Genomic DNA, 72,089 nt, shown 5'->3' on the forward strand with positions numbered 1-72,089 from the left:
AATACAAGCACAATAGGGATGTTCGTTCAAGTCGCAGTGAAGAAAATTTGTGTTTCGCTGCTTTTTTATAGTTAAAAAGTTCAATAGCTACGGATGAGTCGTTTTACGAGTGCACATTTTATTGTAAGCAGCACTGAATTGCGGCGGTAAATATGGAATGATATTTTTATTTCATATACAGGTGTGTGTAAAAATCAATTATTTTATTGTCGGCACACACCTTAATATTCTAAATAGCCGACGGATATTATAAGCGAATCGTCGACGTTTTATTAATAAGCATTGTACACATATGTGCAAAAGCCTTTAAGTAAAACAATATATAAAGGTCAGTTAGTATAAAACACAATCCTACATTTTAAGCAAATGAGCAAGTGATTTATCGCTTCCTCTGACGTCGCTTATACTCATAATTACTCGTGCTCTCGCTCAAATACGCGTTGTTAAGCATGATAATGCCATGATAGTGCATTATTACACAATTAACTAACATTATCATGTGTCTGGATCACGCTTGTAAATGCAAATTCAATGTATTGTAACAAAAATAAACGACAAGTTGAGAATAAGTATCTTTTGACATTGCATGCAGTGTTTCGTACAAATGCAGTTAAAACACGTAATCTGTATATCGGAGATTTTCCTATCTTAGCTGTATTCATCGTTTTACTCCAGCTTAGACACGTGTGTTTGCGATAATAAACACTGATATGCCCACTGCAATTGAGGAATCAGATCGTAATCGTAATCATATAAGTTGTGAAACACTGCCTTTAAATTTGATTCCACAGAAAAACACTTTACACTTTTACGCAACCAATCTAGATTGTGGTAGTGCATCTATATCGACCAATGCTTAAGTGACATAACAAGCTGGTCAGATATTTATCAACTAAACTGGCCGCATATCTAAAGACGCATGGCAAAAATCATGCCGCCACATTCAATGTGATTATGCTTGCTTAAAGGCGCAGTTATATGCGTGGATATTCTGCTCATGGCTGCTTCAAATTTACGTACGGTGATTTACATTTGTAATTACTTACAGGGTAGAAACGTCAATAATCACGTGGCATGATCAAGCCCGTGACAAGTAATACATCTCTCTACAGTAGACGAGACGTTGTTGAATATACAGTACATACGTTTAGTTGTACTGATCATAATGGTGCTGTAAAATTGGATGTTCACTTTATTGTCAGCTCATACCTTAATATCTAGAATAGCCGATGGTCATTATATGCAAGTCGTCAGCTTTTTATCGAAGCGCAATACAGTAGTATCAACGCTGTTGTTTTTAAAATGTCCGAAAGCCATTGAGTATAACAATAAATACAGGGCAGTAAGTATAAAAAACGATGATACATTTTTATGCAAATGAAACAGTGACTAACCGCTTCCTCGGAGGTCTCTTATTCCCATAATTCCCCATGTTTTTACGTTAATACGCGTTGTTTAGCATGATTATATCATACGAGCGCGTTATTACTAGGGATGGTAACGTTTATCATTATATCCGTATATCCGAATACTGGTCAAGTATCCGGATAGTAAAAGATGAGCCGATTACTTATTTATATTAAACTTGTTGTTTTGTGCTTTATGTTCCTTATCGTATATTTCGACGTTAATCTGTACGCAAGTCATCGTTGACAGACTGTCATAAGTCCGTTACTTGGTTTTTACTCAGGGATGCTTAAGAAATTTGTACATCGTCTGAACATACTTTATTTTGACGTGTTTGCTATTCAAGACGACAAACAACGAAATAAATACAACATTTTTTGCTTGATAACATGTTTAGAATATTTCTTCCAAGGTTTTGCTCGTTGTTTAAGCTTTTTTAGATCTGTGGCGAGGAATTTCGAAAATAGTACATCGTCCGAACGTTTTTGTTTGCGTACATCGTCTGAACGGTTTTGAGTACATCAACTGAACTGCTTCTGTTTTTTACTTTTAATGCGATGTTTATCATAATAAAATTGTGATAACATTTGTGATCAGCCAAGCGATTTTTCTTCCAAATGACTTTCCGTTCTATGATCAGAAAACACAAAATCCTGTGTTATTTTACATGTTTACATAGTGTTTAATGTGAGTAAATTAAATTAATTAAATTAAATACAAGTCACGCTCGAAAAAGGTTGTTATTTATATATATAAAGGCATGACAATAATGTGATGGGAGGTATGAAATTTGGACAATAGAGTATCGTAGTTGCATAGGTGTGCGAGAGTGTTCAACTCTATTGCTGGCGGGAGTATGGGGTCCCCCCCCCCCCTAGACAATTTTGGAAATTTCTTTGCAAAAGGTGTAACTTGGTGTTGCATTTCAGGCACATGTTGAGCTAGTTTTGTTATACAGTTAAGATGATTATATTTTTCTACTGAGATAAAAAATAAAAAATAAACTATAAAATGGTTATATTAGAAGAAAAAAAGTAAAGTGAAAAGTTCTAGTGAAGATCGAACCACTGCCCTTCCTGAAGGTCAATAATGGGACGAAATGACGATGTGCTAACCGATTGCGCTACGAGGAAAGTTCTTCGTCATGTCATTGATTTTTAATGTATAAACTAAATATTGGAGAACAATTTCGAATGAAGTCACCTACCATAATTTGAATGAAAATTAATATGGGCATTCCCTATAATTCTATCATGATTTAAACGTCCAGAAATGTGAAATTTCAAATAAATGCTAGTTTTCAGATATACATTTCTAATTCTACAACGGGCCGATCGACTTAACTTAAGGGAAATGTAAAGCTGTGGACATTTTCCCACTTATCTGTCAAAAGAGCTAGCTTCAGAGTATCATCTAATGAACATGTTTCCATTACGCTATCTCAAAAAACATTTGGATAACACGGAGCGTTCGCTAACATTTTGAAAATTTGCTCCATGTAAACATAATCTGATACTCCTGTCCGAATATTGGTTCCCAAAACATTAAAGGGCAACAACACATTCATTAAACGAGTCAAGTCTACACAGTGATAACTACCACTAATCAGTGAAAAAAGACTTTACTTCGTATGTTAGGAGTTAAGATTGTGTTGTGTTTTGTATCCTCTGTTAATTTCTAACAGTGGACGTCTTGTTTGCTTGTTCACATAATTATACCCCTAACCCCCTTAGCCCTCACTTTTAATTGCATTTTTCGAATTTTAAGAGTTTTCATTCTTTAAGTTTAAAACTGAATTGTACGCTTGGGCGTACTGCCGTATGCCTAGGTACGCCCCTGGCATAGTTATCATTTATTTTGATATTATAAAATATGAGAATACCTTGATTTTCGTCATTAGGCGAGAGCTTTTTCCGCCATTTTTTGCGTACGATGTAATTTTGTGATCACGTGATTCTCCGCAGTGCTGATACCGCATGGCTATTTCGCTTTAATTAAGGGGTGCAACGGGGCGAAAACATTTTCTCTGTACATTCAAATTAAAAGATGTTTTTTATTTGTAAACACCAATAGTTATCAGTAATGAATCACAGTATACATAAAGCTGTGCCTTTCGTTACTGTTGCATGAACAATAAATTGAATCAAGTACTGGTAGATATTTGTGTGAATTTCTAAACCTGTGCTAAATATATATAGAACGGAAATATCGAAGCTTGCTAGACTGTGTTTCAATTTGTTATGATAATTTTTAAATGAAATTACGTATGTTGCGACGTGGATATTTAAGTATTGTGACAACAGTGCTAAATAACATATTAACAATGGCGTGATGTTGGTAGTTATGCTGGTAGTAGTCTTTTGTAGTTTACTTGAAAAGGATATGGATATCGGGATATATTCGGATACTGGATGCAGTTATCTAAATATCAATTTCGGATACCATTTCCATCCCTAGTTATTACAAAATAAACAAACATTATAATGTGTCTATATAACGCTTCAAAACGTTAATGATATGTAGTTTACCAAAAAAATAAATAAACACGTTGAGAATAAGCATCTTTTTAATGAAGATTCAATTTTTCGCACACATGCAGTCAAAACGCGTAATCTGTATATCAGAGATTTCCATTTTTAGCTGTATTTATCGTTTTACTCCAGCATAAGGACATGTGTTAGCGATAATAAACACTGATATGCACACTACACCTGAGGAATCACCGCTTTATTTGAGACATCATAATCGTAATCATATAGGTTATGAAAAATTGCCTTTAAATTTGATTCCACACAAAACACCTAACGCAACCAATCTAGATGGCGGTAGCGCATCTATGTCGACCAGTGCTCAAGTGACATAACAAGCTGGTCAGATATTTTTCAATCGAATTGGCCCCATGCCTAGAGACGCAAGCCTTGCAAATAAATCACGTGTCGTCACATTCAATGTGATTAAATATGCTCGCTTAAACTACAGGTTAAAGTTCGTGGATACCGTAATTACTCTATGTTTTCGGACACTTAAAAATAATTAATTTTTTTCGTGTCCGAAAACATAGATACAAAAAATATTAACAAAATACAGGTGTCCGAAAACTTAGAGTCGAAAATGGAATTGTCCGAAAATAGCGTCAATTGTATCAACGACTACCGGTAATAGCACGCGCTTGTAAAATACCATGCCGTATAGTATAAATTACAGTTATACATGTTTGCACTGCATTTTAAATAATTGTAAATGCTTAATTTATTTGACAGAAAGTTACTTCAAGGTTGCACTTTGACCAACGAGTTCAAAAATGAGCATATGATGTACCGATACACGCTTGTATGAACCTGTAATTAACGAAATAAAATAAGCAAACTATGAATTCTTTGTTTGTTCATTTCCGATAGTTGTTGTGTAACACCTGCCATTGTATGTAAAACTTGTAATAGGGTGCATCACAATTTGAAACATTTAGTATTTGTCACAGTTATTTTACTGAGAAGGAGTAGTACTATTGGGATAGATAATTGAACTGTTAATTGGCACTACCCCTGGTAATTGTCATAACGCTTATGCTATCGGGCGAAACCATTGTTTTATACCGGTTTACAAGGTTATTTACCCAATAACGCAAATGTAATGGTCCATTGCCCTCAGGCATGCACCCGCAATGATTTATGATGTTAATCTGGTTGTAAAACCCCATGATCGAAGTATCATTAGATATCGAAAAAGGCTAGAAATTTGGTAAAATAGCGCTGTAAAATATACTGTCCGAAAACTTAGAGACATAAATAACGGACGAAAACTCGTGTGTCCGAAAATAAAGAGTCACGAAAAATAATTATTTTTGCCAAAAAAGGGGGTGTCCGAAAACTTAGAGTGTCCGAAAACATAGAGTTATTACGGTAGTCTGCTCACGGCTTCTTCAAATTTACGTACGGTGATTTACATTTGTAATTACAAACTGGCTAGAAACGATAATTAGCATTTGGCATGATCAAGCCCGTGACAAGTAATGCATCTTTCAACAGTAGACTTTGTTAAATATACCGTTTATTAGTATATTAGTCATACTGAATATAATGGTGCTCTACCCGAATGGCGATTTCGATATTCACTTCATTATCCGCTCATACATTAATATCTAGAATAGCCAACGGTCATTATAAGCAAGTCGTCAGCTGTTATCGTTGCGTAATAAAATTGTATCAACGCAGTTGTTTTGCAAAATTCTCAAAGCCTTCTTGTATAACAATAAATAAAAGTCAGTTAGTATAAAACACAATCATTTTTTTTTTCAAATGAAAAGTGACTAACCGCTTCCTCGGAGGCCTCTTTACGCAAATGCGCGCTGTTTAGCATGATTATGTCATGAAAGTGCGTTATTGCACAATTAACAAGACTATTTCCAAGCAATATATGTACCCTACCGGCTCCACCATTGTCAGAAATTCAACCATTGTCAGATTTTTATATATATTTGTTTCCATACCAACTAGAAATTTTGACATAGGAACAAAATGAAATGACGTGCATAATGTCCATATTGCCATCTATTCATGTTTAAGTTTCATGAAAAAATATGATGAACTTTTAAAGTTATCGCAGGATCCAGAAAACCACCATTTTCAGCAGTATTTATAGTCTATTTGTTGCCATAGCAACCAGAATTTTTGACGTAGGAACAAAATGAAATGACGTGCATAATGTCCATATTGCCATCTATCCATGTTTCAAGTTTAATGAAAAAATATGAAGAACTTTTAAAGTTATCGCAGAATCCAGAAAAGTGTGACAGACAGACAGACGCACAGAGCGAAAACCATAAGTCCCCTCCGGTGAAACCGGTAGGGTACAACAACCATTATCATGCGTCTGGGTCACGCTTTATAATTTTAATTCAATTTATTTTAACGAAAATAAATGACCAGATGAGTATGAGTATCTTTTTAATTGACATTCAAATGAAGAGGTGAGATTACACAAGAACAACAACAAGGGCGACAAATGTTACAATTTTCCCAATGGCGCCTTTTTGGTTGTACTTGTCGTTCTTTCGTTTTGACATAATGGCTGGTTTGAAATTTGCTAACAAGACAACATGTCAGATTGCAAATATTCGTGCTGAAATTACAAATAAGGCGACACAAAATTACATATTGTCGTTTTTGAGCCCTTCGTTTCGTTATGACATGTAAAGATTGCATTCGTTCGTATTGGAGACCTTCTCCAAACCCGCCAACCGGCCAGTACGATGTGGCAGAAATCAGCAACCGTATTAAATTATTGATTCAGAATTGAAAACTTTTTGAAAAAAATAGGTTAACGCTCGCGGCCCTAGATCATCACATACGCTTGTTAAAAGAGACGGTGGTTCAAATCGTCCCAATATGTAAACGTGTAGCTCTTCGGCTTTCGACGCAGAGCATTGTGTTCCGAATGTATGTATAACATGTAAAGAATAATTCGTAACTAGTATGAATGTATGTATATGGGTTGTTATATCAGTTTTATAACTGTTATTTAACAAAAAATCAGCGGTGTTCGAGAACGCGTTATTACTTAAGACAGATTAATGTAATTCAATATAGATACATGTAACATCAAAGGAAGTCGTATTTTATGTTTTAGTAACAAAAATTAAATGTATTTTAAGCACATATTCTTCAATTGGCCACGCTGACATAATGAAAATATAGCATTCATACACGTTTCAGATAGAGCCCAAGTTTATATCTCGGTCGTATCAGTTAAAGACACCTTAATTGTAATGTACATATTTTATACATATTGTACATGTGATATAATACTCATTAACAAACAACGCATATCCCTTTTTCATAAATGCATTTGTATAATGATCCAAATATTTTATTGCTATTTGTTTAATATGTTAAACATTTTTGGATGTGAAATATGTTTTTACAGACTTTTTTCCAATTGTAGTGATATCGATATTGTACATAAAACTTAAAAACAAGAGCACGTTAATATTTCTTATTAAATTATTACACATTATTGTATTTTACACTACAAGTAGGATGCGCAGGCTTGACTGGAGCTACGCTGGCAGCATATTGCTTTAGACCCATTTTCACATGACGCGGGTCTTAAAAATTTCATTTCCACTTGTTAATGGAACATCAAACCACGATACTTTCCGATTGTATAGCAAACAGGTTAATGTCGGTTGAATTTTCTTGCTTTCTGGAAAGATTTTTATACAGACTGACCGCGTACGTAACACATGTGTGGCTAGATAATTAAACGATTTCCCTTCTGTAATGGTCACTACAATTTCGGTGGTTTTGTCTCACAATACAAGACAAATGCCATTTACCGATAGTTTTTTATTCATTTCTTTCCCTAAAAGTCGTAATATTTGATATCTTGAAAGCAATACTGTGTTATCAACATAATGCGTTTATTGATAGTACACTTTGTCTTCCTTTGTTTATTTACTGATCGAGCACTGCCCCCGAAAGTCTTGGGGAATTAAGGATGGAACTAACCGGTAATGCGTAATTGCATTTGTGCAAAATTTGTATCTGTTTCGAATGAACAAAAGAGAGTAGTCCGCATCTCCCTACACTGATCAGTGTTAGATCCTATACTACAAATACGCGGTGGTGTCGCTAATGCTCCGGCGGATCATGCTCAAATCTGCCAATGGAATGCATAGAGTATATTCCTTCGGGTCTGCTTGCGTTATGTAAAGGTCATCTTTTGTGAAAAGCTGGGTTAAACAACTACGCTGAAAAGAGTAGTGGCAGGCCATGACATAGCATTAAACTAAATACTTACTTATAACAAGAGGCCCATGATGGCCCTTAAGGTGTCACCCGTGTTCTTGGACTCCAATTTATTAAGGCTTGGCTTGTATGGATATTCTGAAGATTCTTTGTTCTGTTGAGGCATAATATATATAATAAAAGAATCTCAAAAAATATCTTTAGACTTCCACTTTGAAACCGTGATTGAAAAGAGCGTTTCAATATTTTATCACGTCTTATGTTTTTTTATTGATACACTATCAATATTTGTCTTCTTTTCCATCACATCTGATAGTGTTTTTACGTTATGCAAACATACGTTGTCATCAGCAAATGCCATTTTGTTCTGTATTAATTTAACAAAAAATATGCAGCATTAGACTTTGATAAAATTCACTTTCAAAATAACGGCTATATAACAATACTTTTTCATAATCTGATTATATTAAGACAGTGCAAATACATTCGCCCTAAGTACAATTTTCAATTGCAGAAAGTCAAGCAGCCTCTTGCTCAAATTTAAATAATCTTTGATTTTTGCCAGATACACTATTTTGGTCCAACATCAGGTGCAGTACATTTTTGTGAAAACTAGCTGCTTCTGTGCATATTTATATTAAGTAAATACATGTACATGTATTATGCTTAAACTGAACTAAACTAAGAGCTTTGGGAAGATTCTTGTTAGAGTTCAGGGCTTTTTGTTAATAAAACTAACTTTTTAGTAGGTAAGTTATTTCAACAATTAAAGCTAGCTCGATGCATTCTTATCCTTAAGCCGCACCAATTATTTCTGCATTTCGTAAAATTGACCTTGACTTTGACCCATCTCATGTGCAATCATTGGACATCATGTATCCGTGTATCAAGATAAATTACACATGATCTTTTTTAATTATTGAGTACTTAAACTTATTTAATATATAAAATCAGAGACCCTGACTCCACACAAGCAATATGCAGTATGACCTAATTTCGGGACATAAGACATGTATGTATGCAGTTTCTATACAAATGCTCACTTTTTAGTGAGTTGCTGAGCGAAAATCGTTCGTCTATAATTAGTAATAATTACATTGATCCCATCTAAAACATCGAATTAATTTTTGATGGAACACGTCTATGTCTGCAATTGCTTGACAAAAGTTCAATCATTTTTCAGTTCGGTTACTAAGTGGAATTCTTTTTTATATGTTTAATGACAGATCCGCGAACATTGACATCATGCCAACCAAATAAAGCCTTAGCGAGATCTTGATATGAGATATAAACTGATTAAATGTTATTACAATATATACTTTGTTCTTTTTTTTAACAATGGCCTTATAAGGATGGTGCCACGCTCACAGGCGGAAATTTTTTTCAACCTACTCGAACAAATTTTCCAACTCGGCCCAGATAGAAAAAAAGTTCTGACCAAGTTTCATACCAAGTTTCATGAAGGTTGGGCTAAAAACGTGACGTTTAGAGGGTTAACAAGTAAACTAAAGTCATAAAAGGAGCAAACGCGAGCTTGGCTTCGATAAACGTCGGAAGCAGGACGTAGTTCTAATGAGCTGCCGAAACCAATCTCGCTCGTTAATGTTCGGATATCGTCGCGAGAAAAACACATGGAATATACTGTGACAAAAAAACGAGCATTTTGTATCTCGTTAAATCTATTCTACCATACCATATCTAGCATTGATATTTTGGCTATTGCTATAATGAACACTGATTTGTATGGGTTAACTTGATTTAACGAAATATTTTAAGAATTATAAGGTCATTTTGAGTATGTGTGTGGCTTTAAAAGCTACTAATAGTAAAAATGGGTTTCATACGGCGAAAAATATGTCTCGGCATTGACCTCACAATTTTGATCGTTGTGTGATTACCTACTCAACGTGGTATGTGGTATTAAATCAAACGAATTTTACGCTAGTCATTTGTTTGAAGAGTATGTTTCAGTCTCTAACGATACGGCATAGCACATTCTTTTCGACTGAATCATTCGGCCAGCATAATGGCCCATATGAAGCTTGACATTTCCACATATTACGTTGTATGTGTTTTATTCTTTATTTTGAACAATTTAATTATAAAAAGTTAAAAAGTACATTCTATAGAAAATTCACAACACCTTTCACAACGGCTTCATGAGGAAAATATATATACCGGATAATGGCATTACAGTTAATTTAAAGCAATAGAGTTGACATGTTATACATTTACTTACTACACAACATTCAGTTGTTTTTTTTTCAGATATGCGTGAACTACACGTTTTTCTGATGGTTGATAAAAATCGTTTGGTTTTTTCGATAAAATCTCAATACTGTCTATATAAGGACCTCTTATTTTTTACTATTTAGTAAGTGGTCTACATTTAATTAAAGAGACTTTTGCAGGTATGTTAGACGAATTCGTATTGACAGACATCTGCAAGCTCACTTTATTGAAACACATTTAAACCTCGTCCCCAAAAGCTTAAAATGTTTTCTAACTCGTACACAGAAACGTTTGTACTTGAATCTGAAGATGTCATGGTATTCAGAAACAGGCAGAAACTATTGGCCGTCACTAAAACGCTTACGGATTATGCATACAATATAGATAACGTTGAAAACTGCATACGATATGAGCTGCCGAAACCAATCTCGCTCGTTAATGTTCGGATATCGTCGCGAGAAAAACACATGGAATATACTGTGACAAAAAAACGAGCATTTTGTATCTCGTTAAATCTATTCTACCATACCATATCTAGCATTGATATTTTGGCTATTGCTATAATGAACACTGATTTGTATGGGTTAACTTGATTTAACGAAATATTTTAAGAATTATAAGGTCATTTTGAGTATGTGTGTGGCTTTAAAAGCTACTAATAGTAAAAATGGGTTTCATACGGCGAAAAATATGTCTCGGCATTGACCTCACAATTTTGATCGTTGTGTGATTACCTACTCAACGTGGTATGTGGTATTAAATCAAACGAATTTTACGCTAGTCATTTGTTTGAAGAGTATGTTTCAGTCTCTAACGATACGGCATAGCACATTCTTTTCGACTGAATCATTCGGCCAGCATAATGGCCCATATGAAGCTTGACATTTCCACATATTACGTTGTATGTGTTTTATTCTTTATTTTGAACAATTTAATTATAAAAAGTTAAAAAGTACATTCTATAGAAAATTCACAACACCTTTCACAACGGCTTCATGAGGAAAATATATATACCGGATAATGGCATTACAGTTAATTTAAAGCAATAGAGTTGACATGTTATACATTTACTTACTACACAACATTCAGTTGTTTTTTTTTCAGATATGCGTGAACTACACGTTTTTCTGATGGTTGATAAAAATCGTTTGGTTTTTTCGATAAAATCTCAATACTGTCTATATAAGGACCTCTTATTTTTTACTATTTAGTAAGTGGTCTACATTTAATTAAAGAGACTTTTGCAGGTATGTTAGACGAATTCGTATTGACAGACATCTGCAAGCTCACTTTATTGAAACACATTTAAACCTCGTCCCCAAAAGCTTAAAATGTTTTCTAACTCGTACACAGAAACGTTTGTACTTGAATCTGAAGATGTCATGGTATTCAGAAACAGGCAGAAACTATTGGCCGTCACTAAAACGCTTACGGATTATGCATACAATATAGATAACGTTGAAAACTGCATACGATATGAACAAAGAAGGAAATTGCATACGATATGGACAAAGAAGGAAAATGCAGACGGGATACCGCTTTAATGAAATGGATTTAAATCATTATTAACACGTCACTAAGATGCGCAACACTTGTAAATATGATATTTTATTAAATATAATAGAATTATTAACCATTATTATCCATAGTACCGATAGTTTAATCAAAAAGAAAATATATTTAAAACCGGTTGAAGTCCGTGGGTAATATGTTACGGGTGTAATTTTTCGTTTTTTTTTCTTTGCAATTTCATATACAATTCAAAAAGACAGGAAATATATAGGTATTTCTGCGTTTTTATGTAAATGACACGATTGTCAAATCTTAAATGTAACGTATTTACAGAAATATTCATAAATTAGTAATTAGTCTGTTAATTGCAAATAAATGTGTGTCGTTGTAAAAATAATACTCGTTAAAGAAATAAAAATATTTGCTAACATTAATTATTACATTCTTGATATATTAACGGCGCCGTGAATAAAAAATAGAAGGCGGGATTTTTATTTGAAGTCCGCGTGTAATGTTATACGGGTGTAATGCTAAGTTTTAGGTGTTGAAATGACGTGTAAAATAAGCAAATTAATACTTATATTTGTGTTGTGTTACAAACAAAAAAACTTTAAACAACTATAAATATTTGCTGTAATTATTATTTCCTTGGTAATGCCACGGCGCTGTTTGATTGTTGTTTGCGTGTTTCTTCTATGTACATATCGTATGCAAGAAAACGCAGACGATATAGATAACGCTGAAAACAAATATATATTTCCACTGTTTTTTAAGAATTAATGCACACGATCCATGTTCTAAGAAAAACAACACAAAACATCTAGCTTAATTATTAATATCCGGTCACACGTGTCATATGGCTTCAACAGGTGTTAACATTTTCTATACTGGTCTCGAAAAATATCCACAATCCCCCTGCGCGACACCATAGCAGAATTGTAGAATATACTTTCTCTGCAGTACTTGTGTTTTTATAGCAAAAAAAAATTGTTCCACTTTTTGTCCTTTATACACAAGTTAAGTGTCAGCAGAGCTGGCAGGTGGACTCCATCAGTTCAAAACTTGTACAATTACAACCATTCTGTACATTGCGTTCAGAACATCCCATAAAGCTCTACTGTTTAAAAATTGCGTTGCGATTGTCAGCAATATTGCCTTTTTGTAAATTTATTCGAGTATTTATTAGTTAATATATTGTTGATACTTTGTGTGCTTTAAGAATGCCTCTGGTAATAGGTCATAGTCAGGCAAAGTATTTGTCCGACTATCTCAATCAGAGTGAATTCAGTGTATTCGCCTATCCGGGATACAAGACTCATGAGTTCGCGAAAGAAGATGCCATCCAAGAGGTGCTACCCTTCTTTTCCGTAAGTATTGTTTTAACTATATTAGTGTCACTGTTTATACAGAATTTTCCTAAAAACTCTGTTTATATATATATATATTTGTAATTTACATGTATTTGGAAATACACAATAATTATATATCGCATATGTATACTATATACGATTCCGTTTAAAATAAAATAAAAGGTAGAAACGTTATCGCACACCTATGATAACTAAATGTGCTTTTATTTGTGAATTGAAACCTCGAATTACATAAATGAGATTAAGGGCGACCCGAGTTTAAGCAACGTAAAATACTGCGCTATAATATTTATAAAAAAAGGCGCGGGAATGTGTACAATACAAAGAGTTCACCGGCCCAATTTTATTAAATATACATTAACGAATATGTTATGAGATTGTAAATGGTATTAAGACAGACAGACAGACAGACAGACAGACATTTTATTTGACTTGCACAATGTACATCGTCAACATCACAGGTTGTTAGAATTGATATATGTCAACATGTATATGCGCATAAAACAAGTGTCAACAAAAATGAATATTTACAAAACAAATATATACAGAAGTACAGAGGATGAACAATAAGAAAATTATGTTATACGATTTAACAAATTCAATCTAATACTCAATGATTCCTTAACAAACAAACATAGTTTTATTAAATCAGACCTATTAGTTGATTGTAGCAATTGTACATACTTAATAACAGATGGATTATTATAGAAATATTTTTTTATGTATTTCTTTCTTAAATCAACAAATGTTGAACCAATACATACAAAATGAAATTCGTCCTCAATATCCGTGGTATTACAACAAAGACAATATCTTTCTTGCCTAGCAATAGTGTTTCCATTATATCTACCAGTCTGTATACGAAGGGGGTGTACAGATAATCTTAATCGGCATAAATAAAACCTTACATGTTTCGGAACTAAGTCTAGGTAAATCTCATATTCGAGATTTGACTTAAATGTTCTATAGATGTCTAACATTGAACTATCTTCTAGTGTACGGTGCCAATTTTGTTTATATGAATCTATAATTCTGGACTTTATAATGGGTTTAAAAAAATTAAAATCAATATCATGGACACTATTGAAGACATAACTAAATCCGTAATCATCCAATAATTTCTTGATGTTATAAATCCAATTTCGACAGCCTTTGGCGTAATCTGAAACTCCAATATTGTATACAGTTTTAATAATTATGTTATCAGAGGCTGCTATTTTAAACCAATATTGTACGATTCGCATGTATCTATGTATAAAAAGAGGATATCTTCCTAACTCACCATAAACACATGCATTACATGTATTAGTTTTAACTCTTAAAAGCCTTTTACAGAACTTCAGATGTATCCTTTCCAATTCCTTAGATTTCGTAAAACCCCAAACTTCTGATGAATAACCTAAAATAGACCCTACGAATGCATCAAATAACTGACAAAGAATTTTTGGCTTTAAATCAAATTCTTGACATTTGTATTCAATGCTTTAAGAGTTTTACCAATTAAATGTTCTTGATTTAAATTAAAACTACCTGTATAATTAAATACAACACCTTAATAATTAAAATCATTTACAGTTTCTATAGCATGGCCATTGTATGTCCACTTTTCATTTGGCAATAATCCGCCTCTTTTTCGAAAAACCATTATCTTTGTCTTATCAATATTAACTTTCAGTCCCCATGTATTACAATAAGTATATAAATTATCTAAATGGTTCTGAATTTCTTCTGGTGATTTACCCACAATGACCATGTCGTCTGCAAAAAGTAATAAAATTAAAACAATGTCATCTAGTTGCAAACCTGAATCAATATTATTTTGCAAAAACAACTCAAGATCTTCTACAAAGATAGAAAATAACAAAGGCGACATAACTTCTCCTTGACGTAAGCCAACAGCATAGCTAAAGTAATCCGAAAATGAAGATAATGATTTTACACATGACTTAACTTTTTGGTACATATCTCTCACAATTCTTAATATTTTGCCTTGAATACCACATTTAAACATTTTTAACCATAAAGCATTTCTATAAATAGTATCAAAGCATTTCATCATATCGACAGAAATAACATACAAACGTTTGTTTTCAAATAAATAATGATTTATCAAAGAAAATAAAATAAATATTGCGTCAGTAGTAGATCGTCCTTTTCGAAATCCGAATTGGGCGTCCGAAATGATGTTATGTTTTGTACAGATATTTTCAACGCGTTTATTTATAACAGTAGTGAATAATTTTGACAAACAGCTCACTAACGTAATTCCTCTATAATTATTAACATCGGATTTGGAACCTTTTTTATGAAGGGGGATAATAATACCTTCCGTCCACTGGTCCGGGAAATAACCGGAATTTAGTATATTGTTAAATAAATCACATAAATAAGATGACAGAATGTCAATAGATTCTATAAAATATTCATGTAAAAGGTTGTCACTCCCATAAGCTTTAAATCGCTTAAGTGATTTTACAGCAGTTGTTATTTCATGCACCGTTATCGATTCATCTAGTTCCGGATATACATTATTAGGAAGATTAAAATCATTACACAAATTAAAACTTTCCGCTTTTAAATTCGATGCACCAACATTATCCGAGCTAATCCTCGAAAAATAATCTGTGAATTCAGTTAACGGTTTATCATTAGCTCTATTGGTTTTTGACTTAAAATGTTTCCAAAATTCCCTTGGTTTACTTTTCCTTAATTCTGTAATTTTATCCATTCTTCGTTTAAAATCGCAACATTTTTTCTTTCTGACAATATTTTTATACTCTTTTTTTTCTCTCACATAAAACTATTCTGTTGTTAAATGTTTTATCAGTGTTGAAGCATCGAAGTGCATCTAGATATAAATTACGGGCATCTATACAATCACTGTCAAACCACTCCTTATTACTACTAGTATAATTTTCAAAAGCAACCTGATCTTTAAAAATACACTCTTTCGAAAACAAAGGGTCAGCTATATCACGAATAGTGTTTGTAAATAAAAGTAACATATTGTTCACGGAATCCCTGCTTAAATAATCTGCGGTATTAGCAATGGTATTAAACAAAGGCAATTGAGAAATAAGTCGTGAGCGAAACTCCTCTCTAAACGTAGAATCCCATTTATACCTAGTCTCTGAATAGTATAAACCATCTCGGGGAATGTTATTACAGTTCAGTGAAAAATGCAATGGGGCGTGATCACTCCATTCATTGAATGGACATACTGTAAATGACTTTATCTGGGAAAAATTACATTCTTTTGTTAACAAGTAATCAATAACTGAGCAACCATTATTGGACAAAAATGTATATTGATCAGTATTACCTATACGACCGTTAATAATTCGGTAACATGTACCTTTACAAAGATCTAACAATTTTATCCCGTGGTTATTATGTGACCTGTCATTGGAGGCCCGTGCAGGTGTGCTATCGAAAACATAATCAGGACAATCACAACAATCATTTACTTAATCAAATATAATAAAATCACTTTTCTGACCGACTCTGCTGTTAAAATCGCCGCAAATAAAAACACTTCCTAAGCTATCATACAGAAACAAATCATTTTCTAGAATATCAAATAAATCGATATTAATACTGTTGTACATAGGTGAATCTTCTCCCCAGATATAGGCTCCACATACATTAATATCGTTCTGGGTATTAAAAAATAAATGGTCAAGTTTAAGCCAAATGATTGTATCAAAATGATTTTTAATTATTTGTATTCCATCTTTTAATTGCTCTTTATAATATAAAACAATTCCTCCACTGTTCTGTTTCTACGGGCTCTTCTATGCTGAAATTTACGGTAAAAATTATGTGAAATGTATCCGTTTAGATTTATATTACTGTTAGAATCACACCATGATTCGTAAAGAAAACAAATATCAGACTGTTTTAAAATATTTACAATGTCAGGACTTTCCTTTTTGTCTCTGGTAAGGCCATGAATGTTCCACGAAAGGATAGAAAGTTCATCCCCGTCGTGCTCCTACTGTTTCACTGGTTTACCGTCCACGTACAGGGTATCGTACACGATCCAAGATCGTTTTCCCTCTTTTTTGGCGTCCTTTATTTTAGGCACTAACTTTCGGCGCTTTTCAACCACTTCCGGTGGGAACTGTTCAAAAATTTGGCTCCTGACAGGTGTTTCCATTCTCTCTGTACCATCTCCCGGTCCTTGAAAAATGTAAATTTGGCAACGATGTTGCGAATCTTACCGGAAACTGGCTGTCCCGGTGAACGATGAACGCGCTCAAAGCGGATCGTGTCTGCAATGTCCTTTGCAATTTTTAGTTTCTCTTGTAAATGATTACGTAACTTTGTTTCCGTAGTTTCCGCCGTCTCGTTGACGGTGGAGTTGTCCTCTTGGATAATTGTGAACACTAGGTTGTTCCGCATGGATTGCGATTTCAGGTGCGCAACGTCGTCCCGCAGCTCCTCCCGCTGTTTCTCCAGCATAGCCACCTTCTCGGCCATCTGCGCCGCCCCGACGTCTGCGTAATCCACTCGCTCTTCTAGCGACATAACTCGCGCATCGGTGCGTTTTACGCGGTCGTCCAACGCCAACCAAATTTTCTTGAGCTCTTTGTCAAAGTCCATAACTTTTACCTCCAGGTTATCGAGGACACCGAGCTTACGCTCCATGGCTCCTATTCTAACGCCTAATGCGTTCATGCAATCCATAAGATCCTTGTTAGTCGGCTCGCGGCCTCCGTCTGCCATATTTGAGCAACTGCTTTGTTTAGAGTTAGAGTTAGAATTATTCCCTGGTGTCAAAACAAAAGTGTTATCATCTGCAGAGTTCGAATCCGGGAATAACACAGCACTAGCTTTACTTAAAATCTCACTCACCGAAATATTAGAGTCAATTTCTTCAGACGGGCCTCTTGGCTTGGTAGCTTTGTTTACATTCCCGCTCGCACTCCCACTACTATTTCTGTCTTTTCTCTTCCTCGTCATGTTTAATTATCATTTTCAGTTGAAATAAACCAAATAATTAGTCACATATAACGTTTCTCACTTATTCCGATATAAATCCAAGCACTTCACACTCTTTAAATTTTAGTTTTATCAAAAATACTCTCTCTGATGTAAAACACGTCTTCTCCGCGCCATATCACGTGACAATAAGAACCGAGCACGTTTTGCTATTGAGTGTTTTCCCCGATATATTGTTGAACTATATTAACTTAAATATAAGCCAATCGGCCTACTACAAACATTCAAGATATAATAATTAGTAGTAGTAGTATTCGAGTTAAGAGACCCCGTGCTAATTAATGTCCATCAATTTCCGCAACAATTATCAGTTTGATGTGACGATAATCTAGAATGTGTTACAAATGCTGTCGTTATTTAACAACTCGATTTGTATCAGAACAGAGTTTAAATGTATAAATAACTGTAAATCATTGTAATTATTATTTAAATAAGAACATAAACTAATTTTGTATATAACTCGCCGACGGGAATAAGTAAGACGTACATTGCTTATACATCTTCTCATTATTTATACACACACAATAACATTTATATGTCAACAAAATAATTGGTATGATTAACAGCCACTAAAAATAAAATCTTAACACAAAAAGAGAAGTGCCGTCTGTTCGGAAGTGTGTAATGACCGTACAATATGATTTATTTGTTTAAAAAAAAATATGTGGTAAGAATCCGAGCACCTAGGACTATAAAACAACAGAACAGCTACGAGAATTTAAATTCCAGTTAGAGCATATTTTGCTTTATGTTATAAGATATATGTATAATATAATATAACATTTTTAGCAATATAGTTCTTACCCCGCACGTTTAAAACGACAGTCAATATATATTTATTCATTGAATAAATATTAGAACGTTGGAATGATGATACACCGGTTAATAAAATACTAGAGACTCGATCTGTGAAAAGGGGTTTAATGTACATGTGCGTAAAGTGTCGTCCTAATATAGATTGTGCTGTCCGCACAGGCTAATTAGGGACGACACTTTCCACATCAACTCTATTTTTGCTTAGAAGAGACTTTCGTTAAACGAAAAATATCATAAAAGCGGAAAGTGTCGTCCCTGATTAGACTGTGCGGACTCCACAGGCTAATCTGGAACGAATCTGTACGCATATGCATTTAAACTCCTTTCCACAGTGCAGGGCTCATTATGTATGATAGAAAAAGTTTTATAAAATTAAACAAACGTCTATATTATAGAACTATTCCGACAATTCGTAGAAATTCTGATGGGTATTTAGGCCAAACAATGTTATTAATTTCCACTTACATAGACAAAAAGAAGGTGAGATAGGTCGTTAACTTGTTTTTACTTTTCACTTGAATAAGAATTATTTATTAATATACAAATGACATGAATTCAACTTTCAAATCTCTGTATAATCTCTTTCGTCACTTGTTGGCAAATTACATTATTAAATTTAGATAATATGATCGCAAAATATACAGCTGGTTAAATAAGTGTAATAAGCAAAAATGATGAAAACTTAACATGGAATACCAAAATAAAGTTTGGGGTTCGTTGGGGAACTAGTAACTTGTTAACCTCTTATACTCCTCGTAAAATTAGTGATACTTGATGTTTTTTGGGGTTCACTAGAAATAATGTTTTATCTGTCTAATTTGCAAATGTAATACTTTATGTGTATTAAACTTATTATAAACGTAAATGTTACCATTTGATATATGTATATAAAGTTTTGGTGTGTAATAGTAAAAGTAATTACCAGTAATTGTGACAAAAGTAATTTTCATGTACCTTATTTTGATACAACCTTAAACGATATGTATCTAGTGTCTTGTATTATTTTAATACTATTTTAATACCCGATATGTATCAAAAATAGACACAGCGTTTTTAAAGAAGACAGATAAATAAGCATGAGATCTATCAAATTCAACAACAATATTTATTTCAGCAATAAAGCTTACAATAAAGCTTCTAGCATACAATAGTAAATGTATGTTTTTATATATATTCCGTAATGGAAAAAAAATACTGATTGATACTGCTACAAAAATCAAAAAGTAAACTCACGGATCGCCTTCCCAAATAATTCTGTAATTGTTGTTACTTCGAACTTCTGTTTTGAGAAATAAAATTTGGTGAACTAAATGCTGTTACAATTTACGTACTGTTTTATGTGGCCTGTGAAACAAATTAAAATATATTCTGTTCTGTTCTATTAATATACTTTTGGGTTAGTTGATTGTATTTATTATTTGATAAAGGAGTTAGCAAACTTTTAAAATAAAATTGGTAGATTTTTGTATAAGCGTTTACACGCCAAATTCGATTTTATTTTAAAACACGGAATAAAATTCTAAGTATATTATTCATTTTAAAATGAGCAAATAAAGAAATAAAGAAATGTAATTTTAATTGTATATTTGGTAAAGATATTTCATTCTTCATTTATGTAATACCACTTATGATGTTGTGGTTGTTGTTGTTATAAAACCACTTGTTTACAATATATTTAATATAAGAGAGACGGACAAACTTTATTAACTTATCGTGTTAATCAGTTTTCAAAAATACAATTTGAAAATTAGACGTAATGGTAATATCGATTCTTTAAGCATTCTTACGTTATTATTTATTATTATTTTATTATTCATGAAAATATTAAAGTAATGTAAAGCTGTGTGATTTAAATCAGAATGAAGATGTATGACATATTCCTGTCCGTTGATATACTTTACAAATGCTTTTATTTGCCTTTATATATATATATATATATATATCAGCAAAAAGAGTTAATTAATAAAGTATCAATTTATTAAAAATACAGCGTCAATAAATGACAGACCCCAGCATATGCACATTATGTGTATAATCCTCATAAGCTCTCAACGGACCTACCACTGGGTTAATGCATTTTTTTCCTGTGCACCTGTTAGTTTTGATCACCGCTGATAATGATCGCTGCTCTGTGACCACAGCAGGATATCAATGAACGGGGATAATACACAGGATTGGGGCCAATAGTGAACCCAGTAAAGTACATTATTGTTGTAACTATGTACTGCATAGCTATTGAAGATTGCAAAATGGGTCTTTCGAACTGGGATGCATGTGTATTTTACTGTAAGGTAACTTCTAAATGATTTTGGGGTTTCAGATAAAGTTTTATATTATAACAAAATAAGTAGTTCTTTGTCGGTTAAGAATATGTATACTACATATACAATATTATCACATTCTATATACACTTATACAATTACTATTGCCAATTCATGATTTTGCAATATGTTGTCTGAGGAAGGACATTTGTTGCACACTTTAGGATTTTTGCATCTTCTTTAAGTATGAATATTAAGATTTTTGCATCCTCTTTGAGTTTCACAGTGAGTGATTGACTAAGTATGCGATTTACTTTTCGACGGTGTGATCGACTGACTGCGCTACTGTTTATGTAAGCGAGTGACTGACTATAAGAATGTTTGAGAGACGGACTCACTCCGCGAATGAACATGCGATTTACTGACAGTGCGAGTTTACAAGTGCGCGATTGAATTACAGTTACACTGATTGAATAATTTGGCTATAACTTTTTTTTCATCAAACGCCATAAAACTGATAGAATGTAAAGAATGTATGTGTTCTACCGTAAACTCGGCTAATGAAAATATTGAGCCGGAGGGAACTCACTAATTGACTTACTGTAAGAATGGGATTGATGGACTGAATATACCAAAGAAGCTGTTTTAGTCAGAGCGGGTAATATGATCTGTATCGTGATAGTCGTTAACTGTTTCAGGTAATTAAAACAAACTATACATGTTTAGAATTCTATTTGGATATAGCAATTCATAAATGATATTATGGACGACTTCTATGGGTCCATGTCTGTAGAAGCATTGTACGCTACTTATTTTAGAATGATCAGACACCAATTGGAAAACTTTTAATTCTGTTCATTCTTTTATTTGTGACAAAGTTCATTTTTACTTTTAGTTTTAAACTGTCAAAATTCTTCGCATAATGAAAGCAAATTTCCTCGAGACGAACTGAATTATATTTTTGTATGTTAAAATAATAAATTCGTTGATAAGGTACTTAAAATGCTGTTGATATGACGCTGGCTTAGCAAAGGTTTGAGTTATAACAATTAATCCAGAGTAAACTTTTATTCGGGATATATAAAAGGCAAACAAAGACACACAAACTACATTCACAGTTATAAGCAAAGGGAAAGCGGTTAGCAATACAGGGTTAATAGTGTTATTGTATTTTTAACAAACACGAAAAGAAAGTAAAAATGTTTACATTTATATAGCAGAACTTAAGGACTTGTTTATTTAATGCTGACTTTTCTAAACAGATACACATACAACAAAACATGTTTTGTGTAATTGTAATAATAGTTTATACCAAAATATCTCATTAGTAACAACGAATTAATTCAAGGATAAAGTTAGCAGTAAAGATAACGTGACAAACACCACTTTTCGAGCACTTGTAAAGAATATTCCATTAAAATAACCAGTGTTTTTATCCTGGTTAAGCCCCTGCACTCGAATATTTCTATATTGAATTTTAAATATTTAAGACGTATAAACCATGTAAGCTCAACTGAGTGAATACAAAATCATATCAATTCGAATCGAGTTCGAGTTAAGTGCGACGCCTAAGAATAGTATACATACATATATTATACATAGGCGTCGCACCTGACTAAACATATATATTTTGGAATACTTTGCTATGATACACATATTGTCCATTACAATCAACTAGTTGATTCACTTCGTCTCATTAATGCGAACTGATATATGTAACGCATATAATGAAATCAATTTAGAACTACAAGAATAGATAATGAGGACACTACGAAACTTGTAAACTTGTGGCGTATAATGGGGATTGGTTACGTCTTTGGTAATATTGGCTAAGTATTGGCTAAATATTCCGGTCCATTATAAAAATAGTAACAAATTAAATCATAGCGAAGGTTTTGTGACACAGGAGCATATTAAAATAGCTGTTAGTATAGTTCACTTAAAGTATTTCATGGCAAATGCATACACTATCACAATGTGCCGGTGTAAAACATTACTTCTTGAATAGAATTGTGTTTTCAATTTTCAACAAGCTGGAATAACAACAGAATAAGTTATACTCTGGCTCGGAATATGAAGCATTTTTGTATTAGAAATATATATGTAATTCATACACTATAAAATATACTTGGAATCACCATGCACCCAGTTTTATAATAAAGTAAAGTATTTCTAAATAATTAAATATAACAAAACTGTACAGTTATTAACATGAAAACATAAGAACAGATACAAGACAAAGTCTGACTAAAATATTGATAAAAAAGAACTGCATGTTCAACAAATGTCTGACTATACGTATGTATATTTACTGATGTTTTTAAAAGGAATAGTAATTGATGTTTTACCGGACACTTTAATATGCACATGTATAACTTTAAAGTTGACACATCATTTAATACTTACAAATAGAGAAAAATTGTTAATTTCTGATTATAAGAATGTATGCTTATAAAAAGCCATTGCATAATAAACAGGAACATACAAATACTACATGCATACATTAGTATAAAGAAAGAACTATATATATAGTATATAACTAATGTAAGATAATGTTTAGACCCAGCTGTATTAGGAGCAGAGTAACCATTTTAATTACCAGTATTAATGATATAATATATATTTATGTCAGACACATAAACATCTACCTCAACAGATCAAAATACAAAGTATTATTATGTGTGTTCCATAACGGAAAAGTATTTTTCAGTGTAATTTAACGGACAATAAAACATGAAAACATGGTCAAGAAATTTGATAACCCTTTACGTAAATATTGTTTTGTCAAAGCGATCACTATTCATAACGTTAAGTAAAAACCGGAACAAATACACGTAGAGAATATCAACTAAGTTAACATTTATAAAGTTGTATTTTAGACAATTTATTTCAGGAATGATTTTAAAAACTACAATTTTAAATTCTAAACCAAAATAGTGTGAGCTAAATAAATTAATACTGGTAAGCTATTGAAAATATACAATGTGTGATTAGCCATCAAACAATTTATATTGAAACAAAATATTAAGGTACTTGCGTGTGATTGAATTACCAACTGAATTAAATTCGGATTAAAATTTGACACTTTGACAGTCATTATTAAACGCTTGCTGCGTTAGTAGAAACTTAATCTAATTTACATTGTTAATTTGCTTGTGTTATATTTGGACATACGCAATGCCATAAAAAATAATAAACAAGAGGGCCAATATGGCCCTAGTTCGCTCACCTGAGATGAGTCGGTTCATTCAATCTTTAACAAATGTCAGGAGTCGGTTCATTCAATCTTTAACAAATGTCAAACTTGACCTAGATATTGTCCAGACAAACATCCTGGCCAAGTTTCATCATTATTTCATCTGCGAGTCATGATCAATGTACCTATGAAGTTTCATGATCCTAGGCGTAAGCATTCTTGAGTTATCATTCGGACACCATTTTTCTAAGTTGAGTCAACGTGACCTTGACAGCCATTGTGTGAATACGTTTTTTGGCACTGTGACCTGACCTTTGACCTAATGACCTGATAATCAATAGGGGTCATCTGCGAGTCATGATCAATATACCTATGACGTTTTATGAACCTCGGCATAAGCGTTCTTGAGTTATCATCCCAAAACCATTTTACTATTTCAGGTCACCGTGACCTTGACCTTTGACCTAGTGACCTGAAAATCAATAGGGGTCATCTTCGAGTCATGATCAATGTACCTATGAAGTTTCATGATCCTAGTTATAAGCGTTCTTGAGTTATCATCTGGAAACCATTTTACTATTTCGGGTCATCGTGACCTTGACCTTTGACCTAGTGATCTGAAAATCAATAGAAGTCATCTACGAGTTATGATCAATGTACCTATGAAGTTTCATGATCCTAAGCCTAAGCGTTCTTGAATTATCATCCGGAAACCATTTTACTATTTCGGGTAATCGTGACCTTGACCTTTGACCTAGTGACCTGAAAATCAATAGGGGTTATCTGCGAGTTATGATTAATGTATCTATGAAGTTTCATGATCCTAGGCATAAGCGTTCTCGAGATATCATCCGGAAACCATTTTACTGTTTTGGGTTACCTTGACCTAGACCTTTGACCTAGTGACCTGAAAATCAATAGGGGTCATCTGCGAGTCATGATCAATGTATCTATGAAGTTTCATTATCTTAGGCATAAGTGTTTTTGAGTTATCATCCGGAAACCATTTTACTATTTCGGGTCATCGTGACCTTGACCTTTGACCTAGTACCTGAAAGTCAATAGGGTCATCTCCTTTCATGATCAATGTACCTATGAAGTTTCATGATCCTTGGCATATGCGCTCTTGAGTGTCATCCGGAAACCATCTGTGGTGGACGGACGGACCACATGAGCAAAACAATATACCCCCTCTTCTTCGAAAGGGGGGGGGGGCATTATGAGAAAACTGCCCCCCTCCCAGCAGCCATGTTATTCAACTGACCGGAACCATTTTTTAACTCAACTCTCGTATCAAGGAAACAAATGTTCTGACCAAATTTCATGAAAATTGGGCCAAAAATGTGACTTCTTCTGTGTTCACATGTTTTCACTATATACATATAGAGAAAAATGCCCCGCCCACTGGCGGCCATGTTATTTTTTCACCGATCCCGACCATTTTCAAACTCTTCCGAGATATCAATAAAACCAATGCTTTGACCAACTTTCATGATGATTAGGCAAAAATTGTGACTTCTAGAGTGTTTACAAGGTTTCTCTATAGCCAAATTGGAAAAACTACCACTATATACATATAGAGAAAAATGCCCCGCCCACTGGCGGCCATGTTTTTTCACCGATCTCGTCCATTTTTTAACTCGTCCGAGACATTAATTGAACCAATGTTTTGACCAACTTTCATGATGATTGGGCAAAAATTGTGACTTCTAGAGTGTTTACAAGGTTTCTCTATAGCCAAATTAGGAAAACTGCCACTATATACATATAGAGAAAAATGCCCCGCCCACTGGCGGCCATGTTTTTTCACCGATCTCGTCCATTTTTGAACTCGTCCGAGACATTAATTAAACGAATGTTTTGACCAACTTTAATGATGATTGGGCAAAAATTGTGACTTCTAGAGTGTTTACAAGGTATCTCTATAGCCAAATTAGGAAAACTGCCCCGCCCACTGGCGGCCATGTTTTTCAACGGATCGGAATCACTTTTGAACTCAACCAAGATATCATTAAGACAAACATTTTGACAAAGTAACATTACGATTGGGCATGAAATGTGACTTCTACAGTGTTTAAAATGATTTTCCTTTTTTTGACCTAGTGACCTAGTTTTTGACCCGGCACGACCCAGTTTCGAACTCGGCCGAGATTTCATTGGGACAAAGCTTCTGACCAAGTTTCATGAAGATGGGACAAGAAATGTGGCCCCTAGAGTGTTCACGAGAAAATGTTAACGGACGGACGGACGGACATACGACGGACAAAGACCGGTCACAAAAGCTCACCTGAGCAATCAGGTGAGCTAAAACAACTAACACTCATAATTTACCAATCAAACCTAAACCATTTATATGGAGATATGAAAACAATACAAGCCCAATGGGTATTTCTCCACCATAAAAAGTGTTAATTAAAACAATTTCAGAGGTAATTCTACGAAACATTGCATATGTACATATAAAAACATAACATTGAAACAGTTCAGTGAAGATAAAATGGGCGAAGATAAATCGAAGATGCAATTATAAAACATAATGTATTTTAAAATATTAATAGCAACGGACTTCTCTTTTCTACCAAATAAATACACAAAACAATTACAGTTTTGGCTTAAAACGTACTAAAAGAAGCTCAAGCATCAAAACGACGATAAATTTTGCACATCATTATTTTCCAGGAAGCATAAATATTGAACTATGACAACAATATTTATAAAAAAAACACAAAGAGTTTAAATAAAACTTTAAATTAAAAATACTAGGAGAAAACTGTAAGCCATTATTTTACCGCGGGTGTTTTGCTACTTGTAATGCAAATGCTGAATATCATCGATTAAATCGACAAACTAATCAAAACTTAAGTATGGAGAAAATTAATAATTAAAATCACTAATTGCTAAAGTAGCGGATTATCATGATTTCGCTCTATTATTTAAAATAGCACAATCCGTAAACCATAGAATTGCATATAAATAAGCTAACAAGAGCTTGTCACAGTAGTGCCAAATCTCCGCCGTAATGTGACAACATTTGTTTTTGAGAGTAGAATAATATTTGTAAAACATGTCACCTGTGCCATCTATTTATATTTCAAGGATCAATTAGTTATATAGTGTTCGAGTTATGCTTTAGAGAATAAAATATATGGAAATGAAAGAAAGGGAGGTACTTAAAAAAGAAGACTATAAACAGTCGCTGTTCTTAATCACTGTACTTTTCCTTAAACTTATATATTCATTTTACAGTCAATACTTCAGTGTTCAAATTAAAATATTATTGTAAAAAAAGATAAAGGGGGATATTAATAATTGAAAAGCTAAAATATTAACTATGAAAATAAATTTAATGTAATTTAAAATTATAAATAAATAAAATATAAATAAACACAAAAATAAAAAATAAAGGGAGTTAATTCAACAACTACGGCCGAAAGAGTTATGATTCATGTTCACTGCACTTCTCCTAGTTGCCATCTGTTTTTATTTCTAGTTTCAAGTAAATCCCTTCAGTAGATTTAGAGTTATGCTCCGGACAAAAATTTACTTTGAAATTAAATAAAGAGACATAATTCAAAAACTAAGGTAGATAGAGTTATGGTTTTTAGTCACTGCACTTCTCATACTTGCCATCTGTTTATATGTCAAGTTTCAAGTAAATCCCTTCAGTAGATTTAGAGTAATGCTCCGGACACAAATTTACTTTGAAATTATATAAAGGGAGATACTTCAAAATCTAAGGTAGATAGAGTAATGGTTCTTGGTCACTGCACTTTTCCTAGTTACCATCTGTTTATATTTCAAGTTTCAAGTAAATCCCTTCAGTAGATTTAGAGTTATGCTCTGGACAAAGTTTCGGACGGAAGGACGGACAGACGGACAGGACCAATTACTATATCCCCTCCGAAAAAAAATTCGGCGGGGATAATAAGCTCAAATAAAGCGATGTATCGACAAAAGACTTAAACTGTGTTTTAACATATTATGCATGGTGTATTGAAATTATTTGAGTGATATTGAAGGTTCCTATGTTTGTTTTACCTGAATTGCACAAGTGCTAACTCAATCGAAATCTGTATGTTTTTTAATTTGATTCCAACCACGTACAAATACATTCGGTTGATCTTTCTTTTTATGTTTTGCTTCTACATTGCTAACGGTCACGTACGATGTTGCTTGCATACGGAATTGACTGAAATGTTTATCTATATCAGCACGCTTTCTAAACTTGTGCAGTGTTTTAATTCTTTCGAACCAACCGTTCTTCTTAATCATCTTCTCATTTTCAATAAGCAGATCTATGTGCTCTTTCATTGTTAACGGATTAGGGCGAAGTGCTATTTCGTTAAGGCGGGCTTTAGATATAGTAAAGGTTTCCATCATTTCATCAACAGTTTCAACCACATTATTCAAATCTGCTTGTATCTCGGCTATCAATTGTTCTTGATCGAGCAATTTACCAGATGCATCTTCATATATTTTTTTCATTTCTGAGTACGTTTGCTGTTCATCGACAACAATATATTCAAATATATAAGGAGTGTTGAAATGTTTGTTCCAAATGCATTTGTTCGGACATATTTTACAGTAACCCGATGTCTGATCGATCGCCCAACAACCCCTCTTTTCAGCATTGTTTGAAATGGAACATTTTTCATGACATTTAAAGTGACAGTTTATACAGTTTGTGACATGCTCACCAGCTGGAAGGTCTTTTTTCAGCTGTTTATTAATTTTAACTCTGTAGGTAAAATATTTATTGTCGGCAATGATTGATTTGTTTTCTTCAAAACATTTAATCTGTTCTGTTAATGTATTGATCTTCACGAGACCAGCTTCAAGCAGCGGCTCAAGATTTTTTACAATAGCTTCCAATTCACGGCCTTCAGTACCAACATCGCTGGTCAATTTCAAACTCGCTGACGGTAGTGTTTCTAAATGTTTGAAGAAATTCCGAAAACTGTTTAAACCCATGTCCCAGAACATTGGCGACATGCTGGATGAATCTAAAGTTGTATTTTTCGCAAACAGAGCTGAATTGTTAAAGGGGAACCATTTACCAAATGGAAATCCAGAAACTTCCAAAGCAGTTTTCACCGGCGGATCAAGACCATCTGCAAAAGTTATCAACGAACATATATTTTCTTCTATGTCCTTTCCAAACAAAGACATTATCGATTGAAATATATAACTCTGCGTTGGAGTCAACCTAGCATCCGGTGCTTTAATTAGAAAACAGATGGAGTCTATTATATAAATTCCCTGTGGTGGGCTAACGGTGAACAGTTCCCGGATTTGTTTAACGATGTCTTGATCCCGTTGAAGTCCACGTGTATCTCCAAATCCTGGCGTATCAATTATGTTAAGAATGTAGGGAATTCTTCCACCGTCTTGTGGGTGCATCGTGTAACAAGTTATCCACTCCGTTTGCAAAACTGCCTGTTAAAAAAACACAATACATCATTAATTACATACCATTTAAAATCATTATTCCGTGATTTCTTATAATTACTTCATTGAATATCACGATAGCGAACAAGAGTTTAGATTTGGATATTTGTATACATAAAAATATATAGTAAACTTATTTAAATGTACCTGATTTTTCTGTTTTTCTTCATCTTCTAGATTGACAATAGTAAATCTAAACTCATCATTCCAATTAACACCAAATATGAAGTTAGCCATTCCATCAACAAGGGTGCTTTTTCCAGTTCCTGTCTCACCAATTAGTAAAATTGTCTTTTCCTCCCAATTTACTTTCCTTGGATACCCTGCAAAATAAAAGTTCATCGTCAAACAAATGTCAATACGCACTACTCAGCATACCAATACAAATTAATATTGTTGTTTAATTAGCATACCAATTTCAAATTTCCTTGTTTTCCCGATTGAATTTCTTGCTTTTTTGACTTCTGTCATAGGTAATGCATACTGGATAGGTAATACACCGGGAGCGCTACGAACAGTAGAGAACCCTACAAGTTGTGATGATAAAGATTTCCTTGTTGTCACTATATCACTTTCTTTGCTGTAATCACTTTCGTGGTCGTTATATACAGCCCGAATGCGAAATATAAACTGTGATTCGGATTTTACGTTGGTTAATTCAAATCTGTTTAGCTCAACCTTATCATGGCAAATCTTCCACCTTGTCATCTTGTATTCTTTGCATGATATCTGGAAATGATCTCCCTTCTTGAACAAAGCAGGTTTTTCCCACGTAAGGGTAATTGTATCGGAACCTACTGCGCTAGCCCACGGCTTTCCAGGCGTACTCTTCAAAAATATTCGTTTTATAATAATAATAATATAATAATAATAATAATAATAATAATAATAATAATAATAATAATAATAATAATAATAATAATAACAATAATAATAATTATATTAATGTTAATATTAATAATGTAAACAATATTATAGCAAAAAAAAACGAAACTCACGAAACTCTATCAGTAGAGCAATTCTTGTTCTTATGCACAACTTTAAAAGCATTAATTATAAATATACAATATTCAAAACTGTGATCACCGCATTGGAACGGTCAGTGCAAAGATTTAGAGTTTAAACGGGTTTGAGGGCTAACCCAGATTTAAAGGGACTGTCAACCACGAATGACGAAAAAAAAGTTGTAAAATACCGTATTTTTTACAATTATTAGTTAATATTGATTAAATTATCACGACTGGTATATTACATTTCTAGAAAAAAGTTCATATTTTCAGTATATTTGTTAATAAAATTTCGCGATGTGAAATCGAAAGTACATCGCAAAAATATGTGACATAACGATATTCACACTATAAATAACGCTAGTAGATTGATCTTTTTCTATTTTAGATATATACAATTCACGACGCATGCACACTTTGCATTCCTGGGTTTACCACGTGACGATGGTGATCAATTTACGGGTGTTATTAATAGTTAACTGGTAGTTACCTGGTAGACAAACCCAGTAAAATGTATTACCAAATATACTGAAAATATGAAAACTTTACTTTTTTCAAGTAATGTAATATACCAGTCGTATTATTTTCATCAATATAAACTAATAATTGTAAAAAAATACGGTATTTTACTACTTTTCTTTTCTACGTCGTCGTGGTTGACAGTCCCTTTAATGCGAAACCGAACGCGCATCCAAAACGTTCTCTATCAAATGTACTTATGCGGACATTTGAAAACATACATTCCATAATAATAATGATAATAATGATAATAATAATAATAATAACCAAGCATCATTTCATCATTTACCTCAGCATTCGCGTTTAGTTCGCTAAGCTTGCCCATCTTTTGGTTGTTGGTGACTTCATCATTCAAAACTTCCACGTATTGGCGAATGTTTTGCAAGCTGTGCGTTCGAGTGGATTTCTGTATATTGTGATGTTTAACGCATTGCTCACATAGAAATTCGTTTTCGCATTCAGCGCAAAAGGAGGATGCATGAATTGATTTCGCGTTTGCTTTGCAAGGCTCGCACAACTTTTGGTTGCTCGTTACGTTAGCATTCGAAACTTCCACGAACAGAAATATATCTTGCAATTTGTGCGCTCGAGTTGATTTCTGTATCCTGTGATGCCTACCGCATGCGTCACAAAGAAATTCATTTTCGCATTCGGCGCAAAAGAAACACGCATGAATGGATTGTTTGTTTTCTGTGCAAGGCTCACATAGTTTTCTAATGTTTTTGACATCAGTCTTTGCATCTTCAGTGTACTGACTTATATCTTGCAATTTGTGTGTTCGGGTGGATTTCTGTAAAGTGTGATGTTTACCGCATGGTGCACACATAAATTCATTTTCGCATTCAGCGCAAAAGAAACACGCAAGACTTGATTTCTCGTTTGCTGTGCAAGGCTCGCATAGTTTCTGAATGTTCTTGGCATCAGTATTTGCTGCTTCCATGTAATGACTTATATCTTGCAATTTGTGTGTTCGAGTTGATTTCTGTAAAGTGTGATGTTTACCGCATGGTGCACACATAAACTCATTTTCGCAGTCGGCACAAAAGTAGCACGCAGGAATCGATTTCTCGTTTGCTGTGCAAGGCTCGCATAGTTTCTGAATGTTCTTGGCTTCAGTATTTGCTGCTTCCATGTAATGACTTACATCCTGTAATTTGTGTGTTCGAGTTGATTTCTGTATATTGTGATGTTTTCCGCATGGCTCACATAGAAACTCATTTTCGCAGTCGGCACAAAAGTAGCACGCAGGAATCGATTTCTCGTTTGCTGTGCAAGGCTCGCATAGTTTCTGAATGTTCTTGGCTTCAGTATTTGCTGCTTCCATGTAATGACTTACATCCTGTAATTTGTGTGTTCGAGTTGATTTCTGTATATTGTGATGTTTACCGCATGGCTCACAAAGAAACTCATTTTCGCAGTCGGCACAAAAGTAGCACGCAGGAATCGATTTCTCGTTTGCTGTGCAAGGCTCGCATAGTTTCTGAATGTTCTTGGCTTCAGTATTTGCTGCTTCCATGTAATGACTTACATCTTGTAATTTGTGTGTTCGAGTTGATTTCTGTATATTGTGATGTTTCCCGCATGGCTCACAAAGAAACTCATTTTCGCAGTCGGCACAAAAGTAGCACGCAGGAATCGATTTCTCGTTTGCTGTGCAAGGCTCGCATAGTTTCGGAATGTTCTTGGCATCAGTATTTGCTGCTTCCATGTAATGACTTACATCTTGTAATTTGTGTGTTCGAGTTGATTTCTGTATATTGTGATGTTTACCGCATGGCTCACAAAGAAACTCATTTTCGCAGTCGGCACAAAAGTAGCACGCAGGAATCGATTTCTCGTTTGCTGTGCAAGGCTCGCATAGTTTCGGAATGTTCTTGGCTTCAGTATTTGCTGCTTCCATGTAATGACTTACATCTTGTAATTTGTGTGTTCGAGTTGATTTCTGTGTATTGTGATGTTTACCGCATGGCTCACAAAGAAACTCATTTTCGCAGTCGGCACAAAAGTAGCACGCAGGAATCGATTTCTCGTTTGCTGTGCAAGGCTCGCATAGTTTCGGAATGTTCTTGGCATCAGTATTTGCTGCTTCCATGTAATGACTTACATCTTGTAATTTGTGTGTTCGAGTTGATTTCTGTATATTGTGATGTTTTCCGCATGGCTCACAAAGAAACTCATTTTCGCAGTCGGCACAAAAGTAGCACGCAGGAATCGATTTCTCGTTTGCTGTGCAAGGCTCGCATAGTTTCTGAATGTTCTTGGCATCAGTATTTGCTGCTTCCATGTAATGACTTACATCTTGTAATTTGTGTGTTCGAGTTGATTTCTGTATATTGTGATGTTTTCCGCATGGCTCACAAAGAAACTCATTTTCGCAGTCGGCACAAAAGTAGCACGCAGGAATCGATTTCTCGTTTGCTGTGCAAGGCTCGCATAGTTTCGGAATGTTCTTGGCATCAGTATTTGCTGCTTCCATGTAATGACTTACATCTTGTAATTTGTGTGTTCGAGTTGATTTCTGTATATTGTGATGTTTTCCGCATGGCTCACAAAGAAACTCATTTTCGCAGTCGGCACAAAAGTAGCACGCAGGAATCGATTTCTCGTTTGCTGTGCAAGGCTCGCATAGTTTCGGAATGTTCTTGGCATCAGTATTTGCTGCTTCCATGTAATGACTTACATCTTGTAATTTGTGTGTTCGAGTTGATTTCTGTATATTGTGATGTTTACCGCATGGCTCACAAAGAAACTCATTTTCGCATTCAGAGCAGAAGAAGCACGCAGGAATCGATTTGCCATTTGCTGTGCAAAGCTCACATAGTTTCTGCTTGCCAACGACTTGCGTATTCACATCTTTCTCTCTGTTTGTCAACTCTTGCATTGTATGCCTTATATACTCTTCCTTTAGTCGATCACAGACACCCGTTGTTTGCTGATTATTGATCGTTTTGAATGATCTGTCTTTTGCCTCGTCCGATAGATTGGTACTTCTATTTTGCTGTTGGCACTCAGAGCAAATGAACTTGTCACAGCTCAATGAAGAGTTATTTAGAAATCTTGTTAATTTATTGCATGATCTACATTTTTGATTTAAATGTATCATCCCAGATTCTTGAAGCGGTGTACTTTCATCTTTCTTTTGCAATGGCATATTAACATTTTCCATAATTTCTTTATTAGTTTCTGGATTATTGTCCAACATTTCATGAAAATAGTCCGAAGATGTTTCGTTTGTTATATCGGCTCCATTATCTCCATGCATATTAACATTTTCCATGATTTCTTTTTTAGTTTCTGGATTATTGTCCAACATTTCATGAAAACAGTCCGAAGATGTTTCGTTTGTTATATCGGCTCCATTATCTGCATGAATTTCCATTCGTACTACAAGAAAAAGTAAATAATTATATATATGTCCGCATTATCAACTAAAAAGAGTGAAATTGTCAACCGTCATAGCAAACATTTTAAGATTGGAAAAATCCCTATAAATCATTCTGCATTCACCTTTGAGGTAAAAGTCTGACCTTAACCTTCGACATATGGTTATTGTTTTCGCAGTCAATGTTAAAGCCTTTTGTCTTGATTCACGACGTTGACCTTTCAATTGGTTCTTGCGCACAACACCCCATGTCATAATGCTGATTACGTAACAAAGTTAATTTTTAATCATTTCATTTGAAACAAAGTAGAAAGTACTAATTATCAAATTTTGACCTTTGATTGTGAATTGTGATCTTACATTGGATATATGAACCCGTTTTTTGTGCGACACTACGCCAAAAATTACTTTTTAAGTAAATGGAAATACCGAATGTGTTACTTAACCTTAAATTTCGACATTAACTTTGGAAACATGCGTCTCGTTCTTGCTACATCCCAACTCATTATGATAAACACCTTAAGCAAGTCATAAAAAAATCCACCCATGGTACCTAAATCTGACCTTTGATATATACATGTGACATTGACCTTGGGCCTATGGACCCGGTTTTTGTGCACGGCAATCACCGTCATCATGTTAATGACTGACACGTTATTTTAAAATCCATCCAGTATGTACAAAGGTACGCCCCGGACAAAGTGCTAAGTAGCAATTTCCTGAATTGAACTTTGTCCTTGAATTGCATGCGACACTCTGTCGCATTGTGATGATAAAGTATGGCAAGTTATATGAAAATATATGCATGCTTTAAAATATACCTAATTGTCACCTCTAAATATGCATTTTGACCTTGGATTAAGCGACCTGGTTCTTGCATACGAGACTCCAGCTAATGTCGCTTATCACTTTTGCCCAAAAATTAAATTTTTAAACCATGTGAACGAGTTTTGAACTTATCCGAGATATTTTGGCACACTCGTTTTCACAACATTGTATAATGATTTGGTGATAAATGTGGCCTCTATATTGTTTAGAGCATTTTTACCCAGTTATCTAATTTGACCCAGTTTCAAACCCGGACGATACTTTCCCAAGTATTCTGAGCCATTTCTATGAAGAGTGGATAAATGTGACCGTAAGAATATCAATCAACTTTTTTTAATGCAATAGTGTAGCCTAATTTTTCCTATGTTACCCAGTTTCGAACTCCAATATCATTGGGGCAAATATTCTGGTCGTTCTATGCCACTATACACATGCGTTTGTAAGCGATTTTAAACAAAAGCTAGAAATGGCGCGGCAAACGCCGACGCGTATCCCCACGCCGCATGTTTGACCCAGGGGCGCCCCAGGGTTGGTAATGGGACCATGCAGAGTTGAGATTGACCGTATTGTCATAAGAGAAGTTCAGTATCAATAAGAAGTGAATCGGTGTAGAAATGAAGAAATTATAGTAAAATACAATTTTGGGTGGGTGTGGCCTATTATGGGAAGGGCGCCCCAAGGTTGGTAATGGGGCCATACATAGTTGAGATTGACCGTATTGTCATAAGAGATGTTCAGTATCAATTTGAAGTAAATCGGTGTAGAAATGAAGAAATTATAGTAAAAGGCATTTTTTGGTGGGCGTGGCCTATGTGGGAGGGGCGCCCCAGGATTGGTAATTGCGCCATGCATAGTTGAGATTGACTGTATTGTCATAAAAGAGGTTCAGGATCAATTTGAAGTGAATCGGCGTAGAAATGAAGAAATTATAGTAAAAGGCAATTTAGGGTGGGCGTGGCCTATGTGGGCGGGGCGCCCCAGGGTTGGTCATGGGGCCATGCATAGTTGAGATTAACTGTATTGTCATAAGAGAGGTTCAATATCAATTTGAAGTGAATCGGTATAGAAATGAAGACATTATAGTAAAAGGCAATTTTGGGTTGGCGTGGCCTATGTGGGTGGGGCCTTTGGGGGCAGGGCGCCCCAGGGTTGGTAATGGGGCCATGCATAGCTGAAATTGACCGAATTGTCATAAGAGAGGTTCAGTATCAATTTGAAGTGAATCGGTGTAGAAATGAAGAAATTATAGTAAAAGGCAATGTTGGGTGGGCGTGGCCTATGTGGGCGTGGCCTATGTGGGCGGGGTTCCCTAGGGTGTGTAATGGGGCCATGCATAGCTGAGATTGACTGTATTGTCATAAGAGAGGTTCAGTATCAATTTGAAGTGAATCGGTGTAGAAATGAAGAAATTATAGTAAAAGGCAATTTTGGGTGGGCGTGGCCTATGTGGCAGGGGCGCCCCAGGGATGGTAATGGGGCCATGCATAGTTGAGATTGACCGTATTGTCATAAGAGAGGCTCAGTATCAATTTGAAGTAAATCGGTGCAGAAATGAGGTTTATGTAAAATAACATAAACAAATGAGTGAAAATCTCTGACCCGGACCCGCCCCAACCCCCATAACTTTTGACCCAGGGGTCAGATCAAATTCCGTCACTGTCACCGTCGCATATATGCTCATAGCTACCATGTATGTAAGTTTCAAGGTTCTAGTGCTAATAGTGTAGAAGGAGCAGGTGGCCAGGACGTACGGACGCACGGACGAACGGACAGACGCACATCACCACAATATCCCCACTTTTTCTCCGAAAAACGTGGGGAAAATAAGTTCTTTACACATTTTATATAAATTCATTAATATTTGACAAAATCGTATAATCTCGCTTTAAGATCCCCGCAAAGACAGCAAGTACTGGTTCTACACAGGACACAGACTCAAAAGCGATTAAATAAGCCTTAGGATTACGATGCAACCCAGCTTAAATATATCTTACATTTCTATTCAACACCCAATGTTTAAGCTATTAATAAAAAAACACATTTCAATACTTTTCATACACCCACAATAACCTAAGTTGCAAAACTATAATAGGCACACATTTTATTATTTTAATGTCATTCATAAACAGGAACTCCTTTTAAACAAAAGGGCCAAGATGGCCCTAGTTCGCTCACCTGAGAGGAGTCGGTTCATTTAATCTTTACCAAACGTCAAACTTGACCTAGATATTGTCCAGCCAATTTCCTGGTCAAGTTTCATCATTATTGAACCAAAACTCTGGCGTATGGAGTGTTTGTGTAAGATTTTACCTGGTGACCTATATTTTGAGTTGACCCCCTTACCAAACATCAAACTTTGCTTACAAAAATTAATATTATGACCAAGATTCATAAAATCTGAAACAAAATTGTGACTTCTAGGGTGTTTACAAGGATTATGTATAATATAATGAAAATTTGGACAATCTTAAGTGCAATAATTATGGCATTAATAATGTGATTTTGCTCATAATCAAACTTGACTGAGATCTTTCAGCAATTTTGATAAAGAATGCTTGAGACATGTGATTGCTGGAGTGTTTACAAACCAAATGTGGACGGACGGCGGACAAAGATCAAGCCTAAAACCTCACCTGAGCAATCAGGTGAGCTTAAAATTGTTTCACCGATCTGAGCCATTTTCCAACTTGTCCGAGAAATCAATAAAGCCAATGTATTGACTAAGTTTCATGATGATTAGGCAAAAAATGTGACTTCTATAGTGTTCGATCACAAGGTTTCTCTCTAGTCACATAAGGAAAACTGCCCCACCAACCTTGGCGGCCATGTTTTTTGACCGATCGAAATATATATATAAAACCAATCTTTTCACCAAGTTTCATGATGATTGGGCAAAAAATGTGACTTCTAGAGTGTTCACAGGCTTTTTTTTTACTATATAAATATATGAAAACTGCCCCCTCCCCCCGGAAGCCATGTTATTCAACTGGACCGGAACCATTTTCTAACTCAACTCATGTATCAAGGAAACAAATATTCTGACCAAATTTCATGAAAATTGGGCCAAAAATGTGACTTCTAGAGTGTTACCATGTTTTCACTATATACATATAGAGAAAAATGCCCCACCCACTGGCGGCCATGTTTTTTCACCGATCTAGACTATATTCAAACTTGTCCGAGATATCAATAAAACCAATGTTTTTACCAACTTTCATGATGATTGGGCAAACATTGTGACTTCTAGAGTGTTTACAAGGTTTCTCTATAGCCAAATAAGGAAAACTGCCCCGCCCACTGGCGGCCATGTTTTTCAACGGACCGGAACCACTTTTGAACTCAACCAACATATCATTAAGACAAACATTTTGACAAAGTTACATGAAGATTGGGCCAAAAATGTGACTTCTTATAGTGTTTACAAGGTTGTTTTTTTTTACCCAGTGACCTAGTTTTTGACCCAGCATGACCCAGTTTTGAACTCGATCGAGATATCATTAGGACAAATGTTCAGACCAAGTTTCATGAAGATCGGACAAAAAATGTGGCCTCTAGAGTGTTTACAAAGTGTCTCTATAGCCAAAATAAGGAAAACTGCCCCGCCCACTGGCGGCCATGTTTTTCAACGGACCGGCACCACTTTTGAACCCAATCAGCATATCATTAAGACAAACATTTTGACAAAGTTTCATAAAGATTGGTCATGAAATTTGATTTCTACAGTGTTTACAAGGTTTTTCTGTCTTTTTTTGACCTAGTGACCTAGTTTTGACCCAGCATGACCCAGTTTCGAACTCGATCGACATATCATTGGGACAAATCTTCTGACCAAGTTTCATGAAGATTGGACAATAAATGTGGCCTTTAGAGTGTTTACGAACAAATGTGGACGGACGCACGGACAGACGACGGAGAAAGACCTGTCACAAAAGCTCACCTGAGCAATCAGGTGAGCTAAAAAAAACTCCAAAACCATTAATCTGTATATATCTTGCTACAACTGCTGCCATTTTGTATCCAAGAACTCCAAACAATGAAAATAAAGGCAAAGCATTATTGGTATTTGTATAGCCCATTTGGAGTAATATCAGGCAAAAAAATAAACTGGCTAACGTGAATTTTTAAGTCTCCAGCTCAAACGGATTAGACGTTTTATGAGCAGAATTACCAGAAGAAAATCACTGTCCATAAACAGGAACATTACTCAATGACACAACATATGTTCGTTTATAAAGAAGGGCCATAAATAAACTGAATACAAATCACCAGATAACATTTGAACCAAGAGATATACCTATTCATTTTTATCGAAATAAAAAGATGGAAGCTTAAGTGGAATATAAGCTCTTATCAAAAGAATATATCAAGACGATAGTCACAAAACGTGATAACACATTGTAGAGTCCCCAAGTTGCAATATTGACTAAGATCAACAAATTGAATAGCAGCACCTTGTTGCATTTAGAAAGTTCGCCGTGATAAAAGGAATCTAACTTTTTTCTAATCCTTTGTGTAAATTATGACCGGCAAACTTCAAACATTGTGTACCGAGCAAATATTTGCGAAGAGTTGGTCTACCAAAGGCTTCTAATGGCTTCCACTTCAAAGAAACAATCTAAATTAAATTGCTTATTCAGCGCTCTTCATAAGATGTTTTTATATTTTATAACCATTTGGAATACTGTTAATAAGTAATTAAATACTTTAAAAACTAAATTTGTAAAGGACCATTACCTGGTGTAAAACTCATTATATAGGTCAATATACTTCCACAGTGTGACACAAATTTGGTAGTGTTGACCCAAATGCTTAAAATCCTATGTCTGGCATTGTACATGGTGGAATACCTTTTGCATGGTGGAACGCTTCTTAATTTTGTCTGAGATTATGCATGGTGAAAGTTACATACTTGTGTCTGACATTATGCATGGTGAAAAAGTTACATTCTTGTGTCTGACATTATGCATGGTGAAAAAGTTACATACTTGTGTCTGACATTATGCATGGTGAAAAAGTTACATACTTGTGTCTGACATTATGCATGGTCAAAAAGTTACAGACTTGTGTCTGACATTATGCATGGTGGAAAAGCAACATACTTGTGGCTGACATTATGCATGGTGGAATTGCTGCATACTTGTGTCTGATATTATGAATGGTGGCAAAGTGTCATACTTGTGACTGACATTATGCATGGTGGGAAAGTTTCATACTTGTGTCTGACATTATGCATAGTGAGATAGTAACATACCAATCTCTGGCATATGCAAGCTGAGATAGTAACATACATGTGTCTGACATTGTGCATGCTAGGAAAGTTAAATACTTGTGTCTATCATTATGCATGCTGGGACAGTTACATACCTGTGTCTGACATAATGCATGCTGGGACAATTACATACCTGTGTCTGACATTGTGCATGCTAGGAAAGTTACATACTTGTGTCTGACATAATGCATGCTGGGACAGTTACATACATGTGTCTGACATGATGCATGCTGGGACAGTTACATAACTGTGTTTGACATTATGCATGCTGGGACAGTTACATACATGTGTCTGACATTATGCATGCTGGGACAGTTACATACATGTGCCTGACATAATGCATGCTGGGACAGTTACATACCTGTGTTTGACATTATGCATGCAATGACAGTAACAAACATGTGTCTGACATTATGCATGCAATGACAGTTACATACATGTGTCTGACATTACGCATGCTGGGACAGTTACATACATGTGTCTGACATCATGCATTCTGGGACAGTTACATACCTGTGTCTGACATTATGCATGCAATGACAGTTACATACATGTGTCTGACATTATGCATGCAATGACAGTTGCATACATGTGTCTGACATCATGCATGCTGGGACAGTTACAAACAGGTGTCTGACATCATGCATGCTGGGATTGTTACATACATGAGTCTGACATCATGCATGCTGGGACAGCTGCATACCTGTGTCTGACATTATGCATGCTGGGACAGTGACATTGTGTACCTGTGTGTGACATTGTGCATGCTGGGACAGTTTCATAATGTACCTGTGTCTGACATTATGCATGCCGGGACAATTGGACTAGTGGAAAACTGCCCGGGTACTCATTGTGGATGCCGTCTGTGGACATGTAGTACTGCCACTTCAGACTTGGGATGAACTTCACGTTGCTCTTCCACACTGGAAATATACAACCAAATGTTGTGAAACAAATTAATTGTTTTCAAAATTTAAGCCATGCTGTAGGAAATCTCCTTGTGATTTTACTGATCAGAATCAGTTTTCTGACGAGATACTGTGGAATAACAAATTTTAACCGAGTTCTTATTAACAACATCTGAAAAATAGTTCTAACAAGAATATTGCCAAGCAATATATGTCCACTACCGGCTCCACCACTGTCAGAATATTTTTTTATTTGTTGCCAAAGCAACCAGAAATTTGGACGTAGGAACAAAATTAAATAATGTCCATATTGCCATCAATCCATGTTTCAAGTTTCATGAAAAATATGAAGAACTTTTAAAGTTATCGCAGGATCCAGAACCCCTCAGGTGAAACCGGTAGGAGACAATAAAGATGCAAGTTTTATGGCGTCACATATATACACTATTAAAATGCATTTTCTATTCTCCTTTTAGGAAGTGTGATCAGGAAATTATCATTTAAAACAATATTTAATTGTTTATTCTGTCATTTGCAATAAAGAAAATAGATGAGTTAGAAAACAAGAGCTGACAGAGGGCAGCGCGCTCGACTATTCGAGTGCTTGACAATATAACGTAAGCCATTATGGAGAGGGGGTATAATGTGGGTGTGTGGTCATTTAATAGATGATTTTTAAAAAAAATGTTTTTTTGGGGGGGGGGGATTCTGGGGTGGGGGTGGGGGTGGTTTGGGTGGAGTGCCTTGTGGTATGTCAGGTAAGTGTTGTTTTGTTAAAGTATGAATCAAATGTGATCATAAAGTAAGAAGTTATGGCAATTTAAGCAAAAGTTATTAATTTGACCTTGAGAGTGAAGGTCATTCAAAGGTCAAGGTCAAATTCAATTTGCAAGGTACAGTAACATCATGATAGTAAGAAAGTATTTGAAGTTTGAAAGCAATAGCATTGATTCTTTAGAAGTTAAGTGGATCTAAACACAAAATTTAACAAAATATTTAAAGTTACATAGACAAAAAGGGCCATAATTCCGTTAAAAAGCCAACCAGAGTTATGCAACTTCCCCTGTACCGTCCCCTTACGATAGTTAGCGAGTTTCCCAAGTCTAAAAAGCAATAGCTATGATACTTCAGATGTAAAATGGACCAAAACACAAAACTTAACCAAATGTTCAATTATCTAAGTATAAAAGGGGCCATAATTATGTCAAAATGCTTGATACAGTTGTCTGCTCTTGTTTATAGGTTGGGGTCATGTTGGTAAAGAGGTATGGAAAATATGAAAGCAATATGTCAAGGGATATAGGAAATATTTGAGGTAGTACGCAAACTTTAACATTAATTTATCAATAATATGCATATTCTAAGTGAAAAAAGGGCCATAATTCTGTCAAAATGATTGATAAAATTGTCTGCTCTTGTTTATAGGTTGGGTTCATGTTGGTAAAGAAGTATGCAAAATATGAAAGCAATATGTCAAGGGACATAGAAAATATTTGGGGTAGTACGCAAACTTTAACATTTGCACGCTAACGCCAACGCCGACGCCGGGGTGAGTAGGACAGCTCCACTATATATATTCATATATAATAGTCGAGCTTAAAATGGTCAATATTGTTAAATTTCCATCCTTAAGGTTTTTCAATAGCATTTTATTCTGCAGTTCAATGTACTTAAAAACTATGATATGTTTTCTAATGTTCGCATAAATCTTGGAATAAACACATCATTAAATAAAAACACAGTTTCTTCTCAGATTGATGTCTTATTCAAACACCACATCATCGTGTGCAACTAAGGTACATGTACATTCATTATTACAAAATGAAACATATTATTTCCTGGTTTTATTAATTTAGTACAATAAAGAAATCTTTAATACTTTAAATAAAGTGTGCAAAGACTTACTATTAAGAACACTGGTAATTTAATTATACTAGATATAATCTCAATCATGCGTTTTTCCTGTATCCTATTGAGCGGAATATTGGCCCTTATTCCCAAAACTCAATTTGAACTTGTTTGCATACTAGGAAAAAATTCCCAACAAACACATGCAATTTCCAGTTGATATTTGTTAGCTTAACATTCAAGGAATATGAAGATATTTACTTGCATCTGTCCATAATCAACTGACAAATATGGTTAATTGTTATAGTTTTAATAATTCTACCATGTGTCCATTTAAATTGTGGTAGTTAAAAAAGAATATAAAGAAATAATTTGACTACATTGTAATTTGCTGATTTTGAAAATTAAGTTTTCCCCGATATATAAAGATTGTCAAGACGCACAATTGCAAACTTTCCAAAAAGCTGCTTGCCCAAAATGGAGGAAAAAAGCCTTGTCATAAATGGTAAACCTTTAAATCGGAACAAAGTCATTGACTGTGTAACATTAATTTTGAAATTCAAAACCTTGCTTCCTTTTGTAAACAATTGTTATAAATTAAAAGCTGTCGTTGAAATAGACACCACACTTGAGCATTAAATGCTATGTGTATGTGTAAACCACAATTTAACTCAACAGAGTGTTTGCTATGTAAATTTCACATGATGAATATTATCAATGATCTTCATTTACATTTGTATGGCAAAACGCTCATGTAAATTCATCATTAAATACACAGTTTTTGAGTTATAAGCACGCAGCTGAAATTTCATTGCAAGATGTACTTACAGTTCATCAATATTCATAAATCTATTTCTTTTTGTATACAAAAAAATGAAGTACAGGTGCATCTACACGTACACTCAATAGTATCTTGTGAAAAGGATATGCAATACTATACAGACATGGAATTGCACTGGTGTGTATTTGCACATATCAATATTGTTCTCGGATTGAAATTACATGTACATGTCATACAAAAACAGAACAAAGGCATGATGTGAACATAAGAATTAATCCTCTGACCCATAAACGGTTGGCCTTCTTGTTCCCATATCCTTTAATAACGTCGGTGAGGGCACAGAGGTAACAACCACGTATAATCTTAACCATGATGAAGATTGTCTAATTACCGAAACCACTTCAGTAGGAACGTTTAACGTATCAGTTTACATGCATACTGATATTGCAAAAGAACAAAATTACAAAAACAACAAAGTAGAGTTACAGAGTTGAGCTTGAAAAATCAGTATCTGATACAGAAAGGACACATGATGTACGAAGATAAGTAGTTAAACTAGGAAACCCTTTAAAATACGCAAGTCATTACAAAACTATTTTATATGATCTATAACTGTAGCATTCAACATTTCATTTAAAGCAAGTTTATACAATCTTTTTTTTCATAACGGCTAAAACGCTGATGAATAAAAGACTACAATTTCAAAATTTCAGAAAATAAACTGAAGTACAACTTTATCCAATTGCAAATAATGTTCTGCTGTACAAAAGAAAACTAATTCATGTACACAATACAGTCAATATTGTGGATGCGACCACTTGAATTAAGTGACCTTTGTCTTATGCGACCACTTTGAATCCCTCCCCCTTTCCCCAGCGGTTTTCCGTCTATTTTGATATTGTATTAAGCGACTTTTACTATAGCCATATAAGGAAAGATACCTTGCCCCCTGGCAGCCATGCTTTTCAACAGACCTAAACTATTGAGCGTCTTAACAAGGTTTGGATTGGACTAAACATGTAATTTTGAGAGTATTAACAAGGTTTTGCTATAGCCATATAAGGCAAATGCTTTCCCTTCTGGCAGCAATGTTTTACAACCAACTCGAACCATTCAAGATATCATTGAAACAAATATTCTGACCAAGTTGCATGAAGATTGAACAATAAAGGTGGCCTCTAGAGTGTTAACGAGGTTTAACTATAGCCATATATGGGAAAATGCCCCCTGGTGGCCAGGTATTTAAACCCATCCGAAACCATCTTTGAACATTTCAAAGATATCATTGGTACAAATTTTCTGACAAAGTTTCATGAACCTAGGACCTCTCAAATGTTGACAAGGTTTGATTATAGACATATAAGGAAAAATGCCCTGCCCCCCAGGCGACCATGTTTTTCAAACAATAAGAACCATTTTTGAACAAAACTGTTGCTATAACTAAACATCTAAAATTTGAGAAAAAAAATAATTTAGGCTTCATTATCCCCACGCTTTTCGGAGAAAAAGTGGGCATATTGTGGCTATCTCCGTCTTCCGTCCGTCCGTCCGTGCGTCCGTCCGTGCGTCCGTCCGTGCATTAACTTTTCCTTTAAACATCTTCTTGTCCTAAACTACTGGTTCAATTCTGATGAAATTTCTCAGTAATGTTCCTTGGGTGAACCTCTTTCAAATTTGTTTAAATTTATTCCCCTGGGGTCAAATTTGACCTTGCCCGGGGGTTACAAAATTGAAAGTTTGCTTATATAAGGCCTATTTTGTGAAAACTTTCAAAATCGTCTCGTCCATAACCATTGGGCATAGGGCTATCAAATTTGGCAAATTTGACCCTGCCCCGGGGATCACAAAATTGAACATATGCTTATATAGGGTCTATTTTGTGAAAACTTTACAAATCTTTTCGTCCATAACCATTGGGCCTAGGGCTACCAAATTTGGTATGTAGTGACATCTTATAGTCCTCTACCAAGTTTGTTCAAATTATGCCCCTGTGGTCAAATTTGAAACTGCCCCGGGGATCACAAAATTTAATATATGCTTATAAAGTGCTTATTTTGTGAAAACTTTCAAAATCCTCTTGTCCATATCCATTTGGCCTAGGGCTACCAAATTTGGTATGTAGTGACATCTTATAGTCCTCTACCAAGTTTGCTCAAATTATGCCCCTGGGGTCAAGTTTGACCCTGCCCCGAGGGTCACAAAATTAAACATATGCTTATATAAGGCCTATTTTGTGAAAACTTTAAAAATCTACTTGTCCATAACTGTATGGCATAGTGCTACCAAATTTGGTATGTAGTGACATGTATTAGTTCTCTTCTTAGTTTGTTCAAATTATGCCCTTGGGGTCAATTTTGAAACTGCCCCGGGGATCAAAAAATTGAACATATGCATATAAATGGCTTATTTTGGGTAAACTATAAAAATTATTCTTGTCCATAACCATTGGGCATAGGGCTACCAAATTTGGTATGTAGTGACATCTTATATGAATATTGCTGGGCCAAGTGTGAGGTTGAGCGCTCTATAACCAGGTTTAAACCCCCAATGCTTTGCATTGACCGTTCCAAGGCGGTGACCCCAGCTTTATTCATATTTTGTGTTTATGTTGGTTTGTATTGTGCTGTATTGTGCTGTTTTGTACTGTTTGGGCAATCGGTCACTTGCCTTAAATAAAGGACCAACTAATTGTTTTTAATGAAAATTCAGTACTGCCCCAGCAGCTGGAGTTTCACTTCTTTATATCTTATAGTCCTCTACCAAGTTTGTTCAAATTATGCCTCTGGGGTCACAGACAGTAGAGGTCACAGTTTTCATCCAATCTTTATGAAATTTGGTCAGAATGTTTATCTTGATAAAATCTGGGTTGGTATTGTATTTCGGTCATCTGGGGTCAAAAAACTAGGTCACTAGGTCAAAAACTAGGTCACATAATAGGTCAAATAATAGAAAAACCTTGTGTAGACAATAGAGGTCGCAGTTTTCATCCAATCTTTATGAAATTTGGTCAGAATTTTTATCTTGATGAAATCTGGGCTGGGATTGTATTTGGGTCATCTGAAGTCAAAAACTAGATCACTAAGTCAAATAATAGAAAAACCGTCAATTATTTGTTTGTGTAGACAGTAGAGGTCACAGTTTTCATCCAATCTTTATGAAATTTGGTCAGAATGTTTATCTTGATGAAATCTGGGTTAGGATTGAATTTGGGTCATATGGGGTTAAAAACTAGACCACTAGGTCAAAAACTAGGTCACTATGTCAAATAATAGAAAAATCTTGTATGGACAATAGAGGTCACAGTTTTCATCCAATCTTTATGAAATTCGGTCAGAATGTTTATCTTGGTAAAATCTGGGCTGGGATTGTATTTGGGTCATCTGGGGTCAAAAAAACTAGGTCACTATGTCAAATAATAGAAAAACCTTGTGTAGACAATAGAGGTAACAGTTTTCATGAAATATGGTGAGAATATGTGTCTTATTGATATCTTGGATGAGTTCGAAAATGGTCACATTTGCTTGAAAAACATGGTGGGGCATTTTTTCCTTATATAGCTTTATATGGCTATATTAAAAATATTGTTAACACTCTAGAGGCCACATTTATAGTCCAATCTTTATGAAACTCGGCAGAAGATTCATCCTAATAATATCTTGGACGCGTTCAAAAATGATGCCGGTTGTTGAAAAACATGGCCACCACGGGGGCGGGGCATTTTTCCCTATATGGCTATAGTTAAACCTTGTTAACACTCTAGCTCACATTTATTTTCCGATCATCATGAAACTTGGTCAGATGATTTGTCTCAATGATATCTTAATTAAGTTCGAAAATGGTTTTGGTCGCTTTAAAAACATGGCCACCAGGGCGCGGGGCATATTTCCTTATATGGCTATAGTAAAATCTTGTTAACATTCTAGAGGCCACATTTATTGTCCAATCTTCATGAAATTTGGTCAGAAGATTGGTCTCAATGATATCTTGGATGAGTTCGAAAATAATCATGTTTGCTTGAAAAACATGGCTTCCAAGGGGAGGGGCATTTTTCCATATATGGCTATAGTAAAATCTTGTTAACACTCTAGAGGCCACATTTACTGTCCGATCTTCATGAAACTTGGTAAGAAGATTCATCCCGATTAAATCTTGGACGAGTTTAAAAATGATGCCGGTTGGTTGAAAAACATGGCCGCTAGGGGGCGGGGCATTTTTCCTTAAATGGCTATAGTTAAACCTTGTTAACACTCTAGAGGCCACCATTAATTTTCCGATCATCATGAAACTTGGTCAATAGATTTGTCCCAATAATATCTTGTTATCTCAGGTGAGCGACTTTGGACCTTTCAGACCCTCTTGTCTTATTTTTAGTTCGACTATTATATATGAAATATATATAGTGGAGCAATCCTACTCACCCCGGCGTCGGCGTAAGCGTTCCCGTTAGCGTTAGCGTGCAAATGTTAAAGTTTGCGTACCACCCCAAATATTTTCAATGTCCCTTGACATATTACTTTCATATTATGCATACTTCTTTACCAACATGACCCCAACCTATCAAAAAGAGCAGACAGCTCTATCAAGCATTTTGTAATAATTATATAATTATGGCCCTTTTGCCACTTAGAATATGCATATTATTGATAAATCTATGTTAAAGTTTGCGTACCACCCCAAATATTTTCAATGTCCCTTGACATATTGGTTTTCATATTTTGCATACTTCTTTACTAACATGAACCCAACCTGTAAACAAGAGCAGACAACTGTATCAAGCATTTTGTAAGAATTATGGCCATTTTCACTTAGAATATGCATATTATTGATAAATCTATGTTAAAGTTTGCGAACCACCTCAAATGTTTTCAATGTCCCTTGACATATTGCTTTCATATTTTGCATACTTCTTTACCAACATAACCCCAATCTATAAACAAGAGCAGACAAGTGTATCAAGCATTTTGTAAGAATTATTGCCTTTTTTGTCTACGTAACTGAATATTTTGTTAAATTTTGTGTTAAGATCCACTTGACTTCTAAAGTATCAAAGATATTGTTTTCAAACTTCAAATATTTTTTTACTATCATGAGGGTACTGTACCTGCCAAGTTCAATTTGACCATGACCTTTGAATGACCTTGACTTTGAAGGTCAAGAGTAAATTGTAGTTAAATTGCCATAACATCTGTATTTATGATCAGATTTTTTAATACTTTGACAAAACAACACTTACCTGAATACCGAAATGGATTCCACCCAAACAATACCCCACGCCCCAATCCAGAATCCCTGCTCCCCCCCCCCCTCCCGCCCCCCCCCCAATTTTTTTTTCCTTTTAGGTATTTTTGAAAGATCGTCTTATAAATGACCACACCCCACATCATACCGCTCTAACAACCCCCCAACCCTCTACCCCCCTCCCCCCAAAAAAAAATAAATATTTTTTTTATTTATTTTTTATTTTTGAAAGATCGTCTTATAAGTGACCCCACCCACATTAAACCCCCCTCGCACCCCCCCCCCCCCACCCCGACTCTTATCTTTCTCTTGATTACATGATCATAAGTGCCTGTGAGATTTGTCAAACCAACTCTCTGTATGCAATAATGATTATGATGAAGGTGGAAGTGGCGTTTACTTGCCTTTTTCATGAATACATTGCTAATTACATCCCGTGAGATTTGTCAGACCAACTCTTTGTATACAATAATGATGATGATAAAGGTGGTGAAGGTGGTGACTTGTCTTTCTCTTGATTACATGATTATAAGTGCCTGTGAGATTTGTCAGAACAACTCTATGTGTCCAATATTTATATTGATGAAGGTGACAGTGGTAATGATTTGATATGTCTGTTAGATATGAATGCCAAAGTCTTCGTTTTACATAACATGAATTTTTATGTAAAAGTGGTGGTTCTTCATAAATTCTACATGTTCTTTGCAAATGATGACCTCTACAAAGTTGTTCCAGGAGTACCATATTGCCTGACAATCTTTTGTTTTATTGTTAACTTAAACTGTACTTGATTCTAGCATGCCACTATAATTCTTTGAAGTAATATGAGCAAATTTCGCACTGTTTAGTAATGTATACATTGTTTTAGGTACATTATACATTTTGTTGGTGGACTTCAATATGTATGATCTACTTATGCTGCTACAATGTAAAGGCAACAATCACTGGGTTTTGCTGGTTGCAAGTGTTAAGTCCAGGACTGTAACCATTTACGACTGGTTGGGTGGTAACAACAAGGCCTTGTTCGATTTGTTCTGGTAAGGTTCAAAGCTGTAATACATTTTTTGTCTTACCTGCTTAATATAGCAGTCACAATAGTAGTTGGTGTATGTGCATTTTTATGTGTGTCTCTAAGCTTATCCAAACTGTGATTCGATAATTGAATATGCCATTTTTAATATAGCTTACCACATATGTTCTCCATGTAGAGAAGCTGCAGCGCATGCATTAACAAGAGATCAAAGGTCACATTTAGGGAGGATTGAACTTTTTTGGCCAGTTCCAGTTATCATTCTTCAGGCAATATACCAAACAAGATATTCAAAAAACTTTGTAAATCTTATTTGTTTTCTATATTTGGATCTTTATCTTAAATATTAACTTGTTACGACCACCAACACTTTAAAAATGATTGGCTATATATAAATATAAGCTTGCTTTCTTGGTTCATTCTTATTTATTATTGTGTTCTATCTCTCACACTTATGTGTTTCAAATAATGTGTTAATAGATTCACATATATTTATATGTTTGAAAACTGATTACCAAAACAATTTAGTATAGATAAAGTACCGCTTAAATATATAGGCACATGATTTTTGTTGATTTTTACCAACAAAATATTTGTTGCAGCCAGTTCATGTGTCAACGAGCGCAAATTGTGAAAGATGGCTTGGAAAAATGGGAGTTCAAAGCGCCACCTTGCAACAAACAGCACGATGGAAACAGCTGTGGAGTGTTTGAATTGATGGTAATAAATTAGCTTTATATGATAAGTAAATATATTTTTTGCTTAGTAAAGATCTGCATTAATTTTTATTCAACAAAATAATGGGAGAATGTAGAATATAATCATCGTACCTTTCTGTTGCAGCATTGGTGTTTAGAGCCTTGCATTTTATTTTAATTTATAAAGGACATGATATTTCATATGTAGTATCATAACCTGAGGATCAAACTGTGTAATAGAGTCCCACTTTTGTCAAATAACCCTGAAAATTAGGTTAAATAAGAAGATTACTCATATTTTAATTTATTAATGTGTCATATAATGAAAAAAAAGCATTCTCTTTGCTCCATTATATTATTTTGTATGAAAAGTTGTTTTTTAGTGTCTTAATGTGTACTTTTCACTGTCAAACTATCGTTCTTGCAATTTTATTTTCAGAAAAAGTATTTTCTGTGAACACTTAATCTAGTAAATATATGCTTTTCTTATTGCAAACAAATTCTGTTTTGTTTTTTAAGTTAAGTATGAATGACTTTTACTTTATTTCCAGACTGCCGAATTTTTGGTCAGGGAAAAGCATCCCACAATGTTGCGACAGGCCCATGTTTCAGTTTTTTGAGACAAGTCGTGAGATGCAGACTTCTGATTCATGGAGTGCGGCACACATATCTGTGCGACTCGATCACTCCACTGTAAAGACCCGCACGGCATTAAAATGGATATCATGCGACGTTTGCAAACGATGGCTGCATCAGGTCTGCGTCTCACAACCTACATCCCAAGATAGCTTTGTGTGTGATGTTTGTATTGCACAATATAGTTGATGTATTGAAACCAGGCTTTAAAAATAAAACAAGGTAAACTACAATTTAAAATAAAAACTAGAAATGGCGCGGCAGAGGCAGACGCGTATCCCCACGCCGCATGTTTGACCCAGGGGCGCCCCAGCGTTGGTAATGGGGCCATGCATTGTCGAGGATTTGTTGATTCTGGTGGCGGTGAAAATGTTAAAATCGAAGTCCTTAATACAAGAGTAAAATTTACGTGGATTTAGGTACCCTGATTTCTCCTCCTCATCCTGCTCTCCTAACAAATCTAATACTGAATCAACTTCACTGACGTCCATTATGTACATATCATACTCAGTGGAATGAGATGGCTGAACATGCTCTGTTATAGCCAATCTTCTTGCTTCTGCTTTGGAAAAGTTATGTTTTGAGGTTAAATGGTTGACTAAATAGTAGCGTCTCAGAAATTTTCTATCGCAATCTTGTACACAACAATGAAATGTTATTTTCATGTCTGTCTTTGATGTGCCTGTTCAAGAGTCCTTTTTGCTTTAAATTGTTTGTCACATTTTTCACACTTGAACATTTTGAAAGATTTTCAGTAATGAGTCTAAAAGTGTGATTGAACAAATTGAAAGTTTCAGCCCTTTTATAGATTCTTGAGGCTCTATTCCATGAATTTCTCATGCTTTTTATGCTTGACTGCATTCTATCTCTTCTCTCAAATACAGGTGTCCCTTCGCGCCAATATTTTATAAAGCTTGTATAAACATTAGATTGAGCTAAAACATTTCACAGATGAGTTAACACAAACAGTTGAATACTAAATACATCTCTGCGCCACTACTGTGTGACACTAAGCGCCACTTTGATTTATTTAAAAAATTTATATCATTTGGCAGGTTATTAACTTACCTCCCTTTAAAGCGTATTACTTCCCTTGGATTTGTTTTTTTGACCTTTGACCTTGAAGGATGACCTTGACCTTAACCTTCAACCACTCAAAATGTGCAACTCCATGAGATACACATGCATGCCAAATATCAAGTTGCTATCATCAATATTGCAAAAGTTATGGCCAATGCACCATACCGGGGGGTATAAAAATAAGTGAAAATCTCTGACCCGGCCCCGCCCCAACCCCCATAACTTTTGACCCAGGGGTCAGATCAAAATTCCGTCACTGTCACCGTCGCACATATGCTCATAGCTACCATGTATGTAAGTTTCAAGGTGTTAGTGCTAATAGTTTAGGAGGAGCAGGTGGCCAGGACGGACGGACAGACGCACATCAATACAATATCCCCACTTTTTCTCCGAAAAACGTGGGGATAACTAAACAATATAAAGCTATGGCGAGCAAATCAGTATACCGGTATACGAAAGTTTAGCTTTTTATTTATAGAGTATAGACTCAGAGTTTATTTCAAAACACATTATGCTATAAGCCAATGAGTACACACATATTACATCACAATATATTCATAGATGGTTCCTCACATACAGAATTTTTAACAGTAAATTAAATCAAAATCTTAGAACGGGACTGCACGATTTTGTCAAGTATTTATGAATTTATATAAAATGTGTAAAAAAAACTTATTATACATATATTTCAATATAAATTAAAAAAACAGTTAAGAAGAACATGTGTCGAAAAATGCGAAATACGCCAGATATTTAAATATGAAATCGAAAATGTCTGTACAGTCGAATTCGCCAGCATGTAAATCATCCATGAACGATGTGAATCTTTATTTAGTTTTACGGATCATTTTAATTTCCTGCAACGACATCTATACATACGACACACGAACACTAACTCTGATCCTAATTAAAAGACGAATGCTTCCGTTATTGTAGAAAAATATCTACGAAATATCTTCGTCACAATCGACTCAGGGCGCTAATTTGTCTTTGCTGCATTTTATGAAATTTATCTTCAATCTATAAATTCTTGCCTATTTTGTGTAATTGTAACATATTTTTATCAATTTATTACAATTTAACACATATAAAAATCATGCAGTCCCGCTTTAATAAACAATGTGTATACACTTTATCGTATTTTGTATTTTATTATAAGTAAATAAATAAATGTACATGGAGAGAGACTATTGATAATATAAGTCAGCTCTCAATTTAAAAGCTTTACAAACAAAAATAATATATTTTGTAAAAAAAATAGTATTGCCAGTCTGTAAGAGGTCAATAAACTTTATCATGTGTTTGTTCTTCCAATAATAATTATTTATATACTTCCTAAATCTTAATCTGTCTAATAAATCATTGAGAGAATTAACATTAGACTTTGTTCAGGGTATATATCATGATCGTGTAATAACATATCATAAATGATGTATATATACTTGACATCATAAGATTGTAATATTTCAAACCAGTACTTTAAAACACAAATGATACGCTTATTTATTAACGGTACACGTCCCAGTTCTGCATAAACGAAATTATATTGTGTTTGCAAACTCACACCTAACTATTATTTAAAGTATCGTATATGTATTCTTTTAATTTCATACACACGACGCTATAAAAATACTCTGCACATAAAGACGCGTATTTTCTAACTCGTTTAAATAATCCCTTTACAACAAAGCGTAATGTGGCAACACAGTGTTAAAACGTTGTTACCGTAGGGGATATGGTTAACGACAGACCTTAACTGCTGTGTAGTAAACTAGAAAAAATTTACCAGAGTATAATATGGAAGGTTGGTTTGTTTCGCAATGTGTTTAAACCATTGTTATAAATTATTTACAAGAAGATACCATTTGAAATTTAAAATATCAATAAAAAAAGAAAATCAGCGTTGAAATTATTTATGTGGCTTGCTCTAGGTTAATAACAAAAGGACCAAGATGACCGTTAACATGATTTCTTTGACTCCAGGATCCATTAATTATGTTTATAAATTAGAGTTTGTCATAATTTTGCCAATTAATACCATTGACCTCATTTGTCAAATTGTTGGCGCCTGTTTTAACTGCGTGTTTTTTTTTAATTATATAGATAACCACTTTTCAGTGCTTAATATCAAATACTACACTATGGTTTCGGAGACAACGTTTATTTTAAGTCATTTTGCTATATATTTATCTTTTAAATGATGTTATCCCAGATTTGTGTCAGTTTTGCTCCTAGTGGCACGCTCTGAACAAATTTGGTAAAAGACAACAATTAATAAATTGTGTGGCATCGTGTGAAACAAATACACGTGGTTGTGCTATTTAAGTTACACAGTGACCCCAGAGGTGCATTCCAAATAGAAAACCTGGTTTCAGAGCAGTCATTTGCTTATAGTGTATATTACTAGAAATAATCTTGATGTTCTAGGATTTATAACTTGAAAAATGAGAATAACTTTTGGAATGTTGAATGAAGGATGATAACAATTTCATGCCAATATTGGTCCAGCTAATTTGAATAAATGTTTACTATATGAAAATGTAAGTGAAGCATGGGACAGTTAAAAAATGTTTGTCATTGACAATATTGCACTAATTAAATAATTTAGAATGAGCCTATGAACCTAGGGTGGGCACTGATATTCAGCAAGCTATCAAGGAGAGTGACACTGCATGTCATAAACATAGACTTAAGAAATCAGACGATAGTTTTAAATCGTTTGCGTGTTTAAGCAATAACGCGCAGAATCATGTTTGTTTGCTAAGAGAGGTTATATTTTAGGATCATTGGAGCAAAGTCATATTGATTCAAAGGCTGTGTGGATATCTTTTAAATCAATTGGTTTGCCTTCTACAAATATTTGACTATGTCTCGTAGAAATATTTGCTTAAATATTGATGATACAATTTTGTTTTGAAAAGAATTTGATTAATTAAATTTTAAATAGTTGTTTGTCAACAATCGCTTGTAAATTAACAATTATAGAAGTAGTTTTGTAAATCTTTTTTATAAAAAACAGTGTCTCTTCTCCGCAGTTTTTTTCAGTAGCTATTAAAAAGGTTAACTAGTTGGATGGCATACAATTGAGATTTGTTAAAGATTTGTCACCTGTTGGTGTGGTCTCTTAACTGCTATTATCAAAATTTCTCTTTAACACGGTGTTGTAACTGATAATCTTAGCTGCTAAATTGGTTTTCCATTTTTTAGAAAACTGAGTTATTAACGATGTCATTAACAAACTATATACAACCATTTCTAGAATTTGTTATAAAATGCTTAAGACAGAAACAGGACTTTAGAAATTTAAGACAGATTATGATCTGTAGTTTCTACAGACCTGTTCCTGTATTAATCATTATATCAAAGATTTTCGAAAGAGTTGTTAATGACCAAGTTTAATAATATTTAAAGACAAAATCTTGAAGCATACTGCCCAGCATGATTTTCGGTACGGATTATTTACTGATACTTTTTATTAGAAGCGAAAACGATAAATCTGATGCCTGGAATGTTCTAGTCTTCGATGACAAGTGCATAAGAAGGCCTTCCAATAATTTTTTGTCTGTGGACAGACTGGCAGATTTACGGACAAACAGACAGATAGACAGTGAGACACCAATTGTGATTCTAGTAAACCCCAGTGTCTTTGTAAGTTACTTACGGGAGTATAACTAAAATGCGTATACATTTTGCAAATAGTGTATTCATGCCAATGAAACAAATATGAAACCTGACGAAACTTTTGACGTATGACGGATTTATTTGCACTTCAGATTACAAATTACCAAGATGTAAATTGAGAAGAAATATGTTTAGTTCTAAACGGTTTGTTATAGATACACATATACTTGTATGTAACTGTTTCATTACAGTTTAATAAAAAATAAGGGTATACTTTTTTCTGAAGAAAGATGTAAAATTTATTTGTATAAAATAACAATTTTAGTAGTTTTGCATGCCCTTAATTTGGAAATTTGCCCAATTCGCTCGGCATTCAACGTTAACGCTGCAAAAATTATCGAATGAAATTTAGTACAAAATGAGCCACGCCGCAAAAAAATCCCGGTTCATGTTGAATGTATATAAATAGGGTTTGAAAGGCGTTATATGACCATTATTCAAAATTGCTAATCATCGATTTTTCTCATTATAAGCATTCGACGGTCTCCTTACAATCATCGTTATGAGTCGCTATCATCATCGTACTGGCTCGTTATCATCATCGTACTGGCTCGTTATCATCATCGTACTGGCTCGTTATCATCATCGTTATTAGTCGCTATCATAATCTGTATTAGTCGCTATCATCATCGTACTGTCTCGTTATTATAATCGTACTGTCTCGTTATCATCATCGTTATTATTAGCTTACATCATCGTACTGTCTCGTAATCATCATCGTACTGTCTCCATATTATTATCGTACTGTCTCGTTATCATCACCGTACTGTCTCGTTATCATCATCGTACTGTCTCGTTATCATCATCGTTATGAGTTGCTATTATCATCGTACTGTCTCGTCATCATCATCGTACTGTCTCGTTATCATCATCGTTATTAGTCGTTATCATCATCGTTATGAGTCACTATCACCATCGTACTGTCTCGTTATCATCATCGTTTTGAGTCCCTATCATCATCGTAATGTCTCGTTATCATCATCGTACTGTCTCGTTATCATCATCGTTATGAGTCGCTATCACCATCGCACTGTCTCGTTGTTATTACCGTACTGTCTCGTTATCATCATCGTTATGAGCCCCTATCATCATCGTACTCTCTCGTTATCATCATCGTACGTACTCGTTATCATCATCGTTATGAGTCGCTATCAGTATTGTACTGTTTTGTTATCATCACCGTACTGCCTCATTATCATCGCCGCACTGTCTCGTTATCAGCAATATTTCTGTCTCGTTATCATCACTCTCTCTCTCTCTCTCGTTATCATCACCGTACTGACTCGTTATCATCACCGTAGTGTCTCGTTGTCATCACCGTACTAACTCGTTATCATTGTCGCACTGTATCGTTATGATAATCGCAGTCGTATTGTCTTGTAATATTTTACAGCCACGCAATCATATTCGTAAAGTATATGTTTCATAATCTTAATGTCGGGTAACTGATGGTGTAAAACACACGTACGGAACGTGCGATAGTAATAATGCAACGGAACAATAGTGTAAGCGCGTCAGTAAGATAACGATTAAACGAAAGTAAAATAGTAATAACATGAAAGTGCGATATTGAGAACGCGAAAGTACAATAATGACCACTTATAATGCCAAAAGCTGTATTTGTGCTCTTCAAATGTCACAACGGCTTGTCTTCAGCGAGAGACAATCAGCATGTAAACATTTTAAGAAAATAATTTATTGAATGAATTTCTTAAGTAGCAATGTAATCCTAAACAATATTTTCCGCAGCCTTAAATAATTTTCAAGAAATGAGCAATTGAATAAACATTATAAATGAATTGTACGACTAAATAATGTGATTTTTATATCTAATAACAAATCGAAACGAAATCAACACAGCAGGCATAAAAATCCACACTGAGCATCAAGCACACTGCGACGATTTAGAAAAAAAATCAGATTTAACAGCGCTCTCAATTATGGCGTAGTTCAGATTCGACAGAGTGCGCGCATGTTATTGGTTTAACATTTATAAGCATGTAAAAAGTCAATTGTCATAAGAAAGAAGTCGAATGTAAAGTATAGAAGGTAACCTACATGTATATCATAGAAAACACGGAGCAAGCCATTTAAATTTAAACGATCGTATAGCAACAATAATTCAGGTCAGAATAAAATGGTTCCAGAAATAAACGTCAGCCATTTTAGTATAACGCACTCAGTTTATCATTTATTGACGTGGGTCTGTCACTAGAACAAATTGGCATTTGAATTTATCAAGTATAATGATCCCAAACGCTCATCGTGATGCCTTTATCAACTTAAATGAGATCGAAGTTTTAGATAAAAAGTTTTTCTAACATTAGATTGTACGTTCTGCACGTTCTTTAAGGTTGATAACTTCAATATACAATATATGCATTAACACTCTCGGGTACCTGGTTTCAAACGACCGAAATTGCAAAACTGATCACGCTAGTTCGAAATTTTAATAGGTTAAGTTCGCACCCCACATTGATAACTCTGTCAGATATAAAACAACGGGTATCGATCGGCAAATGCCATGTCCTTGAAGTGTGTTTACCTAAGGTTGTAATCACGGTCTTTAAACAAACAGTATAATACCGAAATATCAAATGTGCATTGCAGACTAATACTCACAGGGCTAACAGACGATACCTACGATGGCACTAAAGTGACATAACCCCTCCAAAAAAAGACGGGAAAACAGAACTTGTGTTATCCGCTCCGTAATTTTTTTTCGAAACACAAAAAGGATTGCAAAAATCTTTAGATAATCTATACAAATATTGTGAATGATATTTTTAAACAAATAAGTATTGTTTCAGTAAAGTGCAACCGCGCGTTTAAACAGTTAGGAAAATGTCGGATCAGTGTGGGGACTTCATATTACAAACGCGCGGTTGCACATTACTGAAAAAAATACTTATTTGTTTAAAAAGATCATGATACCTATAGAAAACTCTCACGACTGAGCGGGCTCTCCACTTTATCCCATTACAAATTGTGAAATATTTAAAAAGACATCATTAACATTTCGTCATTAAAAATGTTAACTGGGTCGCGCTTTATTCTCCCAACACAGATCTTAAAAAGTCACGTTGTATAGGCACCGTGTATACCCGACCAAGGAAGAAACGTGTGGCCGTAGCGATACGATGTAGCGTGGAATACTAATAAAAACAATCGACACGTATGAAGTTTGATACATGTTTTCAGCACTTTTTGATAAACAAAATATGCATTTTGGGAGTGCAAACATTTGCTACTTGTCGTTGGTGCTCATGTGCATATCAATTGTACAGTTGCATTGTATCAGATCAACATTCGCCTCGTTGTTCTAAATTGTCGCTAAAAAAAACTGATGTCAACTACCAAGCATATTAAAACTTATAAACAGATATTAATCTATCCCCTCTAATTTGGTGGTTTCTTCGAATAGTTTAATATATAGTTTCAATAGGGTGCGTTGACGTGGTTAAATTTGAAAGGACTTCACACCAATTGACAACCATTTTTTTAAAGTGAATTTTGATAATTTACAAAGACATGTAAGTGCATGATGTTATTTGGGTTTTTTTATCTGGCGGATTCGTGGCAAAGGGATCTTGGAAAGGGGTTGCAGGGGTGGTTCTATTTCTCATCACAAACGCAAATCTAACAAGAAATGTAAGGTGGGCTCTGCTAACTGGCCCCGTTCGCTAAACTGCACTTTTATTTTTTTGTGTGGTATAGATTAAAAGTGTTTTTGTAAATCTATACATGCATATTACGACTAGGGGCGGCTCCAGATTATCGTGCTTCGTGTCGAGCGCATGTTGGAGCACAAGGCTAATTCATTTTAGAGATGTTTTTATCGACTCCTTTTTTATCTTATGAACTCTTCACAATTTTTCAGTTGTTATAGACGGACAGACAGACGGGTGGATCAATAGAGGCAGTTAATGAAAGGTGGACGTGGCAAACTAATAGCCCAACGTGTATAAGAAGTTGTGTGGATAATATCTCATGAACTGTTTAAGTCATTACACTATTAAGTTGTGTTCTATTTAAAGTGACTATGACCTTGGCGAATAGTATCCGCACACGATCTTTTATAAGCATACTGAGATTCATTCAAATATCTTCCTTTGCTTTTTGAGAAATATCATGACCCAAGTTTGCGGACGGACGAACTGATAGACGGACAGATAATCAGACAGACAATGGACGATCGGACGCACGGACATGACGGAGGGTTAAGCTGTTATTCCTTTCAGAGAAGTTAAAAGCTCTAAATGTTGATCACGAATTAATCCAATCATGAAAATAGCGTCTGAAAAGCGGAATTTAAGACAACGGAAGTATATTCACCGAATATTTCATTTAATGTTATTATCAATTACAATAATAATCTCCACAATAACGTAACTAAAATGACTGGAGCACTTCATGTACACATAATTTCCAGTCTGGGAATCTTTGTGCCTTGAACTTGAAAGCCGTGCATGTTATTGCTTTACTAAAAACGTCAATGAAAACTGCTATTAACTACAATAAATGTAGCATCATAACTGATGACCATATTTGATAAAATATACGATTTTTAAATCGGATAGTATTGCATTCTTTTTATAGTGTATCAAACTGTTTGTAAATAATATAAAAATACACAGTGTTGTTGCATCTTTGTTTGTAATAATTATTGGCAAACATATGTTCAGACAAATGCGCACATAACCTTAATTAAATAACCACATGCAAAGCTATGATCAACTATTTCTAATTTTTGGATGGATTATCAATATAAATTTTTAAAAGATTGGCATTCATCACTATTACACATATTAATGAAATATTAAGTATCTTCTATATAAACTTCAGAACTCCTAATGCGCTGATTATATTCACAGCAGTAACAATTTACTGATTTCCATTTTTATTTTATTTTTGAATTCCGTGTTCTTTTGTAAACCAAACGGAGGGTCCTGCAAGCAAATGCAACTTTCAATAGTTTATTAAGATGTAACAAAAACATTAATAAAGTACTATGACTGTAATTTATTTTTTTATAAAATAAACATATGTTTGTATAATTTCAAGTTTAAATGCTTTGGCCTGGAGTCTAGTAAATGACAATGTAAATGTTAAATAATTGAAAGATTTAGATTGAGCAATCATATTATTGAAAGAATCAATAATTTAAATTTATGGGTGTCGTCCAATAAAAGTGACTTAGGTAAGTTTAAAGAAAATTAATAATTTTGGGGAAAAAAATTACAATCAAGAGCATAAAATATTTCAATACATATAAACTTAAAAAAAACACAAGTAAATAAACAAACAGCGCTATTCTATAAGTTTAATTATATACTACAACTTTAAATTTGTTTATACCTCCGGTAATAAAATTATGTGTCACAAAAATGGCGGATGGCTCGGGCAGTATACGTTTGGATGAACTGTGCGAAAATGTTCATGCTTTATGACTAGAGCAAAGCATATCATTTTATAAATATAATAAAAATATGTTTAAAATTACTGAAACGATATTGTCAAATTTTCGACTTCAAATAGGCGCCTGAATTTTTCGGAAATCATTCATAATCTGAAGCAATGCCATTCGCTCCCCTCGAGGACGATACCACAAACTAATGAATTAGGCGAGATATTCACGAGAAGGTTTCGTTAAAAACACCAATCCAATCAGTTCATATGTCAAATGTTCAACGTGAAAAAAACATAGCTATGGTTTTTCCATGTTTTTTTACAATTATTAACCCCAATATCCACTTTTAGCTCATTTTTCACATACATTAATATAAATAAGTTATTTAGTAAACACATCTTTTATTAAATAATCCTTTCAAAATAATTATGTTTTTTACACGCAGTATCAACCATGTGTTTACAGAACGTCAGAAAGGAAATCAAAAATGGCGACTATCGCTAACCCCACTAACTAAGGTTTTGTGCATGAACGGTTAGAAGACAGTTTAGATATGGGTCGTACTGCAAAATGACGGTTTTGCTGATAATAATAAGCATTATATTTACATGTACTTAATAAATGCAGTAAATGTTCAGTGAAAAAGAGAAATTGTAAAAAAAAATAACGTTTATCCGTGTAATGTGAAACTTAAACAACACACTTACCTCGAAATTAGTCATTTGTTGTGTTTTTTCCGGTATACGTTAATTCACTGTTTTCAGTCGGTTATGTGTTCGCGCACCCACAGTCGTCTATGTCTAACTGTCCATGTCTTTTATACTTAGTGTCAAAAGTTCCGAATTCCGTTGATTTATTAATTTATTCAAGCCACATATTATAACAATGCCAAATATGGCCATATACTTGCTTGTCTTCATTCAAGTTATTTAGAACAATTCCATATATGGCGATGTAATCGCTTTGCTAAATATAAAATGCCTGAAAAAGTTTAATGCCACATATCCATATATGGTAGCAAATCTTTACGCGTTTCATTCTGCTCATGCGCACTGCTGCAAACAGTTTATAACCCAAATATATAATTACCCAAATCTACCCAAATCTACCCATTATTACGAAATTACACATTGTCTCGAGTACAAATGAAGCTTAAAACAAAACAATTGTGCGCCACTGAGAAACCATTAATATCTTTGTCTCAATGTGAACTACAATTAATACTGTGAAACCATTTATTTTCGTCAGCACGAAATTTCGTCCTTTTTAATAAATGACTATTTTGTCAGCACTTAAATTCGTCCATTTCTGGTTTTGAAAAAAAAGCGTCCGATTTGTTTGTAATACATGTAATACGCGGTTGCGAAAAAATCGTGCTTGGGAAAGAGGGGTGACACTTGGTAGTCACTTGCAGGAGGTGGGCCTTGTTTGGCATATGCCAATTAACAAGTCTGTTATTTCAGGTGATAGTAACTGTCGCTTATTATTTTATGTCATTGACACGTTCTTTGTTATGATTAGCGGATAAGTGAGACTGAATAACCGTTAACGAGTGATTTAAACAACGAAGCCAATAGACTGATCCCGGAAAAGCACGAGTTTAGAAAAACCCACTAACCATCCCGGTACAAACAACGCTGGTCAGTTATATCAACCAATGATAGCTAAGTTAAAATCATAACGGTTTATACGGTGTGTGATTTTGAAAGGATTAAAAATGGGTCAGCTTTATTTGTACCAGCAGATTAGTGGGTTTCTCCGAAAATCAGTTTTTCCGGGATACATATATTGCCAATTAGTCTTTTTCCATTACAATCACGGACAACCAAACACAAATCAATATGTTCTTTATTAATTTGTAATAAAAGCGCAGAATATATTTCAGTCAGGTGTTGATCACACATCGTCATATTTTAATAGTATTGTCTTTAATCCGGATTCGCCGCGTGTTGGCTGTATAATCTGCAACACACCTGAAAAACACAATACACTCAATGGGTAATACAATTAGCGCTAATCAACACTATTATACCTAAACGAAGTCGACGCATTCGATACAGCCTTATTGCATTCGCGTTTTACAGGAAATGTCAGTACACTGTATAATGTGCACCCCTTTGTGTCAAAACCGGATTTAACTTGAGTGTGAATAGTCGACTGTTTCATGTTCTTTGTCTTTGTATCAATACCATCCGGGTATCTGTACTGTAAGTATACCAGTCTACAAACAAGGTGCGCGCTTCCGCATATGGGTATTCGGACGTTAAAAAAATTGACCTACGGTTTAGCGTTCATGCCGTCGAACGCATTTAGCAATATAACTCGTTTTTTTTTTCACTATTTCTTTACTTGCAAAAAATACTAGTGGCTTATAACTTACCTTGCAATCTTTTTTTCTCGCATTTTTCGAGTGTTAATTTCGAGCCCTGTGCATATGCGTGGATTACGCTGGATTTAAATGCCTCATGCCTACGGTAATTCAGTCTTATTTGTTTCAAATATGGGACATGATTGTTCGTTAGAATCTTAAATTTGTCCATCGGTCGAAGGACGAAAAAGACGTAAATTAATGTCTGACGAATAATAATGGTTTCACAGTACTCTACTTAAACCCATACACACAATCTACATTTATCCTGTCACATGCCTTTAAAGCAGCCTGATAACCAGGTAACCTAATATCCCAAAAGATATTAGGCTAGATGACCACGTGACCTCGAATATCCGTCAGTTGCTGTCCGCGCATGCGCACGCCTGTACTATTTTCTATTTATAAAATATACGTGTTTTCAATTAAAAAAAATACAACATACGTGTAAAGTACTGTTTGTTTAAAAAATATTATTTTAACAGCATAATTTGGTCTTTGTGTATTGAATTAATAACGATTGACTCGATTTCTGTGTTGTTTAACAAGACGGAAGCTAGCCTAAGCGTTTTGCATGACGTGACGTCACAATGTTTGTGCTGCGGCGTGTTTTTTCCCATATTAAATATTTAAACACAAAATACTGGAAAACTATATTTTAGAAACTTTTCAACGAATGTTGTAAATGTGACAGGATAAATAGAATAATAGGTTGGTGACGTGGATGGAGAATGGTTATCTGGCTCGTCGGAGGATCTTATCGGGTGAGCCGAAGGCTCACCCGATAACTTCCTCCGACTTGGCAGATAACCATTCTCCATCCACGTCACCAACCTATTATTCTCTATGTATGTAGGCACCATCTCAGTAATACTCCTGTCTTAACATTACCGTTAAACACAGAAGACTTTGATATTTATTAAAAACACATGTTTGTGTACCTTCAGAGGTAGAATAGGACGTTTTGCTCTCTCCTAATGTGTTATTAATGTATTTTCAACTAATGCAAGCTATTTAAACAAATATATTTTGCATTATAGGTACGGTTGAATTGCGTTTACAAATGTCCTTCTAATAAACAAAGTTTGGATTTTGTTTACGTTTAATTTTAAAGCCAAGTAATATTTTATCCTTGTGTATAATGTTTCCCTTGTATGCGCCAGCTCATTTCTGATAATGTGAACACAGGCTAGAAGTACGTTTCTAAATTAAAAGGCATGTCATTAATAATACGCCAGCGAGTTATTGTCCATTTATAGCATGTGATTGAATTACAATTCTAAAGTTTAACGACTACGGGAATAACCTGTATCTGAATAGGTTCTGTTTACCTGTTCCGAAGCATGTAAGATTTGGACACGTGCCAATAACGAGCAGCCTACTGCCAAACATGAACGTTAATTCGCAAGCATTGTATGGCTATCAGAGCGACTCTGGTCCCTGGCCGTCTTTGCCTTATATGGTAATCATAACCATATATGTCACAACACAAACATCTATAAATAAACGTTATGAATGATTGTAGTATGACCATCTATGGAGAAATCGTAAACAAAAAACGTGCGAGGGGTACCGAATGGAGAAAAAATTAAAAAAACATCGTTGGAATAATCTCCCCTTCTGATTGCCCACGAGCTTTCAAACGGTTGAGATCCGGTATTGTATACGTTTGTGACATTGTTTTGAGATCAAGAAGTCATTTCGGCGCTTATATATTTTAGTTTTGTTTTTGAACTTGCAATAGCTATCTTTTAATTGTGATTTGGTGTATTTCGACGGTGTAAAGTGTATAATTCAAAGTGGCATTCATTTTCGCGACCTAGTCCTAGTACAGTCAACTCGCCGATAAAGAATCATACTCTTAACGAATCAGACAATATTCAACAGAATGGAAATGGTTGTTGACAATTAACGTGTATTGATCTTGGTAGATGAAATGCAAACACAGCGTCTTTTTGATCTAGATTCAGAGCCTCGATTTAAATTGAAAGGCAGAAGTTCACCTCGTGTTTTCTGACGGTGATTTTCAGCGAACATTAAAATTATTGCTTAAAAGCAGGGTCAAGTATGCACTTTCCTCCATCATATTATTTCCCTGATCATTTGCTTGTTTAATGGCCTGCTCACATGAAAGTAAATTGACCTAATTTTGCGGGAAACACTCTTTTCCATTTTCCTGAATTTCCATCCGCTGTTTCGATTGGTTGTTTCGGCTATGGAAAATAGTTGTATGGCCTTAGACGAAAAAGACCGGTTATGGAAGAGAAAGACCGGTTATGGAACATTTAGTTCTAGAAAGACGTCGGAGGACTAAAAGATAAAAAGTAAACAGTAATAACATAAATTTCATTCTAAAATACGAATGAAATCATATGTACTGGTACTAGTCTTCTATCTGCAATGGTCAAATATGGATGCGTGTGGTGTACTTAATAAATAAATAAACTACACGTATGGTTTATAAGTTTATTGTACATCGATAATAAATATATAATCAGGCAACTTGATAGTGCGCGTGCATGTGATGAGCGCTACTGCAAGTCGACTATGGCCACAGTAAATAACTATTAAAATAACAATGTTGTTAATTTCTTCAAGTCGAATATGGCCACAGTGAATGACTCTGAAAATGAAACAATTTTTCGTTACTGCAACTTGCAAGTCAAATATAGCTACAGAAAATGACTCTTAAAATGTCACGACTGTTCATTAATTGAAATCGACTATGACCACAGCAAATGACTCTTAAAATCACACAATTGTTCATTACTGCAAGTCGACTATGGCCACAGTTAATCACTCTTAAAAAGACACCATCGTTCATTACTAAATGTCGACTATGGTCACAGCAAATGGCTCTTAAAATGTCACCATCGTTCATTACTGCAAGTCGACTATGGCCACAGTAAATGAATCATAAAAAGACACCATTTTTCATTACTGCAAGTCGACTATGGCCACAGTAAATGACTCTTAAAATGACACCGCCGGTAATTACTTCCAGTCGACTATGGCCACAGTAAATGACTTTTAAAATGTTACCATTGTTCATTACTGGAAGTCGATTATGGCCACAGTAAATGACAATTAAAATGTCACAATTGTCCATTACTGCATGTCGACTATGGCCACAGTAAATGAATCTTAAAATTACACCATTGTTCATTACTGTAAGTCGACTATGGCCACAGTAAATGACTCTATAAATGTCACAATTGTTCATTACTGCAAGCCGATTTTGGCCACAGTAAATGACTCTTAAAATGACGCCATCGTTCATTACTGCAAGTTGACTATAGCCACAGTAAATGACTCTTAAAATGACACCATCATTCATTGCTGAAAGTCGAATATGGCCACAGTAAATGACTCTTAAAATAACACCATCGTTCATTTCTGAAAGTCGACTATGGCCACAGTAAATGACTCTTAAAATGAGACCATCGCTCATTACTGCAAGTCGACTATGACCACAGTAAATGACTCTTAAAATGACACCATTGTTCATTACTAAAAGTCGACTATGGCCACAGTAAATGATTCTTAAAATAACACAATCTTTCATTGCTGAAAGTCGACTATGGCCACAGTAAATGACTCTTAAAATGACATCATCGTTCATTACTGCAATTTGACTATAGCCACAGTAAATGACTCTTAAAATGACACTACGGTTCATTACTGCAAGTTGACTACGGCCACAGTAAATGACTCTTAAAAGGTCACCACTGTTCATATGGGGTGTATTAACGAATGCAATTTGAAAAATTATTTTCTCACGCCGTGGCTAGACTTCTAGAAGGAAAGAACTAAAAAAATAGACTTTTTGTTTTAAGTGTATTAGTCCGTCGGTACCGTACATATTACGAACAAACGTATTCGCTTTAAAATTTAACTTAAATCTTTTGAACATCATGCACAAACTATTTAGCGTTGAACTGCTAAATAAAAAAAATGGTGCGTAATTTGGTGTTTCACAGCCTTTTTGCAGACGATGGAAAAGAGACGTTTCAGACAATGGAAAAGAGACGTTCCCTAATTTTGCCCTTAGCGAATCGTCAGTTTCATCAGGTGAGGGGTCGTCTCAGAAATGTTTGAAGTGCATAATGTAGGTTGAACACTACTAATTAGAGCTGTTCTGAATTTCATATAGATTTCACAACGTTACATTTTGACATTTTCTGGCATATATGACTTTCATAGACACATTTTATTGCAAATTACCCATTGTTTAAACTTTTAAAGGCTTTGATAGCTATTGTTAATTGTTTATAAAAAAAAGTTAAATAAAGTTTTTTGTGTCTTGTAGGTCCATGAGATGGAAGGCTCAAAACGGGAATGTTTGTTTCAAACCTCTTGATATGAATTGAATGTTATTATTTCCCCCCCCCCCCCCCCAAGTCTATACTGGGGCTCATATTGTTTTTGCCCTGTCTGTTGGTTTGTTGGTTTTCGTCAAGCTTTAATATTTGCCATAACTTTTGCAATATTGAAGATAACAACTTCATATCTGGCATGCATGTGTATCTCATGGAGCTGCACATTTTGAGCGGTGAAAGGTCAAGGTTATCCTTCAAGGCCAAAGATCAAATATATGGGTCAAAATCGCTCATTTAATGTACACTATAGCTTCATAACAACTTCTCATGCATGGAGCTCCACGTTTTGAGTTTGAAAGGTCAAGGTCATCCTTCATGGTCAAAGGTCAAATATATGGGGGACATAGTGTTTCACAAACACATCTTGTTTTTATTCTGGTTTCAGATGCCTTGTAAGAAAAAGAAGGTAGTCCAACGTGTGCACTCCAGCCCTGCACAGAAATCTGCAAAGGCAGTATCCAATAAATACAAACTGAAAGGGAAGCGGATGAGTGCGAGGAAGACGATGGCTGTACGGAGAGCCCTTAATAGCGAATGTAATGAAAGTATGTCTTTCAAAAAAAGCTGCCCGTGAATAAAATCTATCATATAGCTTTTTACAGAGGAGATATTCTGATGAAACTGACATAGATAAGGTGAAAGGTCCAGCTACTGTTTTCACTTAAGAAGAGGAGCAGAATATGGCCTCATGGTTAAGTGAGATGGCGCAGAGAGGCAATGTGAATTTCTGGATTTTGTTCAGGACGTAGTAAAACGGGAGAAAAGGAAAACGCCTTTCACTGATGGTAGACCAGGTTACAGTTGGTACATTGCTTTCATGAATAGGAACTCACATATCATCGATAATAAATATTAATCCACTAACCATACCATATCCGTAAAACAACTGTCCAAAAATATATCCAGATGTGTCATTTGCAAATGAAATAATATATGCATTAAGTTTGACAGCAGAAAATAGAAATTTTAATGATGGGGGACATATGCTACATTTTGTAGAATGTAAGATTTCTGGAAAGTAGCCAAGAGGTTAGGTCAGTTACCTTTTACGTCCGTGTCAGCGGATAACCAATCAGACAATAATAAAACAAGGGACAAAACTGTCACAAAACCAGGTTTTCAATGTAGAAAAAAGTCTGATAGAGGGAGACAACTCAAACTGAACTGATTGTTTATAATTAACCCCCTTTGTTTCAAAATAAAAATATTTTTAGTTGTGGCGACCTTGACTTTGGAGATATTGACATAATTCTAACGTGCGATACAACGTCCCACGATGGTGAACAAATATGCCAAATGATTTTCACAAGTCTCACAATGAATGACATAGTTTTGGCCCGGACAAGCTCATTTATGGCCATTTTTGACCTTTGAACTCAAAGTGTGACCTTGACCTTGGATATATCGACGTAATTCTTTAGAGCGACACACCGTCTAATGATGGTAAACAAATGTGCCAAATGGTTTTGAATTCTTACCATGAACCACACCGTTATGGCCCGGACAAGCTTGTCCCGCCCGCCCGCGAGCCGACATTTGCCAATCTAATAACCCGTTTTTTTCTTCAGAAAACCTTGTTTAAAAGACCAGGAAAAATCGGTACCAAGCGCAAATGTCCGGCATGCCAATGAAGCAATTACAATATTTGTTTCCACCCCCTTAAAATAAATCATCGGATTCACACTGATCTAAAATTCAATCCTGAATGGCTCAAATCGAGATTTCCAAATAATCCGGACGGTTAACACCCTTGCAACATGCATGGGTTGCTAAGTTACTAAATGTCCTACATATAACAAATTCAGATTTTTTTTACCATCCCACTCACACAAATAGCAATTGCAAGATGATGTCCATTACAAACCTGTTTGTTATCATTCTGACCTTTTTGTACTTCCATAGTATTTCAAATTTTAATGTGATTAAAGTACAAACACCTTATTATAGAAGGTATACCTAAGATCATATTGCTTGCCGTGAACCATCCGCCAGGAGTAATAATCCAACAGATTCAGCACATTGTTTTTGTTACCGTAACTATCAAATGGCTGACCAATTGGCTTTGTTTGTATGCCAATAGATAGAGCTTGCACATTCTTTTTCAATATGTGGTTATGGACAACTGTAAACATTACTTCATGTATTTTAAGGGGCCTTTGCATGTTTTGGTAAATTGACAAAATAAAACAAGAGCTGTCACCATAGGATGACTTATGCCCCCTATAAATGCTTGATAGAAGTTATGAGCTTTTTTCGAAACCTAAACACAGATTTCGAAACCTAAACGCGGACTCTAAGTTCAAGGTCACAGGGGTCAAAATTTGTGTGCGTATGGAAAGGCCTTGTCCATACACACATGCATACCAAATATGAAGGTTATATCTCAAGGGACATAGAAGTTATGAGCATTTTTTTCAAAACCTAAACGCAGATTTCGAAACCTAAACGCGGACCCTAACTTCAAGGTCAAGGTCACAGGGGTAAAACAATTTGTGCGTATGGAAAGGCCTTGTCCATATACACATGCATACCAAATATGAAGGTTATATCTCAAGGGACATAGAAGTAATGAGCATTTTTCGAAACCTAAACGCAGATTTCGAAACCTACACGCGGACCCTAAGTTCAAGGTCACAGGGGTAACAATTTTTGTGCGTATGGAAAGGCCTTGTCTATATACACATGCATACCAAATATGAAGGTTATATCTCAAGGGACATAGAAGTTATGAGCATTTTTCGAAACCTAAACGCAGATTTCGAAACCTAAACGCGGACCCTAAGTTCAAGGTCAAGGTCACAGGGGTAAACATTTGTGTTTGTATGGAAAGGCCTTGTCCATATGCACATGCATACCAATTATGAAGGTTATATCTCAAGGGACATAGAAGTTATGAGCATTTTTCGAAACCTTAACGCAAAGTGTGACGGAAAGACGGACAGTCCGATCATTATATGACCCCTTTTCTTCGAAAGGGGGCATAAAAATTGTTCCAGACTCGCACATTTTTGTTGCAGTTATGATATTTGTGAGAA

At 34.8% G+C, this 72,089-nt stretch overlaps 2 protein-coding genes across 2 annotated transcripts; both read right to left on the reverse strand.

The window, feature by feature from the left end:
* Positions 1-17,261: 17,261 nt before the first annotated feature.
* Positions 17,262-17,995, reverse strand: LOC127846239 (uncharacterized). Its single transcript, XM_052377409.1, has 2 exons — positions 17,438-17,995; positions 17,262-17,390 (listed from the first exon to the last, which is right to left on the reverse strand). Exons 1-2 carry the CDS (start codon positions 17,993-17,995, stop codon positions 17,262-17,264), a joined length of 687 nt encoding a protein of 228 aa, XP_052233369.1.
* Positions 17,996-27,961: 9,966 nt separating this feature from the next.
* Positions 27,962-34,399, reverse strand: LOC127846240 (uncharacterized). The gene is made up of 4 exons (XM_052377410.1): positions 31,808-34,399; positions 30,406-30,820; positions 30,140-30,315; positions 27,962-29,980 (listed from the first exon to the last, which is right to left on the reverse strand). Exons 1-4 carry the CDS (start codon positions 34,397-34,399, stop codon positions 28,604-28,606), a joined length of 4,560 nt encoding a protein of 1,519 aa, XP_052233370.1. The 3' UTR covers positions 27,962-28,603.
* Between the last annotated feature and the right edge of the window lie 37,690 nt (positions 34,400-72,089).

Source organism: Dreissena polymorpha, chromosome 9 (assembly GCF_020536995.1).
Source record: "Dreissena polymorpha isolate Duluth1 chromosome 9, UMN_Dpol_1.0, whole genome shotgun sequence".
NCBI classification, from domain to species: domain Eukaryota; kingdom Metazoa; phylum Mollusca; class Bivalvia; order Myida; family Dreissenidae; genus Dreissena; species Dreissena polymorpha.

Bases quoted from the DNA above. Each gene is read 5' to 3' on its own strand.
- LOC127846239 (XM_052377409.1), bottom strand. From the start codon at position 17,995: ATGGCAGACGGAGGCCGCGAGCCGACTAACAAGGATCTTATGGATTGC. The intron at 17,391-17,437 runs GTACAGAGAGAA...ATTTTTGAACAG, and splicing joins TTTTCAAGGACCGGGAGATG to TTCCCACCGGAAGTGGTTGA.
- LOC127846240 (XM_052377410.1), bottom strand. From the start codon at position 34,399: ATGCAAGAGTTGACAAACAGAGAGAAAGATGTGAATACGCAAGTCGTT. The intron at 30,821-31,807 runs GTAAATGATGAA...ATATTTTTGAAG, and splicing joins AACTAAACGCGAATGCTGAG to AGTACGCCTGGAAAGCCGTG. The intron at 29,981-30,139 runs GTACATTTAAAT...TTTTTTTAACAG, and splicing joins AAGAAAAACAGAAAAATCAG to GCAGTTTTGCAAACGGAGTG.